At 39.9% G+C, this 72,089-nt stretch overlaps 3 protein-coding genes across 11 annotated transcripts in view; 1 reads left to right on the top strand and 2 right to left on the bottom strand.

Moving 5' to 3' along the window:
• Positions 1-1,039, bottom strand: part of mast4 (microtubule associated serine/threonine kinase family member 4) — a 171,813-nt gene extending 170,774 nt beyond the window's left edge. For all 5 annotated transcript variants that reach the window (XM_081364905.1, XM_081364907.1, XM_081364904.1 and 2 more), the window contains exon 1: positions 518-1,039. In XM_081364905.1, the coding sequence (XP_081221031.1) occupies positions 518-787 (270 nt within the window). In that variant the 5' untranslated portion in view covers positions 788-1,039. The remainder of the gene's footprint in view (positions 1-517) is intronic.
• A 10,717-nt stretch (positions 1,040-11,756) lies between these two features.
• LOC308691610 (interleukin-31 receptor subunit alpha) lies at positions 11,757-42,443 on the top strand. The gene is made up of 16 exons (XM_081367008.1): positions 11,757-11,995; positions 12,114-12,149; positions 12,464-12,520; positions 13,585-13,702; positions 13,905-14,068; positions 14,294-14,442; positions 16,041-16,176; positions 16,507-16,604; positions 22,688-22,901; positions 22,993-23,172; positions 37,933-38,061; positions 38,465-38,611; positions 39,711-39,854; positions 39,995-40,088; positions 40,173-40,254; positions 41,251-42,443. The coding sequence occupies exons 1-16, from the start codon at positions 11,959-11,961 to the stop codon at positions 41,863-41,865; spliced, it is 2,400 nt and encodes a 799-aa protein (XP_081223134.1). The 5' UTR covers positions 11,757-11,958; the 3' UTR covers positions 41,866-42,443.
• A 7,497-nt stretch (positions 42,444-49,940) lies between these two features.
• Positions 49,941-72,089, bottom strand: part of srek1 (splicing regulatory glutamine/lysine-rich protein 1) — a 25,205-nt gene continuing 3,056 nt past the window's right edge. Inside the window, exons 1-12 of one of the 5 annotated variants that reach the window (XM_081366187.1) lie at positions 68,757-68,898; positions 66,478-66,608; positions 66,030-66,145; positions 65,314-65,478; positions 64,445-64,623; positions 64,190-64,320; positions 63,989-64,094; positions 62,168-62,278; positions 61,937-62,068; positions 54,100-54,168; positions 53,899-54,013; positions 49,941-51,945 (exon numbers count right to left, since the gene is read on the bottom strand). In XM_081366187.1, the coding sequence (XP_081222313.1) occupies positions 51,790-51,945; positions 53,899-54,013; positions 54,100-54,168; positions 61,937-62,068; positions 62,168-62,278; positions 63,989-64,094; positions 64,190-64,320; positions 64,445-64,623; positions 65,314-65,478; positions 66,030-66,145; positions 66,478-66,508 (1,311 nt within the window). In that variant the 5' untranslated portion in view covers positions 66,509-66,608; positions 68,757-68,898 and the 3' untranslated portion in view covers positions 49,941-51,789. Of the gene's footprint in view, positions 51,946-53,898; positions 54,014-54,099; positions 54,169-61,936; positions 62,069-62,167; positions 62,279-63,988; positions 64,095-64,189; positions 64,321-64,444; positions 64,624-65,313; positions 65,479-66,029; positions 66,146-66,477; positions 66,653-68,756; positions 68,899-71,908; positions 72,043-72,089 lie in introns of those variants that run through there. The other 4 variants (XM_081366185.1, XM_081366189.1, XM_081366188.1 and 1 more) reach the window with 4 other exon arrangements.

Raw genomic sequence — 72,089 nt, forward strand, 5'->3', positions numbered from 1 at the left:
AATTCGTTGGGGGCCTATTAATGAAGGAACTCTGAATTGTTGATCACAAAAAAAAAGAAAAAGTTGTCACATTGTTGTGAGGTCTGTTATAGTAATGCAACTTTGCAAATTTGTGCATATTAAAAACGTTTTTGTCAGCCAATCATGAAAAGCAACTTTATCTTTGTAAATGGTTAAACGTGCAGAAGAAGAAAAAAATATGGCAATGTAATATGCAAATAATACGAGACATGTATGTGACTTAACAGTCTCACAAGCGCAATTCAGTATGCATGTTCTCACAAAAGAGGAGAAATATATACACCTGTAGTCTCTCCCAAACAGACTCCAAAACTAACTTAAACCCAGTACAGTATAACAATACGGGAAATATTTTTCACAGTGTCAACAGCAGCACTGCGGAGCGTTTTCACTCAAACAAACAAACACACCTGCAGTCGCGCGCTTACATCGGTGATTAAACAGACTGAATGTCTCATGAGTGTTTAGTAGTGCTATTATAATCAATGTACTTTACCATTTCGTCCTCGTCACTGTCCCCTTCATTTTCTTCTTCATCTTGTTCATCCCCATTCCTTGCTTTTATCTCGTCGCAGCATTCAGCGAAATCCTTTCCCTTCACTTTTTCGTCAAGACCTACAAAATCTGAGGAGTGACATTGAAATTCCTCAAATTGTAATTCGGGTTCATACGTCTCGGCTCGCGCCTCGCCTTCTGACAGCGTGTCGGAGCCTGATGAATTGTCTCCACCGTCGCCTCCAAATGTTTCTGACTGCTCACTCTCCATTGCCCTAAAACATCTCGGTAATTGTCTTAAACTAATGACATGCTGAAGGACAACTTATCTGAGCTCCAGCTAAGCGCCCGAGAGAACTTCCCTCACTGTGCTGCTGTAATTTGAACAAACACGAGTGTTAACCAGCCATTGAAAGTGAAGTTTGTATTGCAGCACTGGAGCGCGTCCTCTGCTCTACTCATCGCTGCAGTGTCTTTAACTGAAGTCTGCGCTTATTGGCTGAGCAAACCCCGCCCATCAGCCAATGAGAAAAGCTGGCCAAGTCCTTTTAAATCAATGGCGCACTACTAGTACTGACCCCTGAGCTCTCAGAAAAGGGTTTGTTCAAAGAACACGGAAAGGTGTAGGCAGTGTTCGAATTGAGGGGGGGCTGGGGCGGTCCGGGACTCCCCATAAGCATAAGGGACCAAAGGCTCAAAAAAAATTACCTCGGGGGGTCCCCTGGTTTTTCATTAAAACTAAAATAATAGAAACATAATTTATTAGGTACACTGTAAAAAATGACTGATGCAAAAAGTTGTACAAATGAGGAAATACATGTTGGCTCAACATGGTTGTGACAAAAAAAGAAAAATATGTTTGGTCAATGATTGCATGATTTCCATGACTGTACTACAAAATGTTCATCAAGAGAAAATAAATAATTGTGTTCACAGAACTTTTAACGTTGCACAAAAAAATATTATGTTGGCCGAGCAAGAGGGAACAGCGTCAATCGTCTGAGCATGCGCAAAGAAGAGTAAGTGTTTTAACTCATTTACAATACGTATTTTATAATGTTATTTTGTTTTATGATAATATTTGTGATGTGCAAATATCATAATGTATTTATCCTCAAACTATCTTTTACTCTCGTTTGCCAGCACACCTATCTTAACTGAAACCTAACGTTAACTGAAAAACTAATTTTCTTAGAATGTGTAATTCTTTAAGATTAAATGTTTATGAAAATGTATTTATCAGATTCAGTTTTGGTTGATGTTTGGATTCTTTCATGTTTAAATGTATTGATTTTGCTATTTGTGTTTGCTAGTGAGGGTCAGATTTTACAGATAACATATGAGATAATGTGCATAAACATAAAAAAATATGTTGCTATTTGGTATAACTAGATTTTTTTGTGTTTCATAACACTCATTTTGAATTTGTCCAGTCAAATTACTTTACAAAAGCACCCCCCCCCCCCCCCCGCTTCCTTTTCCTTAAATAAAATTAGTTTTCAAACCAATTGTTTTCATGATTTGACAAGTAGATGTTTTCTTGCTTTTTAATTTTAGACTCAACTGACTGGGAAATCTCTGCCGAACACCTGCCTCCAACATCACAAAGCCACAAGAAGGGAACAAAGATTCTTCCGTCAGCTGACTATTCAGTGAGATTTCTTAAGGTGCGTGTCTAAATTTATTCCTAAAGGGTTAGTTCACCTACAAATGGAAATTATGTCATTACTTACCCTCATCTCGTTCCAAACATGTAAGACTTTCTTTCATCTTCACAACACAAATGAGGATATTTTTAATGAAATCTGAGAGATTCCTGTCCCTCCATTGACAGTCCACGCAAATACCACGTTCAAGCCCCAGAAAGGTGTAAAGGTACATCATTAAAGTACTCCATGCGACTCCAGTGGTTTAACATACATTTTATTAAACTACGCAAGTGCTGTGTTTGCAGCAACAAAACATTTACCACTTAATTTATAAAATATTAATTTCCAACATGCGTTGTTAAGTGAGCGTGCATCGAAGATTAATCATTTGTAAATAAAGTTGAGTTTTTTTGTTGTTGTTTTTTCGTGCAAACAAAGCACTCTTGTTGCTTCATAAAAAAAATTAAGGTTAAACCACTTGAGTCACATGGATTACTTATGATTTTCTTTATACCTTTCTGTGGCTTTGGAAGTGATAGTTGAATAGGCTGTCGATGAAGGGACAGAAATCTCTTAGATTTTATTAAAAATAAATCTTAAGTGTTCCGAAGATGAGCAAAACTCTTACTGGTTTGGAACAACATAAGGGTGAATAATTAATGACAGAATATACATTTTTGGATGAATTAAGTCTTTAATTTACTTGGAAATCAGTTAATTCAAGTCTTAATCTAACCAAAATAGTTTATTGTTTGAGTCACGAAAGTCTAAGATGATTGAACTTTTTCCACCATAAACTTGCTGTATTTATAAAACACAAATAGTATTTATTGTAAATGGTCTGGTTTTGTGTTGTCTAGGGAACCAACACTCCAGGATTTTGAGAAAGTTGGATCTGCACAGCCTTTCCTGCTCTGTGAAACAACTAGGCACAACTTTACTGTTAGCAACTGGACACAACTGATCCACTCATATCCTGCAACTGTTTTTCATCTGTTGAATGTTGTTGCTGTACTGTTGCAAAGTCGAAGGTATTGACTCAACTTCACTGACACAGGACTTACATTCACTGACATGTACAGGACTTTAAGTATTAGATCATTTGATGAGCAGCTTTCACATAATTCTGATGACAGAAATGGCTTTGCCTTCATTTATTTTAAAAGTTAACTTATGATGTAAAGGGACTTGTTCGTTAATAAAAACTAGTTTGTTAAAACAACTGTTTGCATTTTGCCTTTAATTCAACTATGATCCCAGACTAAGGTTACATTTTAACTTTCTGGATTGTTTTGATGTGCATTCAATGTTATCAATAGGTTAAAATGCTTAGCTTTTATTTCTGAAAAGATTCCCTTTGTCAAAAAGCACATCTCATAAATACAAACTCAATTTGAGTCAAATTTAACAGTCCTGAAATATATAAATTGATTCCCAATAGTATTACAAATCAATACAGATCAATTCTACAAGAGTTGCATTTTATGTTAAACTTTACATCTTATGTAGTGTTAATATGGCAACAACTCGGTAGTGCTGAAAGAAAAGCACACATTTGGTGTTAAATCTTTTTAAACCTATAAGAGCTTTGACACAATCCGAACACTGGGTGTTGGGCTGCCAATTACAGCAGGAATATAAACGGGACAGTATCGTTTTATTAAAATAAGGGGCACTGGCCATTTTTATACCACACATGCCATTTGAGATTTAAGTTAGAGTTCCGAGCACATGAATGAACAAGCGACGTCGTATTTACAAGTAAATAAGTAAATAAATAAAATAAAACGATAACACAATAGTTGCCGAGTAATCACGTTGGAAGAGGCGTGTTTGACTTGAAACATTGCGGAAAGTTGAGAACTGTAATGTTCTAAATGTCATAATCATTTGTTAACAAACAAGTGTGTATTACTTCAATGAGCTCATTGTTTATGCATTAAATGATTAGGCCTACATTGTTTAAATTAATACATTATTTTGCTAACTGTGATTTTGTACAGTATATGTACGTTTCTGAAATACATAACTTAGACAGTTACCTCTGATAACAGATCACTCTAAATTGCAATGTGGACTCATCTGTAAAGCTGCTTTGAAACAATGTGTATTGTGAAAAGCGCTATACAAATAAATGTGAATTGAATTGAATTATTAAACCAAGTAGCATTTATTTTAAAGAAAGATCTCAGTCTAATGTGGCATATTTCCATATGAAACAGGATAAACAGAAAGAAAGAAAGAAAGAAAGAAAGAAAGAAAGAAAGAAAGAAAGAAAGAAAGAAAGAAAGAAAGAAAGAAAGAAAGAAAGAAAGAAAGAAAGAAAGAAAGAAAGAAAGAAAGAAAGAAAGAAAGAATAATTTATTAAACACTCTTTTTATGTGTTTTATTTCATCTTTGCATTGGTTTGGCTCTTTCAAAATTCATTTAAAATGTCTTTTTGCATTGTAACATCTCAATTTGCATAATGTTATTAAATATTTTGATAAAACAAACAAAGTAAATATTCATATTTGCAAATTATTATTTGATTAAATAAACTTTTTTTTTGGGGGGGGGGGGCTATTAATGAACATTGTTGATCAAAGTTGGGGGTCTGTATTTTATTGTAATGTAACTTTGCAAATTTGTGCATATTAAAAACGTTTTTGTCAGCCATGCATGAATAAAGCAACTTCATTTATGCAAATGATTAAACGTGTAAGAAGAAAAAATATATGACAATGTAATATGCAAATAATACGAGACCAATCTCAGTATGTTTACATGTATGATAGCCTATATGATAATATGACATCATATGTCATTTTTATTTCTTGGTCAACCTGTTTGTTTTAACAAATATACATATTTGTTTCCTTTTTTAACACTGAGTATTTACTATATTATAGAATAATGTCAGTTTTGTATAGCTTCTACACATAAACTACTTGGAAATGATGGCAGTCGACAACGCGCTGAGGCGCTTTTGTCCCCAGATAAAAGGACACCACGTCTTGGTCCATTCAGGCAACATGTCAGTGGTGGCCTATATAAATCGCAAAGGAGGTATCAGGTCCCGAAACCTTTACAGGCTGACGGAGCGCCTCTTGGTCTGGGCTCAGCACAATCTGCGCTCGTTGAGAGCAGCGCACGTGCCTGGCCACCTGAATGTGAGACCAGACAGACTGTCCAGGAACAATGTTCCAGCAGGAGAATGGTCTCTACACCCGCAGACAGTCCAGCTGCTGTGGGAAACATTCGGCAGAGCGGAAGTAGACCTGTTTGCGTCTCAGGAAAACGCTCACTGTCCGGAGTTTTTCTCCAAGAGCAGGGATGCGCTGACCCACCTTTTCCCCCCATCACACTCCTACCTCAGGTATTAGAGCGGATCAGGGAAAACGGATGCTCAGTGCTACTAGTGGCTCCGTTCTGGAAGAACCAGGCTTGGTTCCCGTTTCTGATGCAGCTGACAAGCACTGCCCCATGGCCGATACCAGTGAGGAGGGACCTCCTCTCTCAGGCCAAGGGCTCGATCTGGGCTTTGGTCCCTACATGCGTGGGCCATCAACGGGTACCCGCTAACCTCCCGGTGGGAGTGTTAAACACGATCATGCAGGCTAGGGCCCCCTCTACGAGATGGCTCTATTCCTCAAAATGGTCTGTGTTCTCTAGCTGATGCACAGCCCGTGGCATATCACCCCCAAATTGTGGGTGACGGAGGTTCTCTCCTTCCTGCAAGAGCTACTGGATAAGGGCAGAACCCCATCCACGCTCAAGGTTTACGTGGCGGCCATAGCAGCGTTTACTAAACCGACGCTTGGCCAGTCACTTGGAAGGAACGTTCTGGTCATTCGCTTCCTTAGAGGAGCTAAGAGGTTAAATCCTCCCAGACCTCCCTCAGTTCCCATGTGGGACCTTTCTACGGTCTTGGAAGCCATGAAAGGTGCCCCATTCGAGCCAGTCCAATCAATAGATATCAAACACTTATCTTTCAAGACAGTGTTTCTTCTGGCTCTCACTTCAGTAAAGCGTATAGGGGACTTACAAGCTCGAAACTCGAAAGTCATACTCAAACCGAGGCATGGGTACGTTCCTAAATCCCTCAACACACCGTTTAGGGCACAGGTGATCTCCCTGTCGGCCCTGTCTCTAATGAGGAGAAGGACGCGAGCTTCCTTTGCCCGGTCAGGGCATTAAGGGCTTATGTGTCTCGCTCGACTGTCTTCAGACAGACAGAGCAGCTCTTTGTCTCGTTCAACGGACGTTCTAAGGGACTAGCCGTGTCGAAACAGAGTCTATCTGATGCTATAGCGCTGGCTTAGGCTTCTAAGGGCCAGCAGTGCCCGTTAGGTGTCAGAGCGCACTCCACAAGAGGCATGGCCTCGTCGTGGGCTTGGTCTAGTGGGATTGCCTTGCAAGATATCTGTATGGCGGCAGGCTGGGCCTCCCCGTCTACATTTATAAGGTTTTATAACCTAGAGGTTCCCGCCTTGCAGGCTAAGCTGCTTTTGGTCTAATAGATCAGTATTGTCTGCCCTGATGCTATCGGCCCAGAATACTGAAACTGCTTGAGCGACGCTCGCTGATCGATCATGCAACTCTATGGGCAGTGTGTAAGACACATAATATTCATCAGACCAGGCTGAGTTTTTCGCCCTGGCTGTGTGGAACACTAGCAATATAATTGCTCCTTATAGGATGCTATTTATTACAGGAATGATGCTATTCTAGCCTCTCTTCCTGGACTCTCTGCGAGTCCCTGATGATCATGTACTATATGAGCCCCGGGCATTTGCCCTTGGGACTTTGGTATTGGATCTCAGCATGCACGGCGTTTTACACTGTGTTCCCTATAGCGTAAGATATTACGCAGTACGAGATTACTAACGTAACCTCGGTTCTCTCTAGAAGAGGGAACGAGTACTGCGTATCTTTGCCGTGCCTGCAACACGCTCTGGTTCGCTTCGCCGATGAAAAACCAGATTACCAGCCTGCAGTTGCCGCAGGGCAGCCAATAGGCGCGCGAGCCGTCTTGCCTATGTCTGCATGCTGCCGCAACGCGTTTTACATTATTCCAAAATTAAGGATAATTTTTGGCTTCAGTATCTCGTGGAAAAGAGATTTCCCCCATAGCGTAAGATATTACGCAGTACTCGTTCCCTCTTCTAGAGAGAACCGAGGTTACGTTAGTAACCGAGTACGTTTTGAGAAAAGTGTTTGAGAAAAACTGTAATAAGTACAAATATATCAGTACAACATACATATTTAGAACAGATATTCCCCATACACACAACCCTATAGCAAATCCCAATCCTCCATACAGTGCTTCAAGTATTAATAAACTAGATGAGTAAAGTTTGATGACAAACTTTGATGTTGGCTTGACAAAGCCTTTTTGTCTGAAAGTTTTAAATAACTTTGAGCTTGTACTTTGAAGATTTTACTCAAAGAAGTCAATTAACATGTTCTAGCATATTGCTAACATGTTTTGATAGCATGTTTCTGGCATGATTAGCACATTGCTAGCCTGTTTTAACATGTTGCTAGCATGATTTAACACATCAAACATAATTAAACAAGAGGGCATAGATATAATTGGATGTGGTTTATGTATTCTGCCCTTTTTCAATCGAAATATTATGTTTATGATATGATAAGATAATACTTCCTTAGTCCACATAGAGGTGAAAGGAGGCTCAGAATCCTCCTACCTCGATGTACATTTTATGGCTGCTAGAAGAGCTAATCTTACAAACCTCAGATAAACCTTTGGCTTATCACTGAAATATCCCCCCAACATAAGCCTGGGCTCCATGGGCATATTAGTACCTGTTTATCTTCAGTACATGCTCAGATCATACACAATCTTGTGGTCACTGCGCTTTATAAATGGAGTCTTGTGCTCTCAGATTATCATTCGTGTGATTATAACTCAAACCTACATTGAAGTAAAATGTAGGCAAACCTCAGTTTTCCTACCATTTCTTATAATCTTCTTTGATTTAAGATCCCCACAGTATTAAGAGAACCAAGTCTCTTTATAAGCTTTAAAAATCAATGAGAGGTGCTCTGTGATCTCTTAATCAGCAAGTGTTTGGTCTAATATTCATCACTGTGCCACACCTGACATAACTAACCAAAACTTATAAATCACAGAAAGACTTATAGATTCACTCTGTAGTTGTCAAACACATGTCAAGAAATATAAACACTCATATTTAAATACTTGATTTGAATTCACAATTAAAGTCAGGTAGTTATACTAATTTAGGCATATTAGATATAGATCTGATCAGATATAGATCATATATATATTATGCACATTACATTTTAAAGATGCAACTGCACAGTGACAGTTTTTGACAAAAGTACAATAGCTAGTTAGTTACACTTACTTCACAACAGATGGCGCTCATCTACAATAGTTTGATTGTATGACTAGAATGGCTTGTGCTATTCCAAATATGATCTAAAGGCCTTTTTTTATAAAGATTAAGGGAAAAACATTACATGTACACAGTGCAATTAAAATGGTTTTGTTTGTTTGTTTGTATTGGGGTTAGGGTTGGTGGTTTAGGGTTTTTTAATTGATTTAATTTATGAGACAGATTTTTCTTCTTACAGTGTCTTACAGTGGATACAGAACGCATTCAGACCCTTTCATTTTCACATTTTGTTGTTGCAGCCTTATGCTAAAATGCTTTTAAAAGATTACGTCAATATACCCTTTATACCCCATAATGACAATGTAAAAACAAATTTGTGATAACTGCAAATTTCTGAAAAGAAAAACTGAAATATCACATTGGCATAAGTATTGCTATTAGCTCATACACATTCTAATTTTCTTTGACTGGAGTCCACCTGTAGGAATATAAGGTTAAAAAAAGCTGAAAATGCATATTACAGTAAAACTGGGGGGAAATAATTTAATGCATTTTAGCATTAAGCAGTAACTACAAAATGTGAGAGAAAAACCAAGAGTGTCTGAATACTTTCTGATTTTTTCTAACATTCATTATCATCTCACTATCAATGTAACATTCTGAAAAGATGTTGATTCAGCCTCAACCTTTACCATAAAAAAAAAAAGATCTTATGAAATCAGCCAAACACACATCACAAAGAGAAAAACAGCCCACACACTCTTATCTAAGACAGGGATCAAGACCATCGTCTTCCATTCGTCAGGTGATCAAAGCGATGAGTAGTAAAACTATAGATAAACATACAGGTGGGGGATTTTAAAACTGTGCTGTACACCACTCTCAATATATGACCAATTTCCTGTAAATGTCCCTTTGACTGCATTATATGTTTTTGTCAAGCAGACTAACGCAAATGGCTGACTGACATTTTGATGTTGTACAGTACCAAGATGTAGGAACAAATTTGGAAAATGCAGAGGAAATTTAATATTTCAGTCTTGCTCACATCCATTTCTCAGAATGAGGTGTGCTATAAGTAAACAAAATGAGAGGATGTTCTTGGTGTCTACAAATTTTATCAAACGCCTTGATCATCGTGTGGTTGCCGTTGTTTGCGCTGTCACATGTTCCATGTGCTGTTAGCAACAAACTGGGTAAAAACTCTCTTGAAAGCTGTGAGACTACTACATAAACAACATTGCAGGTTGTTAGATGGCTCCAACTATACACAGTGAATCTTACATAAAATTGTGAAACTTTTGCCTGGATGTCTTTTCTGTGTTGATGAACACAGAAATGTGTAGATGCTGTTAAGGAGTCACAAGCTTTAAGTGTTACACTGCAGTGTGTTTCCTACATTGGGCCTCCCAACGTTGAAGTCTCTGAAGTGTGAACATGTCTCTTCCTGTATTCATGTATTTGTGTGTGTGTGTGTGTGTGTGTGTGTGTGTGTGTGTGTGTGTGTGTGTGTGTGTGTGTGTGTGTGTGTGCACTTAGGAGAAAGAGAGATATTTAACATCTCACAGCTCCCATACCACATGTTCTCAGTACAGTTTGTAGTAACTGTAACTGCCAAATACATTATGTTGATGCCACTTTTGTTCATCTTGATTTTGTGCTGTTTTATGGACTGGACTTGTTTGTGTAAAATAAAAAAATAGTCTTCTGATATTTATAAACTTGAATTAGATTAACTTCCCTTATGCATTTTATTAGTAACATAGACTCCTTTTCAGATATAGCAAAGTAAGTGGCATATCATTTAGTCAACGTTCGGATTTTTTTAGTATATACTGTACATCAAAAATATGTTTCCTTGAAAGCTCTGCAGAAGCAAAGAAGTGAACTCACTTCACAGTTTGTCTTTGGTATTCTGAGATCTGTCATGTGAAACTGTTCACTCATTTCTCAAAAGCTGAAAGGGTCTTAGAGTAATCTAAGAAAAGTGCTTGTTCCCTTAAAAAAAGCAAGTTCCCTCTACACATTTTGAACTTGTTATGCTGCATGTTCACAACTGTGACCATATTAAACAACTACTGGATTTTTCCATGAGATAAAAAATATAATATTTCATTAAGATAGTTTAGGCTAAATGCCTTACATAATATAAAAAAAGAATATGTCCTAATTAACTGTTACATATAGTTGCTACTTATTGGTTAGGCTATTTAATGGTGGGAACTATACTTGGGAACTATAAAAAATTGACATGGGGGAAAAAAGTTTATGTTTGGCCTAGATCCGGATCATCTGAATAGTAGGTTATCTCTTTTTCACTACATATCAAGCATATTGGGTTTTGATTTTATGGGGACAATGGTTTTTATACTGAACAAACTGAATATGCAATCAGCTAACCCTAAACCTAACAATCACAGAAAACCTTCCACAGTTCTAGTTCTAGCTCTAATTTTTTTTTATTTATTTTTTTAATGTTTTTGTATTAGCTGTTTAGTATGATGTATTAGCTGTTTTCCTCATGGGTGACCAAAAAATGTCCACAAGGAAGAGGATTTCTTTGGTCACCAGGTCTTCCCATACTGAAAAACTAAAGAGTAGTCAGTTTATTCTTTCAAGTTATACCAGGCAATATTTGTATCATAAATATGCTGTAAAACATATTTTAGGGTTGACAAACCCACAGTTTAGTGAGAAAATTAGTTCTCAAGCCATAGGCTTAAATGATTTCAAGTGTCAAGAGCCTCTGCAAAGTTCAACCATAACCTATGTTCTATTCATAGTTTGCAGAAGTGAAACTTCGTTTCTGCACAAACTGTGTATGAGTCAGTTTCATTGCAATTTGATAATGAAGAGGATTAATTAACATGTCTTTCTTCAGTGGAACTCTATCTGCTATATAGGTCTATATAAACAGACATTTTTCAAAATATTTTCTTTTGTGTTCTGACATGATGGTGTGTCATGTTAATCTCTGAAATGTGACAAAATGTGATGAAAATGATTCTGGTTCTGAGATATAAATAAAAGAACACTTTTCCACGAGCACATAAGCGGCTTAACCCAACACGATCTCATGAAAGTGCGTATCTATAGCACGAATTGTATTTCTCGTGCCATTTACCGCAACATCAAAAAAAGTTTTTGCGTGCATATGATAGGCTACACACTGTCGGTGAATCAGCAGAGTTCCTGCTATATGAGGCCAGCATTGTTTGCCGCCCAGGCTCATGGCCAGAATGCTGCGCGCGTCTAAACGTTGCTCAGTCAGATATGCTGTCTAGGTAGGCAGTTCACTTTGTTCTATCTTCAGATGAGATTTCAAGAGGATCTGTTGCGCTGTAGTTTCGTGAGTGATGGGAATACCCCTCACTCTTCCGTGAGCTGGTAAGCTGCGTGTGAGTACCAGTCAAGAGGATCCGACAATGCGCAAGTGGTCGGCTGCATTTTACTTCACTCTAGGTATGTGCTTTAGCTGTGTTTTCAAACAAGTATTTACACGGAAATATGTCACATTATAGCATTTCATTGATATCATTGCTGAAGTGATGTTATTTCAGTTGGTTTATTAATATTTCAGGTTTCTTATCTCTCTGTACAACCGAAGCGTCAACAGGTCAGTTGCGTCTGTGTGTGTGTGTGTGTGTGTATTGGGTCAGAGTCTGAGACCACATTGAACCCTGTAATAATAATAATAATAAAAAAAAAACTTCTGTTTTTAAAAATGGAACAGAGACACTTTTTGACGTAGGGACTATATATAGATTGGATTACAGGCCAGCAATCAACAATATGTGAACTTAATTCATAAGATCTTTGTACACATTTTGTGTTTCCTTTTCAGCACAATATGCTTTTTGAAACATATTCAAATCATGCTGTAAACATTGTGGCAATCGCTTAACACAGCTTTTCATTTAAACTTTAAAGGTTCCTGTAAATGCGACAACTTGAACTCACTAAAAGACAAATGTAACAACACAGAAGGTAAGAAATGACCAGCGCAAATTATGTAAGCTATGTATTTTTATTTATTAGATTGGAGTAAGCTAGAATAGTTCTTAGTGTAACATAAATGTTACTTTATTTGTATTAGGAATAAGTATTGCCTACAATGACACATCTTTTGGTTTTATATCCCCACTAAATTGTTGAAGACATGGCAAGGCAAACATCTTTATGTTTCAATAAAACATATTTAGCTATTCTTTGGATGAAGCCTAGTTTAAAAAATCCCCCCCATACCATTTAAGGATTACTGTTTTCTTCTTTAGAGTGTCTATTTACACGCTTGCCTTTTTCCAATTTCCATTCTTCTTCCCTTTTCCATTGCATATCAGCTTGGAGAGGTGTTTATTTTAGATACAATAAAATAATGAACAAAATATTCGGGCATTTAATAGGCTTAAAGTATGCAACAACAACAACAACAACAAACAATTAAAATTATGTCATAATTTTGTCATAATTTCTAAATTTACACAAAAAGTGTAACTATCTTTACTAGCTTAACATTCAGCCCTGTTACCAAAGGTATTAGAAAAAAAAAAGTCTAAACAAATATTTTCCTTTAATCAATGAAGTTAGTTACATTTTAGGATGAAATGGTAATATCCCTTGCTTTTATTGCACTTTCCTGAGATGAGTGGGAAACAGTAACTACAGTAACTACAAAACCAACATTTGTTGTCAATGTAATTATCCTCTGCTGAGTTACAGTGTTTGTTTTGTTTCATTTTTTAAATTATTTGTTTGTGTGTCTGTGTGTGTGTGTGTGTGTGTGTGTGTGTGTGTGTGTGTGCGTGCGTGTGTGTGTGTGTGTGTGTGTGTGTGTGTGTGTGTGTGTGTGTGTGTGTGTGTGTGTGTGTGTGTTTTCAAGATCTTTGCAAATCTTGAAAATGAATAGAAACTAAAAGTTGGATGAACAATATTTTCCAAAAGTCAACCGCTTCGTCATTTAATTTGGAAGAGTTTCAAGTTTTTGTTTCAGTATCTGTAGAAAGTAACATTCATTTTGTTTATATTATCATTGGATATTTCTCATTTATTAGGAGTCTATGATTTTACATGCTTCATAAAACTTACGATTAATAAAAATAATCGTAAGCTCATCTGTGAATGGAAATATGGAGGAGACTTTTCAACCCCATCCACACTCTACGCACAACAGTAAGTACACGTAAGAAGTGAGAAATATGACGATTTCAACTTTATTCTGTTTGGACTGCAGTCTGAGGCTGAGCTTCATACTTTCTTGCTGTTGTTTGATTGTTTATACTTCCTAATATCAAATGTAAAAGTTAATGTACAATTCTCCACGTGATAACTGAGAATTACATTAAACAATCCACACTGTTTGTTTCCTGCGTAGGAGACATTGCTTTTGTGAACCCATAAATAAGAAGAATGCAACTGAAATGACTTTAAATGCCTTTAAAGTAATACATCGGGATATAACAGCTCACGTAATTGCAACCAGTGAAGATCAAAGCAGGTGCACCTACAAAAATTTCAGTGGACATTCATCGCAGATAAGTATGTTAATCAACAATATTACTATGAATCAGTTTCAATGTATTATGATTTTAAGTGTTTCTAACCTCTGACCTTAATCTAATATACTGATTTATTGCCTGCAGTTACTTGGAAATTACTAGAAATTTTAATATTAGTAAAAGTTGCTTGACAATTCTGTTACCAGACAGAAATTTCCCCAGGTTAGTATGTGATTCTGCTTTAAAATGTTTTCTTTCATTTCAGCACGGTGTGGTCCTCCCTCTAAACAGAATCTAATTTTTAAAAGAAGCTCTGGTCATTTGTCTGTTAAAGTGGACTGGGGAGATGAAAGAAATTATATTAAACAGTTCTCTGTAAAGTATAGAGAGTTCAACACTGCAATGTGGAAAGAGGTCAGTAACAACTAACCCAATCTTATGGCAATTTAACTACTTTACATTTTGGTGAATTGGTGGCTAATTCTGCTTACGCCCCAACGACGGGCATGATTAGGGGTTGGATTAGCGGTGGGCCTTCATGCTTACTTTTTTGCAAAAAATTGTTTTTGTATGATTCACATTCACAATACCTCGCAAAATAGTTCTCGTGAGATCAGGTTGATATTTGCACCCTGCAGTTTCAGAGTTTATCAGTGTCAGTTTCAGTGTCTAATTGCAACAATCATTGTCACCTTTTTATCTTGCATATCTGAATATGGAAAATAATATGACACGTCATAATGTGCACTATTGTTAACTTAATAGTGCAAAGCCCTGTGACAATATTCACCCTGTGGAATTGATTTTCAAACACATTTATTAACTTTATGAGGGCATGTTATTTCCTAATCAAATAACACACATTGTGACATTCATTTGTGTAAATTACTTGAAATAAATTTTCATTATGAATACTTATATATCTATCAAATCAAATCAATTACAAATTTATTTTCGCTAGCACACATTAAATAATTTACCCGCGCTAATGTCAGATGAGTGCAAAATGGGAACATTTTTTGCCGTCGCAATTATGAATATCTTGGGTGTGTTTGTTCACAGCACTGGAGTTTACAGTAATAGAGTGTGGATCAGTGTAGATTTGAGAAAGCACTGTACACTAGGGTGTGGTGTGGCTTTGTGGTTAAAGATGTGGGGCCTCGTTTACAAACCTTTGTGTGGGTTTAAACCCCAAAAGTATGCGTAAGCACAAACTACACAAACTATCGTTAGTATAGGACAATATTTGGCTGAGATACAACTATTTGAAAATCTGGAATCTGAAGGTGCAAAAAAATCGAAACATTGAGAAAATCGCCTTTAAAGTTGTCCATTTATGTGTGCGATTTGTGCTGCATTCACTCACAAAAATAAATGTTTTATATATTTACGGTAGGAAATGTACAAACTATCTTCATGGAACATGATCTTTACGTAATATCCTAATGGTTTTTGGCATAAAAGAAAAAATCGATAATTCTGACCCATACAATGCACTGTATTGTTGGCTATTGCCACAGATATAACCGTGCAACTTGTGACTGGTTTTGTGATCCATTCCAGGGTCATGTGCAATCCCTATTCAGTTAGTTATAATGATTATGACACCTGGATGAAAGTGAAGTCTGATCTGAATTTATATCTATTTCCATCTGAGCTACATTTTATATTTATGAAATAATCTATCTATCTATCTATCTATCTATCTATCTATCTATCTATCTATCTATCTATCTATCTATCTATCTATCTATCTATCTATCTATCTATCTATCTATCTATCTATCTATCTATCTATCTATCTATCTATCTATCTATCTATCTATCTATCTATCTATCTATCTATCTATCTATCTATAAATCCATCCTTTAAACCCTCAATTTTTTACACTTTTTCAACTTCAATCATAAAAATATAGGTTCAGGCCTACTACAGGACCTTTTCCAACTGACACTAGAGATGTTAATGTGCTAGCTTGTTTCTCCTCATTTTGTACTCTTGTACTCTGCAGCAAAAGTCTAAAAACAGCAGAGAATGTAATATGTGGAATGTGACGTCTTCTCTGCCTTACGAGTTGCAAATACATTGTGATCACAATGAAGAGTGCGCGCAGTGTCCGCTCAGTGAGGTCATCGTGGTCCCGCGGGGTGAGTTGAAGACAGGTTTTCAAAGTGGCTAAATACAAATGTGTGTATTTACTGATTTCTGTATTTTCTTGAAACTGTATACTTTTCTTTTAATAGTGAAGTGTGTGATTTCTGTCATGAAACAGACAGTTACAAGTTACAAACACTTCTTCAATTCAAACACAAATCTTAGAGCTACACTAAACTCACAGCATTAGTTGAGACAATGTTATTCCCATCTGCTCCGCTCAAACAAACAATTCTATTTTGTGCTGTTGGTGGCAGGGAAATTACACACTTTATATTTAATATTTAATTGACTACTGTATTTTCAAAATTTTACCCCTTCAGAACTCACAGATGCACCATCAATCCAATGGGAGTCTCAAGACCATATACAAAACCGTTTTATATCAGCAGGACAGAGAAAAGTGGTCGTGATGTGGGAGGTACTAAGTTATGTCATTTCTCAACACCATCTGTGGTGTCAATGTATATTTTAGGTGTTGGTCAGACAGGGTGTTTTTTTGTTTTTGTTTTTCAACTATTTTATTTGGAACATATTTGTATCCTAATGGGATACAATAATAATCCTCTAAGAATCAAATAAGATCCTTCTGGATAATAACTTTTTTATATATATAGTATAATCTTATTTGATTCTTAGATTTTTCTTATTTTATCCCTTTAGGATACTGGTAACACTTTAGAATAAATGTTTCTGTCATAAATGAATAACTACACAAGACTATAACTGTTACGAGTTATGCCGAGTTCAGTCTGCACGATTTTCAAAGTAGTCGGGTCACTGTTCTTTTCACACTGCATGACTATCCAGGGTAACATTCAGTTGCTGGTGTGTTCACACTGCACGATGCATCGGCGACAGGAGGTTTCACACTGCATGACTTTCAGGAGGAAGAATCGCCGACAACTCCTGTCTGGCCCGCAAACTACGTTTCGCAACCAAACACACGCGAGAAGTGATAAGGAAATAACGCAAAATCCGCGTGCGTAAGACCGCAGTTCTCGTGCGAGTTTGAAATTGTTATTAAAAATAATAGCCTGCAAGAAGCTTGCGACCCAAATTGTCTGTGCACTGATTTGCAGCGAAAAGGAGAAAAAGAAAAACATTATGCGTGAGGAAATGGCTGGGAAGACAAGGGGAGCAAGGACTGTGTGTTCTGCAAAGAGAGTTGGGGGTAAATAAATAATGTTGCAATGTGCTGCTGTTGCTGCTGGTCAAGCAAATGTTTGTGCTTTGTTTCTGTTTGATATAATTGTAAATATATCTATTAAAATACTAATATTGTGGTCTATAACTCCTCCCCGAACTCCCCGCTGCTCTGTATCTGGCTCTCTCATTGGCTGTCGGTCATCGCCGATGTAGTTTTCAGTCAGAACACTTTCACACAGCAGGATTTTGAATCGCCGACAGGTCCAGATATTTAGCATGCCAAATATCTCACGGGCGTCGGCGACTCGTCTGTGATTCTCTCAGATCGCGTCTTTGCTCATTCACACTGCGTGATTGTCACTCGCGTGAACGAGCACCGATTTGCCTGTGATTTCGGGCATTTGTCGGCGATTTCTCAAAACCTGTCGGCGAGCCAAAATCGGGGCTAAAATCATGCAGTCTGAACTCGGCATTAGCTGTAGTAATCCAAGGGAGAATGCAAGAAGATAATTAAACTGACTTTTTTAATGAACAACAGGGAAAACAAAGCACTGCAGACTATAACATAATGTTAACACTAGACAAGGGAGGTAAGGAAAACTCAGGGCTTAAATACACAAGGATGCTAATCAAGAGAACTAGAGACAGGTGCTTAACATAATCAGTAACCATAGAAACAAACAAGGCAAACACAGGCAAACAGGAACAGAACAGAACCAAACCAAACCAAACCAAACCAAACCACAAAGAAACATGTAAAAACGTGTGTTTTTAATTGCGATTAATCACGATTAATCACAGAAAAAATGTGTGATTAATCTTTTCTTTTTTTTTATCGATTGAGAGCACCAGTTTTAAATAGATTAAATAGATAGCACTAGTGCTGTCAATTGATTAAAAAAAAAAGATACTCGACAAAACAGACATTTTGGCATAAATGTGTGTGTTACTGTTCGTTCAAGCGTGAAAGAGAACTCGATTCTGGTGCGCACGATACTGGCACGCGTCTTTCTGTGTGTTGTGTATCACATAGACAGGACATTCACAGACAGCGCGTTCTCTTTTGTCTTGTCGCGTTTTAAAAGCGTTTGCGTGAATAAGAGCGTGGTCATATAATGTAACGTTCACCAAAAGATGACCAAAAAATGGATGCTGCTTTAATTGTGTTAAATATTTTAACACGTTAGACTGGACAAAAATGAATCGCATACGTTAACACGTTAACGTTGACAGCACTAAAACTAACATACTCGTAACATTACACCACCCTCCCGGTAGACGCAACCTTGTGCCGTAACTAAATAACAAAGTCCAAAAGAGGAGGGAGGGTGGGGGTGTGGGGGTTGTGGTGCAGAGCTGCGGTTTAGGACTGAGGTGGGGCCAGGGGTACTGAGGACCAAAGCGGAACTGGAGGGAAGGCGGAGCCCGACAATGCCGAAAGCGTGAAGGGACAAAGAGCAGCTGAAGGCTGAAATTCCCTGGCGCAGACAGAGCAACAAAGGACCAAGGCAAAGCCAGAGGGATAAGAGATCCCCGTGGAGCTCTGAGGATGACGGTCCCAGGTGGAGCCGAGGAAGGAAGGAGCCAAGGTGGAGCCGACTGGTCGACGGGATGTCGAGTGACAGGCTCGGCAGCTGGTGGCAGAGCCAGGGGATCCCCTTGCCAAGGCGGAGCTGGAGACCGGAAGACCCAAGGCAGACCCACAGAGCAGAGTGGAGTAAACAGAGGGGGAGCTGAGGGACTGAAGGGAGCCAGCGAAGGTGGGGATGAAGGTCTGGCTGTCTTTAGTAGAGGAGGTGGGAAAGGGAGGCTGGGTGGGAGCATCAGAGATGCAGGAGATTTGGAGCTGGGCAGGACCAGCAGAGATGCAGGAGTCGGGCACGACCTGTGGCAACAAGAGACTTTGGGGAATCATATCTTCCAATCCCTCAATTAATAATGTAGAAACCTGGCACAGCTCACCCTCAGCAGCAGGAGTATGGGAGGGGCTCCACTCCATGTCCTTGTACTCCACTAAAGACAAAAATGGCCTCAGTTGTCTCTGGCTCTGTTCTTGTGGCGGGGCTCGATCTCCCTGTCTGCGGTGTGCTTAGGCTCTTGGTCCGTGGTCCGTGGTGGGAATGGCTGAAGTTAGACTCTGGGTTTGGAGATGGCCTGGTGTTGTCCTCATCTGCAAAGCAGGTAGTTAACAGAGAGTAATTTTTTACCAGCACCCACTCCACAAACCGGCAAAATCCCCCTAGGGACCAGATAGTGTATTAGGCACGCCAGATCTAAAAAGTCCCTTGTCTGGTCCTTGAGGGATCACTCTCCTTGCTCCAGCAAAAGGAGGTGCACGGCAGGTAAATCCATAATTTATGACCTAATCTAATCTTGGTCTAGTGTTTTGTTATGAGTTACCTTTAGTAATCCAAGAGAGAACGCAAGAAGATGATCAAACTGACTTTAAATGGACACCAGGGAAAACAAATCATTACACACTAAAACACAACGTTAACGCTTGACAAGGGACTAAGGAAAGTTCAGAGGAATAATGGAAAATTGGCCATGCAAGTAAAGTCATGAAAACTATACAGTTGGGGGAGCTATTGCACATCTTCTGAAAGAGTAGAGAATTTTTTTTATTAAAACACAGGCAAAAAAGAAGCAGAAACAAGCTATAAAAACATTGCTTATGCATGGTGTAGTCTTTGAAAAAAAAAGCTTTTTTTTTATGAAACTTACCCACATTCAAGTGTTGATAAAATAAAGAATTCATGAAGCTATAATAAAACATTTTTTTTTTTTTGGTTTCAGATACAACAAAATGGGGGCCATGACATTTTCATGAAAATTATCAAAAATGCTGGCGGTTGCTGACAACTTGCTGAAAAAAAAAAAAAAAAAAAAAACTGGTGGGGAAAGACTTAACAACTTACCAAAATCATAAGTCTGCTATTACATATTCATCATGTACGTGATTAATTATTAATTGAAGTACTGGTTAAAATGTTAATCTGTCCTGTATGTTATTGATTAGTTTCACATTCATTATAAGAAGTGTATTTCTTAGTAGTACTTGGGAGATAAAAATAGTTACTGGTTAGCTAGTAGTGAACTACTGTATAAAACAGTGCGATTTTTTTTTTCAATCGCTAGGACCCCAAGGTTTTCTACCCAACAAAAACACTTTGTTATTAGTGGTTGACCGATATCTACATCGGCCGATGAGTTTTATATTTTGGCCGATGTGTTGGATGCGGGACTTTTATTTTGACAGCGCTGAGAACTTTACTAGATAGAACTGTTAAACAAATAAAGTAAACTGTATACAAAAACGTATTATAGCATTTGCTTTCTCATTTACTGTCAGGATGTAGCAAATACGCATTAATATAATTTAAACAAAATTTTGAAAATCTAATAAACTTTTAATTTCACAAACCTTGCAGATATAGTCGAATTCAGCTGTCAGATCATCTGATGTGCACATTTCTAGCCTGCATGAACGTGTAAAGTAACTCTGTGTGTGATGGTCAGTCCGTGTGAATTTAATGTGCACAGGAGATCAGCTTCAGCTTCACAGCTCGTTCAATAAACTTTAAAACCTTGATTTCAAACTGTGCTGCACTGTATTCCGTTGCCCATTATATTCATGTCATTTTTACTATGTGCTGTATGTATGTTATCTTGTCTTTATTTGAAAAAATATGATTCAGTGAGCAAACTTACCAGATTACGAGTCCCCTGTCGGTTACAGTGTTTACTTCCTTTTTATTTATATATTTTTTTAAACAATTTCTTTATTTGTGAAAAAAACTGTAATTCGATTACAGAATCAAGAAGTTTTTCATCTGAAGTAAGTCTGTTTAATTTTTATATATAAAGAATTGTTAAATATATAGAAGACTTCTTGAAGTAAGTGTGCTGTGCTGAAGAAGTGGTCCTTGCAAAACTCGGCACTAGTCAGTTACTAGGGTCTTTTTTTTCCGTGACTGCTAGAAATCTAACTCCCAAGTCTGTGCAATGTTCTAATGATATGATATGACTTGTTCATGTTGCTATACAGTTGCTAGGGTATGGCTACACAATTACCATGGTGATACTTGTTTACAACCATGCTGCCATATGCTAGAGTGCGGCTAGACAGTTACATGGTTGAAAGGTATAGACTGGATGTCTGCCCGAATCAAAAGAGCCAACCCTGTGTCTCTATGATGTTCTGGTGCTGATATATGGCTTATTCATCCTGCCATAGAGTTGGCATGGTGCTCTAAATGCTTGCTAGGGCGTGGCTAGAAGGTTTCCATGGTGGTATTTAAAGACTGCTTGCCAGTCTGAGTCAAAAAGAGACCACCCAGATGTCTCTACGATGTTCTAATCCACAGGTAACCCTCTCACCTTATTTCAATGGAAATCTATGATGTGGTTGCTAGGGTACTGTAACTGGTTGCTAGGGCATTGCTATGTCATTGTTATGTCACTACTTATTGGCTGCTTGCTGGGCAGAGTCAAATGAGCCCATCCACAAGTCTCTATGACATTCTGATGTGGAGATATGATGTCACAAACTTCTGTCCAATGTTAAGTCTGGGATTTTTCGCCCGCTGGATGAACATTGTATGCCCAATTGTTTATAAAAGTCAGAGCAGTGTTGTCCGTTGTCCGTTGTCCTCAATAAGCCGCACAATTTGACACTTCATTCATGACAAATGTCGTGGGGTGAGTTAGGTGTCAAAATTTGTACAGAAGAAGAAGAAGAAGAAGAAGAAGAAGAAGAAGAAGAAGAAGAAGAAGAAGAAGAAGAAGAAGAAGAAGAAGAAGAAGAAGAAGAAGAAGAAGAAGAAGAAGAAGAAGAAGAAGAAGAAGAAGAAGAAGAAGAAGAAGAAGAAGAAGAAGAAGAAGAAGAAGAAGAAGAAAGTCAATGTGAGATAATAATAGTGATGCTAAAGAGAACTGTGTGAAGAATTTTGGTGGTGGTTTGTGTCTGAGTGAGAAATAAATTCACGTAATTTGAATGATGGCGTAGTTGAATGCATTTTGTGCCAAAGCAGTGATAAATGATCCACAGTTTAACTCAGATATACTGCTGTTGTGCTCACTGTGGGAAGAGTTTTGAAAAAGTGACCTAACTGAGAAAGTGTCCTAGTAATTGAAGAAAACAAACTGTAATCAGAGTTTCTTGTTAATATTAGTTGTTAGAATATTGATAATGCACTACACATTTGTTCCTGTGTAGTTACTCATTAATGATGGAGCAAAATTCTAAAGTATTACCAAGATCCATTAAGATTAGTTCCAAAAAATGATAGAAGTTCCCATAGGAACCCTATATACATTATATTACATGTCAATCGTGAACATCCTTTCTTTCAGTATGCAAACAGTGAGGTTGTGGCTGACTACAATGTGACCGTGGGGAAAGTATCCGGGGAAAACATCACTCTGTGTAACAGTTTCAGCACTAAAGATCCATCTCTCACCCTAATCCTGTCTTACTCTGCATACAACATCAGCGTCAGGGCTTTGAACAGTGTTGGATCGTCTCCTGTTTCCAGTATAGCCATTAAGCAAATGGATGAGTTGAAAGGTACATTGCTTTCGTATTTTGTTACATGCTACATGCAGAGTACTCTGGTTAGCTTTACTTTATGTCTATACTTTGTTTTTTTTTTGTTTAGATTCGTTTGGGCTGTTAAGTGTTAACATAACCAGGAACAACAGTTTCAGTCTGTCCTGGAACAGCTCGGTCTCTAGCGTGTGTTACTGTGTGGAGTGGTGGGCCAAAGGACAGATTCCAGCTTTCCAATCATTCTACGTGAAGCAGACGCACAGAGAAATAACCGAGAAAACTAAGAGAAGTACTGTTCCCTTTTATTCTCGTATAATAAATAGGATGAAATAAATGTATAACAGTATATTCGTATAATGGATTAATGGACACTAAAGATGTCCAAAATGATGAAAAAGAAAAAGTTCTTAGGAGTGTAATCATTTGTAATTATTGATTTAATAACTCTAAAAACATGGTATAAATAAAAGTGGTATACGTATCTGTCAGGGTTTTACAGATGATGCAGACAAGATGGTAAGGTTAATAGTTTATTTTCAGGGAGTGTGGAGATGCAGACAGATGGTGAGTAACAGAAACACAGAATAACAGTGGATGCTTAGCTGGTTGGTAATGTCCTTGTCATTCTTTCTCTTTGCAGATGATGTCAGGCTGAAGGCAGAACAGGATGGCAGGCAGGACGGATTGGAGAGGATGAAATGACAGGTAGGAATCCAGGTAAGTGTTCGGAAGTCTGTGGGTCATGTTAAGGTGAACATCGACGAGACCAGACAAGGAGTGAAGGGAGAGTGTTGAATATAAAGGGTGGTTAATGAGGGAGTGCAGGTGATGATGATTGGTGATTGGGTGAGTGAGTGCAGGTGTGCGCCATGGAGGATTCTGGGGAATGAAGTGCACACACAGATGAAGGCTGAAGAACGTGACCGTGACATTACTCCCCCCTCCCGTAAGGCGCGTCCCGCGCCGAAGAAGGCAGCATACGGGAGGGAGGGTGGGCATCCTGGAGTCCGTGACGGGAAGGTGGAGCAGGTTCAGGAGTACGGACTCCAGGATGGTGGCAGGACAGACAGAGGAGGTGATCAGGACGGTGCAGACTGAGCAGGGAACCAAGGTGAAGCAGACTGATCAGGGGACCATGGTGATACAGGCTGAGCAGGGGACCATGGCGGTAAGGACCTTTCGGGTGGCCATGGCGGTGCGGACCCTTCGGGTGGCCATGGCGGAGAGGACCCTTCGGGTGGCCACGGCGGAGAGGACCCTTCGGGTGGCCACGGCGGAGAGGACCCTTCGGGTGGCCACGGCGGAGAGGACCCTTCGGGTGGCCACGGCGGAGAGGACCCTTCGGGTGGCCACGGCGGAGAGGACCCTTCGGGTGGCCATGGCGGAGAAGACTGATAGCCCCCCCCCCAAAATTCCTTTGGGGAAATATCAGGCTTTAACACGGGACTGGAAGAGGCAGGGGGCGAAAGCGGCTCTGGGCTGGACAGGACCAGTGATGAAGGCGGCTGTGAGCTGGGCGGAACCAGCGGCGAAGAGGGCTGTGAGCTGGGCAGCGATGAGGGCTGTGAGCTGGGCAGCGATGAGGGCTGTGAGCTGGGCAGCGATGAGGGCTGTGAGCTGGGCAGCGATGAGGGCTGTGAGCTGGGCAGCGATGAGGGCTGTGAGCTGGGCAGCGATGAGGGCTGTGAGCTGGGCAGCGATGAGGGCTGTGAGCTGGGCAGCGATGAGGGCTGTGAGCTGGGCAGCGATGAGGGCTGTGAGCTGGGCAGCGATGAGGGCTGTGAGCTGGGCAGCGATGAGGGCTGTGAGCTGGGCAGCGATGAGGGCTGTGAGCTGGGCAGCGATGAGGGCTCTGTGCTGGGCAGCGATGAGGGCTCTGTGCTGGGCAGCGATGAGGGCTCTGTGCTGGGCAGCGATGAGGGCTCTGTGCTGGGCAGCGATGAGGGCTCTGTGCTGGGCAGCGATGAGGGCTCTGTGCTGGGCAGCGATGAGGGCTCTGTGCTGGGCAGCGATGAGGGCTCTGTGCTGGGCAGCGATGAGGGCTCTGTGCTGGGCAGCGATGAGGGCTCTGTGCTGGGCAGCGATGAGGGCTCTGTGCTGGGCAGCGATGAGGGCTCTGTGCTGGGCAGCGATGAGGGCTCTGTGCTGGGCAGCGATGAGGGCTCTGTGCTGGGCAGCGATGAGGGCTCTGTGCTGGGCAGCGATGAGGGCTCTGTGCTGGGCAGCGATGAGGGCTCTGTGCTGGGCAGCGATGAGGGCTCTGTGCTGGGCAGCGATGAGGGCTCTGTGCTGGGCAGCGATGAGGGCTCTGTGCTGGGCAGCGATGAGGGCTCTGTGCTGGGCAGGACCAGCTGTGAGGAGGGCATTGAGCTGGACTGGACCAGCTGTGAGGAGGGCGTTGAGCTGGACAGGACCAGCTGTGAAGAGGGCGTTGAGCTGAATGGGACCAACAGTGAAGGCTCTGTGCAGGGCAGGACCAGCAGTGAAGGCTTGGTGCTGGGCAGGACCAGCGGCGAAGAGGGCTCAGTGCTGGGCAGGACCAGCTGTGAGGAGGGCATTGAGCTGGACTGGACCAGCTGTGAGGAGGGCGTTGAGCTGGACAGGACCAGCTGTGAAGAGGGCGTTGAGCTGAATGGGACCAACAGTGAAGGCTCTGTGCAGGGCAGGACCAGCAGTGAAGGCTTGGTGCTGGGCAGGACCAGCGGCGAAGAGGGCTCAGTGCTGGACTGGACCAGCGGCGAAGAAGGCTCTGTGCTGGACGGGACCAGCGGCGAAGAGGGCTCTGTGCTGGACGGGACCAGCGGCGAAGAGGGCTCTGTGCTGGACGGGACCAGCGGCGAAGAGGGCTCTGTGCTGGACGGGACCAGCGGCGAAGAGGGCTCTGTGCTGGACGGGACCAGCGGCGAAGAGGGCTCTGTGCTGGACGGGACCAGCGGCGAAGAGGGCTCTGTGCTGGACGGGACCAGCGGCGAAGAGGGCTCTGTGCTGGACGGGACCAGCGGCGAAGAGGGCTCTGTGCTGGACGGGACCAGCGGCGAAGAGGGCTCTGTGCTGGACGGGACCAGCGGCGAAGAGGGCTCTGTGCTGGACGGGACCAGCGGCGAAGAGGGCTCTGTGCTGGACGGGACCAGCGGCGAAGAGGGCTCTGTGCTGGACGGGACCAGCGATGAGGGCTTTGAGCTGGACGGGACCAGCGATGAGGGCTTTGAGCTGGACGGGACCAGCGATGATGAGGGCTTTGAGCTGGACGGGACCAGCGATGATGAGGGCTTTGAGCTGGACGGGACCAGCGATGATGAGGGCTTTGAGCTGGACGGGACCAGCGATGATGAGGGCTTTGAGCTGGACGGAACCAGCGATGATGAGGGCTTTGAGCTGGACGGAACCAGCGATGATGAGGGCTTTGAGCTGGACGGAACCAGCGATGATGAGGGCTTTGAGCTGGACGGAACCAGCGATGAGGGCTTTGAGCTGGACGGAACCAGCGATGAGGGCTTTGAGCTGGACGGAACCAGCGATGAGGGCTTTGAGCTGGACGGAACCAGCGATGAGGGCTTTGAGCTGGACGGAACCAGCGATGAGGGCTTTGAGCTGGACGGGACCAGCGATGAGGGCTTTGAGCTGGACGGGACCAGCGATGAAGAGGGATTTGAGCTGGACGGAACCAGCGATGAAGAGGGATTTGAGCTGGACGGAACCAGCGATGAGGGCTTTGTGCTGGACAGGACCAGCGATGAGGGCTTTGTGCTGGACAGGACCAGCGATGAGGGCTTTGTGCTGGACAGGACCAGCGATGAGGGCTTTGTGCTGGACAGGACCAGCGATGAGGGCTTTGAGCTGGACGGGACCAGCGATGAGGGCTTTGAAAACTCTGGCTCTGGCTCGGGGAGAACGACGCTCACAGGCTCTGGCGGGCAGGCGACCGGCTCTGGCTCTGGCGGGCTGGCGACGCTGTCAGTCACAGGCGCGGCGGGCATGACGCTCATAGACTCAGGGGCGGCGGGCACGACGCCTACTGCCTTGGTCTCGGCAGCTCTGGCGTGAAGTGCGGGCTCGGCTGGACTGGCGTGAAGTGCAGGCTCGGCTGGACTGGCGTCAAATGCAGGCTCGCTAGTGCTGGTGACTGAATTCCGGATGATGATGGGTGGCGTGGTGAAGATGGCTGGAGATGGTGGTTGAGTGGCGATGTCCTCAACATCACCTACGGTGAACCTTGAGCCACTCAACCTCAACACATGATCTAGATACTGGGCAAATGAGCCTGGGATTGCCTCCGCTGGAGCTTGCTGGTACAGATGGTTATCCAGTCCGCCCCAAAATACTGTTTTTAGGACATCATCTGTCCAGCTTACCCCAACAGAAAGCTCCAGAAAGCCGGCGACATATTCCTCGATTGAGCAGCCATCTTGAAAACAATGAATCAGACGATCAGCTGGGGTTAGGGTGAAGTGAGCAACTTCCATGCTTCGTGTGGGTCTGGTCTTCTGTCAGGGTTTTACAGATGATGCAGACAAGATGGTAAGGTTAATAGTTTATTTTCAGGGAGTGTGGAGATGCAGACAGATGGTGAGTAACAGAAACACAGAATAACAGTGGATGCTTAGCTGGTTGGTAATGTCCTTGTCATTCTTTCTCTTTGCAGATGATGTCAGGCTGAAGGCAGAACAGGATGGCAGGCAGGACGGATTGGAGAGGATGAAATGACAGGTAGGAATCCAGGTAAGTGTTCGGAAGTCTGTGGGTCATGTTAAGGTGAACATCGACGAGACCAGACAAGGAGTGAAGGGAGAGTGTTGAATATAAAGGGTGGTTAATGAGGGAGTGCAGGTGATGATGATTGGTGATTGGGTGAGTGAGTGCAGGTGTGCGCCATGGAGGATTCTGGGGAATGAAGTGCACACACAGATGAAGGCTGAAGAACGTGACCGTGACAGTATCTTGTAAAAAGTAATAGATATTTGAATACATTTCAGAAGTTTTCAAACTTATTTCTCAAGGTAAAAAGTGTTTTTAATTACTTTTAATTACTAATATGAGATCCATTGACAATCTGACCTAAACTTGTAAATCTGACTTAAACCTATTTTACAGTAACATTTTTACCTTTGTAAGAGACTTCTCTTTGTGACTCTCTGTTGGTTATTCCCATTTCTATGGTTATACCTGTCATGGCTGGTTAAGGGGAGGATCTAAGCACAAATGGTACTTTAATAATCCAATCAAAAGACTAAAGGCACTCAGGAATACAGACAGGGATGAATAACACAAACAACAAGAACAGATAAAGAACTGAACCAAATAGCGAAATATAAATACACAAGATAGTGAGGGGTAAAACAAAGCCCAGGTTAGACCGATCAGTCAACTCATAAGAAACCATAGCAACCAAGGCCACAGGGGCTAAACACAGGTAAAGAAACTACACTCAAAGAACCAAAACACAGACAATACCAAACTCACTTTTGATTTACATCCATCAAATACATACAAAGATACATACAAATATACATACATGTTACGTAATGCTCAGATACACAGGTTGAAGATCCAAATTCAGCTTTATTGGGGCAATCCAGAATCGTAATCCATATAACAGGCAAATGGTCAAAACACATAGCGAGTAATCCACACGTACGATTTTACATACTGTATGAAACTGAAGCTTCAATGCATGTATCGAGTACGCAGCTCAATTTCTCATGAAGTTCCGTGCCGGAGCGTGGATTGTTTTCAGAGAAGCACGTGTTAAATGAATAACTTCGTTAATGAATAACGAAGAATAACGAAGGTTCCCTTACGAGAACGTTCTCTCGTACTGCGTTGAAAACGCTGTGGGAAAACTCCTTTTCTCGAGAATATTGAAGCCTTTATTTTAAAACGCATTGCTGCAGCACATGCGAGAGCTAGAAGCTCGCGTGAGCGTGCTGATTGGCTTGTGCAAAGCAACTGCACGAACCAATGGCGGAACAGCAGAGGAGCGCGAGCCAATCGGGGCGCACTCCTCGACGGGATGCCTGTTTCTTCTCTCCGCTCGAGACTCGCTCTCGCTTCGTCAGTGAGTTATCCCGCCCTTCTTCCGTCTTCGGCGCCCCGCGAGCCCCGTAGGAAGAAGCGGCGCGATCATGAGGCGTCCTGAACGCGGTGAGTTTAGCGGATGCACGCTGGGCTTTTCTCCACGTGCTTCCCCCACGCTCTTCTCAGTTCTGTTCTCTCAGAGCGACCAACGCCCCTTGTCTGAAGCGGCGGGATTCGTCTCTTTTGACGGATCTGCTGATGTTATTGCATGACGCAGTTCCGTGGCGGCATCTGAGAACGAGGATTGGTCGGGCTCCGCGGACCCCTCCCCCCGTCTCAGTTAGACCCTTCTGACTCTCGAGCGAACATCGACGCCGAACTCTTCCGCGTCATGTCTCGCGCTGTCAATGAGCTGGGACTCTACTGGTTTTTCTCCAGCTGAGCCTGCCAGAAGCCGCCTCGACGAGTGGTACCTGCCGGGGCGCCAACAGGCCCCTCGTCAGCGCGCCGCTCCATTTCTGCCTGAGGTCCACTAAGAGCTCACTAAAAGCTGGCGCGCGCCCTTTTCAGCTCGAACGCGCTCATCTGCCTCTTCAACGCCCTCCAATGTTGACGGCGCTGAAGAAAAAGGTTATGTGTGTCCCCTCCCACTGGAGGAAGCGGTCGCTGCACACTTATGCCCTCCCACTGCAGGAAGTTGGAGGTCTAAGACTGTGCACCCATCTAAGCCGTGCATAACTACTTCGGCCATTGCCAGCCGCGCTTATGCTGCCGCCGGTCAAGCCGCCTCTGCTCTCCACGCCATGGCGACCATCCAAGTGTTTCAGGCGAAGCTCCTCCGCTACATGGATGAGTCAGGCCCTGACCCAGACACTTTTAAGGACCTCAGAGTGCGATAGATCTAGCGCTACGGGCCACTAAGACCACCGCTCAAGCACTGGGCCGCAACATGGCAGCCTAGCAGTTTTAGAGCGCCACCTATGGCTGACATTGACCGAAATCAGGGACGCAGACACAACCGCCTTCCTCGATTCTCCGGTCACAGCATCTGGTCTCTTCGGCCCATCTGTCAGTGGCTTCGCAGACCGCTTCACTGAGGCTCAGAAAGTCTCCAGCGCCATGAAGCATTTCCTCCCTAAACGCTCCAGTTCGGTCCAACGGCGCCCCAAGAGCACGCCGCGACCTGAGAGGGTAGCTTCACAAGTCCTCCAGCCCCGCCCAGTGGCTGAGACTAGCCAGCGCATGAAGCATGCAAAACGGTTCCTGTTCCCTAAGCGCCAGGGCCCGCAGCCGAAGCTCACGCTCGATCACGAGCCCAAGAAGCCGTCCTAACCGGCTTAAAGAGGGGTCATTGTCCCGCCGCGGCCGGACCAGCCCCGAAGATCGCTCGAGTGCTACTCTCAGCCCCCTCTTCAGTTCAGGCGGTTGGAGCAGTATTAAATGCAGAACATGGGCCCGTCACCTTTCACGCACCCCTGCACTCAAACGCTGTTTTAACAGCGACCCACAAAAAGCACAAATCGAGCAAAAATTTCTCCCTCACATACATGTCAGTTCGAACCCCCAACACTGGGCGTTCCAGATATGATAATGTCTCTGTCTCTGCGGGCTCTAGCTTGGCAAGCTATTCCCGGAGTTTCAGAATGGGTAATGAACATCATAAAGCGCGGTTACTCGCTTCAGTTCGCCCACAGACCACCGCGTTTCCGTGCGGTTATACAAACCACGGTAAGGAGCACACTGAGTCATGTCCTCCGCACCGAAGTGTTAAGTCTGCTGGCCAAAGGGGCCATCGAAAAGATCCCCCTTTCTCAGAGCGAGTCAGGTTTTTACAGCCGTTACTTTCTTGTTCCAAAGAAAGACGGCGGCCTGAGACCCATTTTAGATCTGAGACATCTTAACAAGGCTCTCATGTCACGGCCGTTCAGAATGCTCACGACCAGACACATCCTGGCGCAAATTCGCCCAGGCGACTGGTTTTTCTCAATAGATCTAAAAGACGCTTACTTTCACATTCAAGTGAACCCCCACCACAGGCCATTCTTGAGATTCGCCTTCAAGGGGCAGACATACCAGTACACAGTCCTACCATTTGGACTGGCACTGGCACCTCGTACATTCACGAAGTACATGGATGCAGCTCTCTCCCCCCTGAGACAGCGGGGAATGCGCATCCTGAACTACCTCGGCGATTGGCTCATATTGACCCAGTCAGAGGCGGAGTCACATACTCACAGAGCCTGGCTCCTCAGACATCTAGAATGTCTAGGGCTCAAGGTCAAATTTGCCAAGAGTATTCTGTTGCCCAGCCAACGTATCACGTTCCTGGGAACAGTTCTCGACTCTGTACTTATGAGAGCATGGCCCACACCGGCCCGTGCTCTAACGATTCAGCAGCTCGCAGCATCGCTCACAGAGGGCTCTTATGTACCCCTCAGAACGTTCCAGAGGATCCTTGGCCTCATGGCCTCCGCATCATCAGTACTCCAACTCGGCCTACTGCGTATGCGTCCTCTTCACCTGTGGCTAGCACCTCTGGTGCCACCCCATGCCTGGCATTCAGGCCACTTGGTTATCAAGGTAAACCAGCGCTGTGTTCAAGCCCTGGCACCTTGGAAAGACGCCAGCTGGTACCAGCAGGGCGTAAGCATGGGGGTGGTCTCAGAGAGGAGGGTGATTTCAACAGACGCTTCCAACTCAGGTTGGGGAGCGCTGTACGAGGGCAGGCCTGCCTCCGGCCTCTGGTCGAGCTCGGAGAAACGCCTACACATCAACTGCCTCAAATGAGAGCAGTTTTTCTGGCCCTGAAAACCTTCCTCCCATACCTGGCTGGACACCACGTATTGGTCCGGACGGACAACATGTCAGTGGTATCTTACATAAATCGCCAGGGCGGCCTCAGGTCCCGCATCCTGCTTGCCATAGCCACCCAGCTACTGTTATGGGCTCACACCAATCTGCGCTCGCTCAGGGCAGCTCACGTGCCGGGCACGTTGAACACAGGAGCAGACATGCTCTCTCGGGGCAGGGTTCCCCCAGAGGAATGGTCTCTCCACCCTCAGACGGTTCTCCTACTTTGGGAGGTCTTCGGGAAGGCAGAAGTAGATCTCTTCGCCTCAGAAGACAAACGTCACTGCCCAATCTTCTTTTCAAAGAACAGGGATGCGTTGGCCCACGACTGGCCCAGCCTTCCCCTCTATGCGTTTCCTCCGGTCTCGATGCTCCCTCAGGTCATCGAACGGATCAGAGACACGAAATGCGCAGTGCTCCTGATAGCTCCTCTCTGGCGAACCCAATCTTGGTTCCCGGAGCTGATACGGCTGTCTGTGACAGACCCTTGGCCAATCCCAGTGAGGCGCGACCTCCTGGCTCAGGCCAACAGGACTATATGGCATCCTCGTCCCGATTTGTGGGCCCTACACGCTTGGCCACTCAACGGGTACCCCAGGACCTCCCAGAGGGCGTCCTGAACACGATCAGGGAGGCTAGAGCTCCGTCTACCAGACGCCTCTACCACCATAAATGGTCAGTGTTTTCCAGCTGGTGTTTAGCTCGAAACCTCGACCCACACACTTGTGAAGTACCAAGAGTGCTATCCTTTCTCCAGGAGATGCTGGATGCGGGTCGTTCCCCCTCCACTTTCAAGGTATACGTAGCAGCCATTGCTGCACAGCATGTATCGGAAGCCGGAGCCTCCTTAGGAAAATGCGACCTTATAGTTCGCTTCCTTAAGGGCGCCAGAAGGCTTAACCCGCCTCGGCCGCCATCTGTCCCAGCATGGGACCTTTCTTTGGTTCTGCGGGCTCTTAAGGGACCTCCCTTTGAACCACTTCAGTCAGCCGACCTAAAACCTCTCTCCCTGAAAACCGCCCTGCTGTTGGCACTGGCGTCAGTCAAGAGAGTAAGTGACTTACAGGCGCTCTCTACTAGCGCTTCCTGTCTGGAATTCGGCCCCAATGACTCTAAGGTCATCCTTAGGCCAAGACATGGCTATATTCCTAAGGTGCTCTCAACTCCGTTCAGAGCCCAGGTTATTTCTCTGTCAGCTCTTCCCACTTCAGAAGAGTTCAGTGATGTTCTCACACTCTGCCCTGTCAGAGTTTTGAGAATTTATTTAGAGCGTTCAGCCTCTTTCAGACAGTCTGAACAGCTTTTTGTTTGTTTCGGGGGCCGAACCAAAGGTCTTCCCGTCACGAAGCTCACGCTGTCCAGATGGATAGTGGATGCCATTGCTCTGGCCTACACCTCACTGGGCCTTACGTGTCCCAGAGGTGTTAGAGCTCACTCCACGAGAGGCGTCGCCTCCTCGTGGGCCTGGTCGAGTGGTGTTCCTATCGAAGACATTTGTGCGGCGGCCGGATGGTCCGTCCCGTCCACATTTGTGAGATTTTACAACCTGGAAGTTCCTGCTCTGCAGGCCTGAGTTCTCTCTATCTAAGCTCTGGCTCTGCGGACCCAGGCTGGTTTTGACATTCTTTCTGTCACACTTGTGCGACGACCGGCTAGTCTGTTTCGTCCACATTTGGAAACGTTACAACCCAAAAGTCCCTGCTCCGCAGGTACGAATTCTCTCTAGCTAGGCCCTGGCTCTATGGATCCAGTCTAGTTATGAAAATGTCTATGCAGACGTTATGCGCTATATAACGTATGCGGCGGCCGGCTGGTCCGTTCCGTCCACATCTTAGACCTCTATGGTACCTGCCTTATAGGCATGAGTAGTCTCTATCTAACGCTGGCTCTGTGGACCCAGACTAGTTTTTGACTCAGACACTGGTTGTCATCTCGTGTTGTGGGATTCTTAAGACTGGCCCTTGGCCCAGCTTTATCTGTTTGGATATCTAAGGGCCCGAAGATTCGGTCTCTTTATCCTAGGCTATTCTGTACTTCCTGGAGCTCTCGGTGAGTCAGATTGGCCAAAGACGACAAGCACGGCGTTTTAAATAGTGTTCCCACAGCGTTTTCAACGCAGTACGAGAGAACGTTCTCGTAAGGGAACGTACTTGGTTACTTACGTAACCTCGGTTCCCTTAGAGATAAGGGAACGAGTACTGCGTTGCCTTGCCGTGCTATTGTCTCTTATGGCAGGTGTCTTTTCGCTTCAGTCGATTTAAACCTGTCAAATGGCGGATTCTCTGTGTATTTATACTCTTCTGTCACGTGCAGTTTCGCGCGCTTGACTCTGGCAGAGTGCCAAGCGCCCCGATTGGCTCGCGCTCCTCTGCTGTTCCGCCATTGGTTCGTGCAGTTGCTTTGCACAAGCCAATCAGCACGCACACGCGAGCTTCTAGCTCTCGCATGTGCTGCAGCAATGCGTTTTAAAATAAAGGCTTCAATATTCTCGAGAAAAGGAGTTTTCCCACAGCGTTTTCAACGCAGTACTCGTTCCCTTATCTCTAAGGGAACCGAGGTTACGTAAGTAACCAAGTACGTTTTTTTATCACAAAAAACGGCTTTTATTGTGCTTAATGGATAAAACAACGGAGCTGTGCTCTTGGGTTTATGGCTGCTAAAAAATTGACCTGCCACAATTTGACACTCTTGATGGTTTGAATCTTTTCCCAAAAGAATCAGAGAAAAGCTTCTAAGATTTAAAAGACTTCATTTCTCCATCCCTTCAATGGAGTCCAAAACACAGGCAAACAAGGATTTTCAGGACAGCAAGACATGGAAACCAAAATATGGGAAACCAGGATACAAGCACTCAGAATTGCACTGCAACACAAAACAAGACTTTCCAAAGTTAGAGTGAAAACACAGGGCTTATATAGGCAAGTTTTAACAAGGGTAATCACACACAGCTAAACATCATCACAATCATGAGAATAGGCAATGGATACTGAGAAATGAAGTTCATAATGGAAAAGCACAGGTGTTGGTAGAAGTGCCCTCTGAAAGAGATCAAGGGAACTCCAGCTGGTGGATGTAACAATACATCAAATATTAATATCTTAGAACAAAATTGATTTGTTACTATTTAAAACAACAACAATAATATATTATAATAAAGGATTGATCAGGCTAAACTAAGTGTCATGAGCCCCACAAATAACATAAAAAAATATTTTGATTTAAAAACATATTCCTTATAGAAGAGATTCAATATTAATGCATACTTTTTATTATTTTTTGGAATAAATACATTGATCTGGAGTGTTACAACATATACAGTAGTGGTCAGAAGTGATGTCCGGAGGAGATATTTGGGGATGTCCGGAGTGATGTCCGGAGGGGATATTCTATATTCTTTTTATATTTTAAATGTGAAGGAAACACAAAACTTGGTTAAAACATTTATCTGACAAAAATATTTTGCAAAAAAAAAAAAAAAAAAAAAAAGAAATGCATAGAAAAACAAAAAGTTCACAGGAAAAGTCATACAGTGACTACAACATAATTAGTTATAAATATGCATTTGCTTCTCTCTAGTTTTTGCATGTGTTCATAACGTCTTGCTGTTACGTTCAGGTGTGTGTTGGTTGAGGCACAGATAAAGCAAGATCCAGTTGCAGCACACTTTATTAATTAGATTCTAAACTTGAACAAACTAGGACAAGAACACAGGACTCAGGAACAGAACAACTGAACGACAGCGTAACTGTAGACACGAAAACAGTCAAACAGGAACTCACAAAGACAGGGCTGAATCACAGGGCTTAAATACAGGGGTAAACGAGCTAGACAGGATAACAAGGGGGCGTGGTTAATGGGAAACACCTGGGATGACTAATAGACAGACAGGGAACCACTAAACATGACAGGACACAAAACCACATTGTGACACTTGCTTTAAAAGACTTCATTTCTCTTCTTCTCTTCTCTTTCTCTTTCATTTTCTTCATTTCAGACTTCAACCCTTTTTCCCTGAAGGAGGGAATGGAGACATAACATTGTTTTCACAAATAAAACAATTGACTCCAAGCACAACTACGTAATACGATTGCAAAATCTTTAACACATTTGTTATAATATTTAAATAAAGGGTGAAAATGTCCATTATTCTAGGCCAGACATCACTTTTGGCCACTACTGTATAATTATTTAATGCTTTGCTGTCAGCATAGTAGATACTTCCATATTTATTTTACCTTGATTATAGGGTGATTAAAGGAGAACTCCGGTCAATTTTAACATTGAGCTCATTTTTTTGTACATTTGGAGTGCTGTCAATACAGAGAACAACGGCAAAAATCGGTGTTGCCTACACCGAGTTATTCTATTTTTAAAATTTGCTCCCTGTTGACTTCAATGGGGCAAGTACTAAACCTGCTTTTAGCCTCTTAACATCCTTGATGTGTCATTACAAGTGCACAGAAAATGTGAGTGATTCCTTCTGAGTGAACACGAGTGAATCTGACTGCAGTAGATGTGAAAGATATGTATAAAAATGATGTTATTTAAGCCAGCGCAAATACCTGTGTTTACATCTGCTGAGTCCCAATTCGCATACTATCCGTCCTAAATAGTATGCGAAACTAGAATTAGTACGTCCCAAATCATAGCATGTTGAAATGAGTATTCCAAAGATACCCGGATGGTCTACTATTTCCGGTTAGAATTCGAAGTGCAGATCAATGCACACTCTAACGGCTAATATTGCCCACAACCCATTGCGTGCGGGAGGGAGGAGCTCTGCGGTGATGTAAACCTGGCAGTCGGATGCAGCAACGGAGATGCGCCCTCAGTTTTTAAGTGTAAGAATTCCAATGTTTAACCCTAATTAAAGTTATATTTTATTGTCTCGTAATATTAATGGGTTTATGTTGTGCCAAAAAAGTACCGTGTTTATCTTGTAGGGTCCGATGAAGATACCGAGCGCCTCATTGCAGGCTACAAAACAATAAATAAAAAGGCTCTAGTACAGTGTCATGCAAGTGTCTTTTTTTATGTATTTCTTTTGATGTTTCTGTCTGACTTATTTGTAGTAATACTGTGGCTGTACATATGTTAACTTTATCAGTCCAACCAAAGAAACATGGTTACTACACTTTTACTATAGTAAAAGCATGGTTAATTTTCATCGGGGTATTTTTAAGTATTATACATAAATATAAGATTAAGTATAAAATACGTTAAACAATAGTTACACTATAAACTTTAAATATTTTAACTCTAACTTTAACTTAAGTTGCGCTAGCTTTCGTTACACACATTTGCACATGAACGTCAGAACCAGCCGCCTCACAAACGACCTGCGTCTGGTTGATCTACGACGACGCCCTGCTTCACTCCTCAATTTGGTAAACACATTGTAAATGTATTGTGGAAAAAAAGATGGGAATAGTAAATAAAATTATATTGGATATATAAGAATGAATGAAATGTTAAATGTTTTGTTAACAGTCGCGGTGTGCGTAACTAGGCAACCACGTTCAAGTTCACGTTGCATGACGTCATCGAAGTATGTCCCAGAACGTGCATACTTTTTTGTTACACACTCAAAAGTATGTACTTTTTCATCACAAAAAAAAGTACATACTTTTAGGTCGTAGTATAAGTAGGCGAATTGGGACTCAGCCATCCTGTTTTTCGGTTGAAGTCCAAAGTAGTCGATTGCCGAGTTCACGTGCATAGGTTTAGTTACCTATGATCACGCGCGTGAACTCGGCAATCGATTACTTTGGATTTCAACCGAAAACAGGATGTAAACACAGGTATTTGCGCTGGCTTAAATAACATCATTTTTATACATATCTTTCACATTTACTGCAGTCAGATTCACTCGTGTTCACTCTGAAGGAATCACTCACATTTTCTGTGCACTTGTAATGACACATCAAGGATGTTAAGAGGCTAAAAGCAGGTTTAGTACTTGCCCCATTGAAGTCAACAGGGTGCAAATTTTAAAAATAGAATAACTCGGTGTAGGCAACACCGATTTTTGTCGTTGTTCTCTGTATTGACAGCACTCCAAATGTACAAAAAAATGAGCTCAATGTTAAAATTGACCGGAGTTCTCCTTTAAGAACTGTATTTATTAACAGCATTAAGAATTGCAACAGTGTTCTACACTTTTTTTGTCTTTCTTTGAATTTAGTTTTTCAGCCCTATACGAGATATTATTTCTCTCTGCACACCAGACCATACCTGGACACCTGCGACCTGAAGAATGTGAACAACAGTGAGATGACATATGGCACAGCCCAAGCTTATTTCACAGAAGGAAGTGAGTCCAAATATTCATAAAACTGCTAATATATATAATTGTTAATACATTTCCAGCCTGATAAATATACTGGTTTGTGCTGGTAGTGTAGTTGATTGACCAGTATATGTGCTTTTCACTAGCAAAACCTCGCTATTAAGCTGACCGACAAAGGACGTTGTGCTGGTTAATGCTAGTTAAGAAGTTAACATCTATAATACAATTATATTGTTTATTTGAAAATCATTTATTTGTAGTCTAAAAAAGTGTCAAACTGAATTCTCTGGCTGAGAAATATGTGCTACTGATAGGTAAAATGCTGAAGATTCACACCATATACTGTCAGAATATCTACATTTTTAACTGGTCTGCTATAGACAACAGATGTGTCTTTCTATATGACTGAACTGAAGCACTTTTTCAGGTCCGATTAGTGCTCCTGGGAATGTGAGCATTTTGAATATTACCCAGTATTCCTCAGTGATCACGTGGAGTCCCGTGTCTGAGGAAGACTTGCGTGGATTCTTATTAGGCTACTACATCTACTACAAAAAGGACAATATTGAAACATGTGAGGAGAAGCTTTATATAATTCACCATCATGAAATGCTTATCAGAGATTCTTGAGAACTGGGACAAAACATGTTTAGGCTTGTTTCTTTCACCTTCATTGACTTGATTAAGAGAATTAATTTTCTCAACTGTATACCAGGAAACCTGTGCTGTGACAGGTGGCATGTAGCGTTTAATTAGTTATTTAAAATGTTTTAAAATAAAGTTATTATTTAAAATGAAACATTAGACACATTACTGGTAGATTTCAAATTATAAGTGAAAAGCTTATTATTTATTATTATTTGTCACTTGGCTTGAATTTGTGTTTGATTGTCAACTGTCAGATATTTCTAAAATTCGGAGCATTCCTTTACCACTTGTTTCTGATCTTAGGTCTTAAGTTTCATACATTTCATTTTAACTGTGCTCTAACAGCCACATCAACCCCATATTTCTTGAAAGATCTGGACTTATTTCAAGAAAATTATAATAGTTAACAGATTTAATTTTTCAGTAGACAGTAGGTTTTTTTTTTTTTTTTTTTTTTTTTGGCTTGATAATGGTCTTATAAAATTTAGCATTATATTAATAAACAGCTCACTGATTATCATTTGAAAAATGTTTTGATGAAATGTAATGACAATTGGAATTGTACCAAAGCGTGGTTTATTAATGTAATGATATCCACTGAAGGCAAGTTTGAAGAAAGAACCCAAGTGCAGCTTTAATTCTCAAAACAAGATCAAACATAAAAAGACATGGCGTGGCATGGAAAAACAGAAACACGTACATGACAATTACCAACCGTGGTAATAAGAAACATGACAGACATGAACCAAGAACATGAAACAAAACCAAACATGACAGATCTTGGGGGAGGGATGGCGGGCCAGGCCCGTGCAGGCCTCTTCGATTTCCCTTGAAGTATATCAGGGCTTTATGGGCAAATAAAGAAATAAATGGATTGAATGAAAATAAAGTCAAATTGATGAAACCTTTTTTTGTCCCAGTTCTCAAGAATCAGTGAAATGCACTATATAATACGGTTATACATGTGATATTTTTTGAACTGCTGTCTGATTTTGCCTGTTTTCTATTGCATTTGACATTTACAGCCTTTAAAGTGGATCCCATCATAAACAGGTTTGAGCTGCCTAATCTTGAAAGCAACAGTGAGTACCGTGTGCAGCTGTCTGCATTTACAGCGGCTGGAGAAGGAGAGCGCAGTGATTTCAAACACTTTGTTACAAACCCGCCAGGTAAACTCCTATTTTTCAAGTTTATCTGCCTTGCTGCTGTTCATGATACACAGTAAATGTGTCTGTCAGGAGGTTTGTTTTCTAATTACATGAATTAAAAAAAGTCACAAATGCATTGACAACATGGCTTATTCCGACAGAATTCACTGCTTTGAGCAGCATTATAGCTGCGGTGATTGTGGGAATAATAATTCTTTTACTAGCGGTTCACATCAGCTGTCGGCTTCTGCACAGGTAAAGACACACGCATTTCATTTTCCGAAAGACTGACACTATATAACCAATAACTAACGTAAAGCTCAATGTGGATTTTTACAGAGCCAAGAAACTGATGTGGCCAAGTATACCAAATCCTGAAAATAGCAATGCTGTTCAGAAAATTGAAATTGCCTATGAACTGGTAAGAAGTATAATAACAATATACATGATGCAATATAATGACAATATAATAATATAATACAATATAAGACAATATGAGATAATATAATGATAAAACAATACTTTGTGATAAGAATATACAAAAAATATATAAAAAAAGAGTATACGAAAAACTACTGAGGCAGTGATGACCTCAGATGGTAATACTATCGTTTATAAAATAAAATTTTAAATGTAATGCCACTAAAAATGTCATGCGGTGTAACCACAAACAAAACAGTAATAACATATTTCCTTTAATCATTGGATGTGTTTAATCTTTCACAAGTATTCAATGTGTACTTTCAAAAACAGTTTTGCCATTCTTTTTCAAAAACTCAAAAAGTATTCTTATGCTCACCAAGGCTGCATTTGTTTGATCAAAAATACAGTAAAACCAGCTATATTTTGAAAGATTGAAATAACCATTTTCTATTTGAAAATGTAATAAATAAATAATGTGATGGCAAAGCTGAATTTTCAGCACTCTTTACTCCAGTCTTCAGTATCAGATCCTTCAGAAATTATTAAAATACTGATTTGATGCTCAAGAAACATTTCTTATTACTAATGTTGAAAAGAGTTGTGCTGCTTAATAGTTTTTTGGAACCTTTGATCAATAGAAAGTTTAAAAGAATAGCATTTATTTGAAAAAAAATTTTTTTTTAACTGTGTAAAGTTTTTACTGTCACTTTTAAAACAAATTAATGTATCGTTTCTGAATAAAAGTATAAATTTTGTAGTGGGTGAATTGCGTTTGTATTAGTAGATTAAAGTAGATTAACATCAATTATACTGAATGATTACCTTGTTCCTATGGTATTTATAACTCCATAGTATTCAATAATTTGATGGTGTCCCAAACAACACTGTATTACCATGGTACCATTTAAGTTTTAATTCATCATGAGATGTTTGAACAGTGTAAGTTATATGGACTTTGAATCATTTGGTCACTTTCTTTCTCTTTTCTCTGTAGGGTATCCTGGAGCCGCTGAACAGGCAGCGGTTAGAAGAGAGTGAGGGATGTGATTCCAGTACAGTGTGTGTTGTTGAGAGCAAAAGGGAGGCGACTCCTCTCAGCAGTCCTCCCATTTCTCACGCTGGTGTAAAGCCCACCATCCTTCTTCTCAGTGAAGATAAGGACAGCCCATCCATCCTGGATGAGATCACACCTCCAGACACCCCAACACAAATCCCCACCAGAGAGTCTGTTTCCACAGAGACCTTCCCTATGGACTTCGGTAAGACAGACTCCACTTTGAGCAGTTTTGTTGACAATGACATCACAAGTTTAGGAAGCAAAGACCCTGGAGAGACCATCTCCAACACGACACGGTCGGACTTCATCCCAGCATCCCAACCTGCTGTTGTTTTCATGAGTGATTACACCACCATGGAGATCTTCCAGCAGGTCACTATGATTGGGATTCAGGGTCCATCCATCCAAACAGTGAAACCAGAATTTGTTCCTGTACATCCAGGGCAGGATTACATTCGGCAGTCCTGTTTTTCAAGAAATGTACAGTCTAATAACCCATCAGGGGCATGTAATGGTGCGGAAGTTTTGAACCCAGAAATCACAGTGCTCTGAAGTGCTTTAATCCAGTGATTTACAGAACTGTTACAAAGAAAATCACTCTGGAGCATCCCGAGGTTATAGGAGCCGCGTTTAAGGGTGCAAGGTTCATTGTCCTGTTTCTGACTGAGCTTTAGCCACTACTCAACGCCTCCCATAAAAGATGGAACACGTCACTTTTAATGGCAGTGGATTGGACCCAAGGCTCAGAATTCTGAAACGCCCAGTGCTCATGACAAAGACTCCTACATCAATGACACAGCCCTAGCTTTACCTAAAATGGAGCATTCCATCTAAGGCTAGGTTCACACTGTCAGTCCAAATCCATTTATTTGTGTATTGGATTGTAATTTGATCTATATGTTTGACTGTGTATGTGCTCAGATCCTGTTTGCAGTGCTGGGTAGTAAATGATAATTTGGAATCATAATCAGATTCCAAAAATTACTTGTAATTAGATTATATTACTTATCTAAAATACTTATTATCAGACTACAGTTACTTTTTACTGTATTGATTACATGATTACATTAAAAAATGTCTTTTTTATCTTTTAAATTTTCCTTTCTAAAAAAAGCCTATTTCTTATGTTCAGATAGCCTTTCAGTTTTGTGGAATTGCATGCACAGACCAGCCACTAGTCATCTGGCTGTAATTACATACAAAATTTAGAGGTTATTATTATAAATTACTATACTAATACTAATACTAACTAACTGACTAAAATACTAACTGACTAAGAGGGGGAGAAGTTAAACCATAGATAATCATACATTTGGCATACATTTGGATATTTAATCATATTTTCCCAACTCAGCAGATTATATATTTTTTTAATATTGAACAATGATAAAAGTGTATTGGTTTCTTATCAAGAACTTTAAGTGTACGTTTGTATAGACTCTAATGGTTTTAGAGTCACTGAACTCGCCTGAGACCAGGTTGTTAAACAATAGATAATGGGAGACATAACCATAGAATGCATAAACATCTTAGCTGCCTCTATAACAACACTTAACCTCTAGTAAACCAAAAAGTATAAAGATTAAACTTAACCTGCTTACAAACCTTTTTTTTTTTTTACCTGAGCTTTAAATGTCAGTTTAGAATCAGTCAATATTCCAAGGTATTTCTATTGAGAAACCTGCAGCCTCACCCCTTACACAAAAACATCTGGCTCTTTACTGATACTGTTTGAAAAAACATACATACTGTTTTAGACACATTTAGTTGCAAGCAGCTTACCTTTAACCATGCCTATACATTAACCATAGAATTAGACAGAACCAAGATCATTAGAAACTTGTGTCAAACTATTAGAATGTAAATAAATTACAGTATCATCCGCATACATTTGTATATTAATGCCAGGACATGCAAAATAAAGATCATTTATTTAAATCAAAAATCAATGGACCCAGAATAGATCCCTGAGGAACACAAGTAGATGTACATAGATCAGTTGATTGATGAATTTGTATCTCGAACACACTGAGACCGATCTGACAGGTATGATTCTATCCAATTGAGTGTATGTAAGGAGAAATTAGAACTAGATAACTTGGATATGAGAGTTCTATGATTAACAGTGTCAAAGGCTTTCAGATCAAGAAACTTCAAACTAGTTTTAATGAAATTGATGACATATAGTACAAATTTGTATACTTTATGAAGAGTAACTGAACAGTCCTGAAACAAATAGTGAGACAGAAGAGAGCAAACACTGTAAGCAGCTGTGCTCTGAAGCTCTCACTTCAAAGAGATTTGCAGAAATTAAGAAATGTTTAGTAAGAGTTTTGATTCTGATTGGAAAGATAAACAACAAATTGACTGGCTCCAAACAAAGAAAGAGCCGAAATGATACAAATTTCAACTAGAGGTGAAGGAAAATTCTGGTGTTAATGTGGTTTAGAAAGTAAATCAGTGTTAATATGATGAAATGAAAGGTTTCGTCTAAGAAAGAACAGGAGATAAAAATAAGCTCATAAGATTGAAGACTTGAGGAATTCCTTTTAAAGGAAAAGATCTATAATAAGTACCGGCTGTTTTAAAGTGAATGGATAAGTATTGTTGATGTAGAATTACAGATAATGACTGAAAATATGAGTTGCAAAAGTAACTAAAGGGATGATTGTGTTTTAATGAAACTTTAAAAAGGGTTTAGATGATATAGAGAGATTAATCTCATGGATGATTTACAATGATAACTGCAAAAGATGCATCACAAGCGGAGAGTGCTAGCCTCCTCAAAGATAGTGTGAATCCTAATTGCAGATTGATAAACTCCTAGAAAAACATTGAAGTCAGATATTAAACTATGGTAATTGAGAACTTGACAACTGAAATTCAGATGAAATGTGAAATGCAGTCACTATAAAAAAATATATATTTTTAAGATCAAATAAGCAGAAGCAGTATTACTGGATTAACATTTGCTAAATGTAAAATGTGTAGAAAGGCATCTGATTAAACAAACAGCTTGTTAGTGTTTTGAACGTGAAGGAAAAGTGTGTTGGTTAAAGGGTTGTATGACAATTAGTGTTGACAATGAAAGAACTAGAAGCTGATGGTTTGCTTTCAAAAGATAAGCTTGTGATAGGCTGTAATGAAACATTTTGCTTATCTGAATCTGGCCCCACCATGATTTGGTGTGCTGTGGCTGAAACTGCCAGTGCGACAGAGACTCAATCTGAGTGGAAATTTGTAATGTCTAAATTCCCTGATGTGTGGGCAAAAGTCAAATATATATATATATATTATATATATATATATATATACAAATATATATATTTGTTTGTTTGAAAATGCATGTAAATTCTGGAAAAAGGCTAGTCAAAAGAAAGTCAAATGAAACTATGTTAAAAGTTGATGAGTGCAGTGTACCAGTCCTGAATGCCTCAGAGTCTCCCTCATTCAATATCAGTTAAAAGCTGTTATCCGAGCCTGTGTTCTAAGTGTTAATAAGCTATTTATAGTCAAGTCAAGTCAAGTCATCTTCATTTATATAGCGCTTTTAACAAAGTAGATTGTTTCAAAGCAGCTTTACAGAGATAAACATATAATTTATGGTAACAGAGATTGTTTTGGCTTTATAGCGGTTCTTTAGTAAAGTTATTTTCCAGCTAAGGTTAGTTATGATTGATTCGCTTCCGTCGCAACAATCATTTGTTATTAAATTAGGGGCCGCTAAGACGACACCATTCTCTCTACATAGACTTTAAACGCGAACCTGTGAGAAACGCTGATGGCGTTCACATGCGCATTAAGAATTGGTTCTATAGTTATGTGCGTTTGAATATATGTACGCAGGTTTGTAATTCCCTACAAACCAAGCCTAAACAAAGGGTGTTTCCTTATAATTTTTGATACAGAATTTTATTTTATTTTATCAATTCGGGGTAGATACGCGAATTGAGTTTCCCGACAACGCTTTATCTGTAGAGTGGTAAAGGGATCCTCCATAGGGCGAGACTAGTTGGCACTTCAGCACTGCGTTGGATCGGGTCCAGGCGAAGGTCCTTCATCAGATCTGGATACGGCCTGGATCTGGCAGGCTGCGGGAAAACCTCGGGGTAAACAAAGACACTAAAATTAGCGTAGATGCCATTCTTCTTATGATGTAATGAGTACATCAGGATTTATGGGAAGTGTTCCCGGTTCCAGCTGACCTAATCTATGCAGCCTAACATTGAATTATAGAAGTCTATAATGTGTTATGTTTATGCTAGGTCAAAGAGATGTGTCTTTAATCTAGCTTTGAACTGACTGCGTGTGTCTGCTTCCCGGACAATGGTAGGAAGGCTGTTCCAAAGTTTTGGTGCTAAATAGAAGGATCTACCGCCAGCAGTCGATTTTGATATTCTAGGTATTATCAACTGGCCGGAATTTTGAGATCGCAATAGACGTGAAGGACTATAATGCGTTAAGAGCTCGCTCAAGTACTGCGGAGCTAAACCATTTAGTGCTTTGTACGTGATCAGCAATATTTTAAAATTGATGCGATGTTTAATAGGGAGCCAGTGCAGTTTTGACAGAACCGGACTAATATGGTCATACTTCCTGGTTCTGGTAAGAACTCGAGCTGCTGCGTTTTGAACTAGCTGTAGTTTGTTTATTAAGAGTGCAGGGCAACCACCCAGTAGAGCATTACAATAATCTAGCCTTGAGGTCATGAACGCATGAACTAATTGTTCCGCATTTGTCAATGCGAGCATATGATGTAATTTAGATATATTTTTAAGATGGAAAAATGCAGTTTTACAGATACTGGACACGTGACTTTCAAATGAAAGATTGGTATCAAAGAGCACACCCAGGTTCCTAACCGACGACGAAGACTTAACAGAGCAGCCATCAAGTGTTAGACAGTATTCTAGATTATTACGTGAGGAAGTTTTTTGTCCAATAATTAGAAACTGTTTTTTCAGAATTTAGAGGAAATTACGAGTCATCCAATTTTTTATATCCGCTATGCATTCTGTTAATTTTGTGAATTGGTAAGTTTTGTTAGGTTTTGAAGAAATATAGAGCTGAGTATCATCGGCATAACAGTGAAAGCTAATGCCATGTTTCCTAATGATATCTCCTAATGGTAGCATGTACAGAGTGAACAGCAACGGTCCTAGTACTGAGCCTTGTGGTACGCCATACTGAACTTGTGATCGATGAGACATCTCTTCATTTACTGCTACAAACTGATAACGGTCAGATAAGTATGATTTAAACCATGCTAGTGCAATTCCACTAATGCCAACATAATTTTCGAGTCTATTTAAAAGAATGTTGTGGTCGATAGTATCAAATGCAGCACTAAGATCGAGAAACACTAATAGAGAGATACAACCACGATCGGATGATAAGAGCAAATCATTTGTGACTCTAACGAGAGCAGTCTCAGTACTATGGTACGGTCTAAATCCTGACTGAAAATCCTCGCAGATATCATTTCTTTCAAGAAAGGAACACAGTTGTGAGGATACTGCTTTTTCTAATATCTTTGACAGAAAAGGTAGATTCGAGATCGGCCTGTAATTGACTAATTCTGTAGGATCAAGTTGCGTTTTTTTAACAAGCGGTTTAATCATAGCCAGCTTAAAGGTTTTTGGTACGTATCCTAGAGACAAAGATGAATTAATGATATTAAGAAGAGGATCTATGACCTCTGGAAGTATTTCTTTCAGTAGCTTAGTCGGTATAGGGTCTAACATAAATGTTGTAGATTTAGATGATTTAATGAGTTTAGTAAATTCTTCCTCTCCTATAACAACGAATGAATCAAATTTTTCCTCCGGGAGACTGCAATGCACTGCCTGATGCGATACTGTAGTAGACGGTTGCATAGTTATAATTTTCTCCCTGATATTATCAATCTTATAAGTGAAGAAGTTCATTAAGTCATTACTGCTGTGTTGCTTGGAAATTTCGGAGCTTGAAGCTTTCTTTTTCGTTAGTTTAGCCACCGTTTCAAACAAATACCTAGGATTATGTTTATTTTCTTCTAATAGGTTTGAAAAATAAGCAGATCTAGCAGCTTTTAAGGCCTCTCTGTAAGCAATCGAGCTCTCTTTCCATGAAATGCGAAATACCTCTAGTTTTGTTTTCTTCCAGTTGCGCTCCATTTATAGTAAAGCACAGTGTTTCAGATGAAAATCATAGACATGGAAATGTTAAAAGAAATCATGCTACAGCCAGTTCGGGTTTTATACATTTAGTGGGCAATTTGTATGTAAATGTTTTAAAAGTAAAATTCAATGACTTTAAAATAATAATACAGACCTTAAATGATAGAAGTGACGTTTTTGACTAGTTTATTTTAGGACCAGTAACTTCTCTGTATAATCTTAGTCTCCACCAGAATACAGGGCCGATGGCTCGGGCTACAGATGTAGATGTACACTGAATGGACGGTTGTGATCTAATTTCACTGAGTATAATCTCAGCAGTGCTAGGTTGCTGCTTTTAAGATGTTTAATGAATTTAAGTGATTAAATATGAATGGCTCTGGTGACTAGGGTGGTTCTTATCAAGTCCATTTGTTTTTTTTGTTTTTTTTTTGCAAAATGTTAGTGTCTTAACCTCTTAAACTGTTCCTCTTAACTTCAAAATTAGAAATATGCAAAAATGTTGACAAAAAAATTATATTTAGAGGTAGCTCAATCATGTGGAAGATTGCCTATGTTAAGCTGTGCGGCGTTATTGTGATATCCAAGTATTAAAAGATGCTGCAAATGAACTACATTTTATTGAAATCAGAGCAACACTGACATGACAACAATCTCAAAAAAAGCACAACGTTTTCAACAATCCCTCATTTCTGATGCTCAGCAGCCAGTGTTGACTTTTTGTAGTCTGGATAGATCCGTCGGTGATCTTCCACCACATGAAGGAGAAACTGCAATTGTTCTTCAGAGTGTGTGAGATAGCAATTGTATTCTTGAATCAGAGCCACTCCTCTCTTGGCGTGATCATTGACTACTTTCATTGCATGTATGGTTGCCTGTGCCTCCTGATAATCTGCTTGATTTGGCCAAAGTTCCGGGTCAATTTCAAGGAACGTAATGTCATTTTTTAAACCAAAAAATGTGCTCTAAACCCAAACAATAACCAAGGTGGTCAGTAGAAATATGTATTAATTCCACCAGGAAAGGTAAATCTGCTAAACCGGGTCATGGATGGATTAATTTGGATTTAGTTTCTACAATAAGTAAACTGAGATATGTATCTAAAATATGTATCTAAAATACATATTTAGGAATTTATGGTGCAATAGATGCTTGGAGATATTTTTGGAATTTTACTAGCCAGGTACGATACCAATTCAAATGATCTGTTTTTACGAAAATCATCAAAATCTCAGAAAGTTTAAAGCTATTGAGCTACCAGTAATTATTATGTTACTGCCATAAAACTTGGCGTGCTGTATTTTCTTATATAAAGGAACAGTTTGAAGGGTTAAGAGCATGACAATTGGAGACTTTAAAAATAAGGACCACCCTACTGGTGACTCTTGAATGTACCTTCGCTAAGCTCCAGAAAACAACTGATTATTTTGAAGAAAACGGTCAAAGATTCTGTTATGGGGAAGAGCGGTTACCAGTGTGCATGAAGTGATTACTCAACGATGGGCATCTCCTAATGGGAGGTGTGTTATGTGAGATGGGTATGAGAGTGGAGCGATGACTGTGAGGCCAGCAGCATCATTATATCATTAACGGGGGGATGAGCTGTGAGGAGTTATGGCAGTCTGACCCAGAAATGTGAGTTCCTCCATACCACTCACCAGAAACCGCATTCATTGTATGGCTTGTTTTTCATTGTGACAAGTGTCTGCAATTATGCCAGGGGACAGCACCCTGAAGAGAAGAAAATTATAGATTAAGAGCTAATGGGAATGGGCTTTCAAGAGCCAGGTAAGACTGAAGAGCCAGGTCTAGTTGAATAATAATAAAAACGGCCTCCCTTGCCAATGAGGGAAAGACCATTGCAACGACTCGCAAAGAGTCAGCCTGGTGAAGACGGAATGTCCATGGGGCAAACGAGATGATCAACACACCTGGAGGAAGATGTGGACCAACTAATGGTTTAAGTTTAGCAGAAGAATCTGTTTTGTGATGATGTTGATGATTTTATTTGATTGAATCAAACTAGGACTTAATATTGATATAGATCTAATAATTTGATTGGTACAAATGTTTTCAGGAAAAGTAGAAAATCTATTAATTTATGTTAAGTATGGTAATAAGCTAGAAAGGCGGTCCGTAATGGAAAAATCTGAGTTAATTTTGAACAACTACATTGGAGAATGGATAAAATTATAAAACTTTTTCTGGTTACATTTTATTAAATAGAGCTTACTGAGTAAATCCATTGCCTGATTAAATTAAAAACTAACAAAATATGGTTAGGAAAATGGAGGTGATGTATGGAGATGGGCGTGGATTCATGGAAAAGGCTGAATGTGTAGGAGTTATGATTGTATGTGTTATTCTGATAAATTTGTTATTCATGGGTGAGTACGTAGAGACTGGTATAAACTGGAATGTCTGTTCAATTGGTGAAAATGACAGTCTGCAAGCTAAACAAAAAGGAAATTTAGCATACAAGGCGTATGGACCACTTTTATTCTCATTTACTTTCACTGTATGTATATGTTTATTTCCTGTTCATGTACAGTATAATAATCATATTTTTACAATATATCATTCTCTGCATTAGAGTTTTTATTTTAAAATCATTTTACACATTTAAAACTAGGAACTTGGCATGTCACTCATCCTGTGCCCCCAAAATGCACTTAACTCCAATAAGAGGAGTTTTACATGCACAAGCACCACTCACATTTTGTTCACACAATGTAAAGAGCTGCGCATTCAGAAAAACATTTGTCAGTAATATAGATAAACTGGAAGTATAACCTCTTTAATGTCAATTTCATGTTAGGGAAAATCATTTATACATGTATATCTAAACAGATGCAGAGAATCACACCGCTCACAAATCAATATAATTGAGAAGTCACTTCATTCTTATTCATATTAGTTCTGCCGCTAACGAGTACTGTATATAATTCTATATACCCACTTGCAAAATTAGACTGAACAAAAAATACTTAATATAAAAAATAAATAATATTCAGAAGCTTTAAATTGTAGTAAATGAGACTGTTAATAATTTTACGGTACTCATCAATCGGTAAAGGCTTCTTAGAAAACACATTAAAACATCTGAATATATGCCACACAATACTTGTATGAAGAGATTAATGAAGGTCTCTGTATACACTGGTTCAAACTAAATACTGTTAAAAAAGATAAAACTATGCATTTTACACAAGCTCTGTTATAATGCTAAATAAATAACCCCTTTTGACTTGATTTACAGTTGTTAAATATTCTGTTGCCACGCAGTCTCTGTCTAGGCACTTTCAACACACACTGTGCTGAAACAGTTCACTGGGAGTGTTATTCTACACATGTACTAATTGCAATGTTTGTTTTTTACTTTAGTAAATAGAACTGATGGAAAAGACCAAGTAGAAAGGGTGAATCTTCAGGTTCCCCAAAATCAACTGCTGCCATTATTTTCATGCCAATTAATGACAAATGCCTTTCCACTTACATACATACAGTACTGGCCGAAAGTTTGGAAACATTACTATTTTTAATGTATTTGAAAAATGACACTTATGCGTTACTGTTTCCAACATTGATAATAATTCAGCATATTACAATGATTTCTGAAGGATCATGTGACACTGAATGCTGAAATAAATTATATTTTAATATTTAACAATATAACTGTTTTTTCTGTATTTTTGATCAAATAAATGCAGCCTTGATTAGTGTATGAGACTTCTTTTAAAAATATGTTTTCAAACTTTTGATCGGTACTGTATATATAATATATATATATACACACATTTATCACAATGAGAATTGTGGGGAAATTGTGCTTAAATGTCATGAAAATAATCACAAACAAACATCCTAAAGATAGGCTTCATTGTCTTTATGCAAAATATATTATTTTGATATTATTATGACTTTTTTGAGATGCACACTAACAATAACGACTTTGTTTTAGTAAGATGGACCAAAAGAAAAAAAAGATAGAAATAAGCATAAAATGTTATCTTTCCACAAGAGTGTAAACACAAAGAGACATGCAAAAGAAAACAAATCCAAAACGGATTAAAAAAAGTGACCTGAATACAAGCACCTTCGTTCAATATACCGCATCTCTCTGCACACAACTTTACATTTTCATCCATATGAATATCATATGACAGGTAGCATATTCACAGCAGTAGAAAATGTTTTCAAAAGCCTACAATCACACAGCAATGGACGCAAGAGAAAGCACTTTAAAAACTGAGATGGTTGTTACAGTATGATACATAATGCTGTGCTCTCCAGACTTGGCATTATGGGTATATGTGGATCACTCAGCTGCAGAGAGATCATCCTCCTCAGCGTAAGTGCTCATGTAGCTGCCGTTGAGATGAGCTCGAGGAGATCTGTCATCGCTTCCCAAAGAACCCGACCCGTCCATGTCACTGTCATACTCCTGGTCCACCTGCTCGTAGCTCCTTTCCATCTGCAAAATCAAACCATGACTCAGAAGAGGGCAAACAACACTTTCCATTCAGTAAATCTGACTGAAACCAGAATAAAGTCAGCATGCTTCATCTAAATAACCGTTCAAGAATTACCAAAGTCATCTTTAATTCCCACATGTAACATTCACAAGTAGTAAAAGGGCAGTAAAAATATTTATAATGTTATAAAAGATTTTCGTTTCAATAAATGCTGTTCTTTTGAACTTTCTATTTATCTAAACAATGGATCATGGTTTCTACAAAAATATGAAGCAGCACAAGAAATGAGAACTGTTTCTGAACACCAAATCAGCACATCAGAATGATTTCTTAAAGATCACATGACCTTGAAGACTAGATTAATGGCTTACATTACATTACATTACATTACATTAATTACATTTTCAAAAATATTAGAATAGAAAACTGTTATTTCACGTTATGATAATATTTCACAATATTACTGTATTTATATAAAATATAAAATAATATATATTTTATACTATTCATATTTTACTGTATTTTCTGTATTTTTAAATAAACTATTAGCCAACACAAATGATTCATGTTTTAAGTCATATTTATAAAAGTCACATAATTCATATAAATCAATGCATCAATAAATGATTCTTTAAACACCACACCCGTAGGTATTACAAAACTATTTTTTTTGACGAATTGCTCTTTTTGTTTATTACTTTAATAAATAGAAATGATGGAAAAGACCAGGTAGAGAGGGTGAATCTTCAGGTACCCCAAAATCAACTGCTGCCATTATTTTATTATATTATAGCAATGAGAATTGTGAGGAAATTGTGCTTAAATGTCATGAAACTAATCTCAAATAAACATCCTAAATACAGGCTTCATTGTATTTATACAAAATATATTATTTTGATTTTGGAGGTAAAAACATGACTTTTTTAAGATGCACACTAATAATAATGACTGTTTTAGTAAGGTGGACCAGAAAAGATAAGTCACATAATGCATAAAGAAATGATTATTGAAACACTACAACCCTAGGCATAAAACAATCTTTTTTGATGAAAAATGTATGATTTTTATATTCTGTAATTGATGCATTGAACATTCATTGTCAGACGCTCAGATGCTTTGATGTACCAAGTAATTGCGTCAGAAGTGTTTTCATCACGTCAAAAATGTCAAAAAGATAAATCCTGTGAGAACGGTTCACGCTTTATCAAAAAGACGTCACATTTAGAGGAAATATCAAAGCTTTACGATAAAAACAGTCATATTGATAGTTCTCAGATGCAGACAGGCGTTAAAAAAAAGGTGTTAAAAAGTCAATCTTTGAAAGGATCAGCTGTGATCCTATGTTTCTTATCTATTAAAACTAGAGCAGCACGCTGCGTTACAGCTGAGCTACATGCAAATAATTGAATCTGAATGTGCACAGCGAGCTCTTTGAGGTGTGCGGGGAGCAATGAGTCCTTCATTATGAGCTTTAGGTTTAGAGTTTTCAAACATCACTAATATAATTGCAAAAGCATCAATGCAAACCGGTTATTGAGCCAGTGAGTTGAATACAGAAGAAATTGACAAACTGGTGTAAAGAAGACATATTAACATTAGGTATTCTCCCACGACCAAACCCACAACTATCTGAATACCACCACACTGTTTCACCGTTAGTTCACATGCCTCCAGAGATTAGTTGTACCTGGTAATGATGTAGTTTCACAGTATGAATAAAGAGACTGTCCTTCCATGGTGTTATTAACAATATAAGTCACAAAGACTTTCTAGGAACAGCTGTGTAAAATGTGTTGGTGTTAATTTAACGTTAATACTAAGGGTGTTATTTAACCTCAGACCAAAATTTCGTCATCAATCCACCAATACAAATGAATTCTGTTTGTGTAACATGAATGAAGGTCAATGTGCGTGTAAATGAGCTAAGTGTTTAAAATAAAAATCAGACACACCAGTGAGGGTTTAGATTTATGGTCAGAATCCCTGCTTTTCCTCCTGGACGATGAGCTCTCCATCCTTTCTCTGCTATTGTCCCATCCTTTATCTCTCTTTTTATCTTTCTTGCCTCTGAAAATGGACAGGAGAAATTAAGATTTTAATAATGAACATGCCAATACAATAGTGTCAGACCAAAATTGTCACACGCAGTAAACCTTTTGGATTGTGATGGTGACCTGGCTCTCCGCTTGGGTGACCTGGATCTACTTCTTTTCTTATGTCCTCTGTGAGATAAAGAAGGAAAAAACAATCTAAACACAAGTCGATCTAAACACACACAAAACAAATATTGTTAAAAACTTTGTCTTATTTTCCAGTGAAAATATCTAAACATCTTTCCTAAAAATGTATACATTGACAAAATTGTATTAAAGTTGCACACAAGGATTTAAAACAGAGTTAATAGCGGGAAAGACAACAATTGTTTGTGATAAGTTCAGAAAAATATTTGCATTTTGCGGCCATTGCAGCTTTCTGAAACAAGTGAATGCAGATGGCACAGCGGTTACACTGGTAACTCATAAACAAAGCAGCTGCACTACTTTCTGTTTCTGAACAGTATTTAAATGTTTTAAACAGCCATTCAGGTTTTTGTATTCGCAAAGATGTTCATCACAGAAGCAAATTGTTACGTACGCTATGCTACTTAAGTTTGTTTTTGCAAATGTTGTCGCACGTGTGTGTGTTTGTGTGTACCCTGTCAGTCTAAAGTGTGAAATTAGATTGGAGGATCCGCCTGTCAGTCCGCTGACGTCTGTGAACGCGCCACCAATCGCCTGTCACCATGCAGTTTATGAATGGCGCTAACCTTAATGGCGTCCGCCTCCGGGTTGAGAGAGGGCACGCTCTGTGCGGATGGTTCTCTCTAGTCTGAGAGACTGATCGATGTATGGGGGCTTTATTGCTTTACTATCTGGCAGTCGTATTAGTTCTCATTGTTTGTTTGTGCTGGTGTTTATTCTGTGCGCTTAATACATGCTTGATGTGAAAATGTTAAATGTTTGTGGTTGCTGCTCCTGTGTAACGAATGGACTTAATCCAAAATGCTCTCAGCATCATAAAACCTTCCCCCTCTCCCCTGTTGTCATCGTCCCTCAAGCCAGTTCTCTTCAAAGACTGTTATCACCTCTGCTCTCCTGAACAATCTCAGCAAGAGACTGTGTCTGCCACCCTCAAAGACAGCACGAGAGTCCAGACCGCACTAGCCATTTGGTTAAAGACAATAGAGATGAACTTCCAATACACGAGGACACTTACTCCATTCTTACCCACAAACTTTTTCCAAATGTTTATAGTATTTCTCCTGTGTTTTATGCATGTCCCTATGTTTTATTAGTTATGACTAGTTCTGATTCTTTAGTTATGTTAGAGTAACTTCAAATGTTCTTTGGATGTTTATCCAAAGATGATGTATCACTGCTTTAATGTCTTCAAATCCCCTTTCTTGGTATCAAAAGAATCCTCTTTTGATTTTATAATCAATGGTGTGCAACATGTTATGATAAATTGCATCATAAATATTTGTACCATACTTTTGTGTAAAGACTGCACAAATTCTCCATGCCAGCATGAACATGTAAATGGAGATAAGATGAATAAAGACTTTCTCCCGGTCATCTTTGATTGGGAGTGAACTGAGAGGATCTTTAACAGTGTCTGATTTAGAGTTCTCAACGGGTCGGGTTGGCCCGACAAACCCGACGGGACCCGCGGGTTCGGGTCGAAAATATAAGCAAATGACTCGGGTCGGGTCGGACCTCGGGCTTAATCTTTTCCGCTCAGTGAAAAAATAAATAAATAAATAACATTTATGAATCATCGCTGCTGTTCACCGTAAAGAAAGTCTGGCTGTTCCGTGCAACGTGCATCATGGAGAGGGGCGGGGGCAGACCTGACGCCGCTGCGTGCACGCCTTTAGCCTGGAGAAGAAGATGGAGTTGGTGTAAAGTAAACTTGCCGCAGGTGAATTCACCGTCGCTACTACAGGACTGGGAAAATCAGAGGTCTGGAAAGTTGTTTGTATTGTTTTTATTGTTAAAAGGCATGAACATTAAAGGTTGATTTGAATTCCCGTCTGCTGGTCATGATAATACGTGTATGAGAGGGAAAAAAAAATTATCGTCGGGCCGCAGGCCGGGTTCGGGCAGATAATTCATGATGGTGTGTCGGGTTACATCAGGTCCGGGCTTTAAAAGCCACGGGCCGGGGCGGGTTGTAATTTTCAGGCCCGTTGAGAACTCTAGTCTGATTAGTTCAGATCTTTGCTCAATCTCTTTGAGACAACATTTTTCATGTCTCCTTCCGGCAACTTCATCTTCAAGTTACCTTCTTTGGATTCAACGTGGATCACACCAAGAACCCAAACGAACGCCTCAGCGCACTCCAGGCGAAATCATCAAGAATCTCAAGAATCTCCTGCATCTGGACTTGTTCAGCAACCGAAGTCAGTGCAAGTACCTGTTCACAGCCTTTAGATGCGTTTCTAAGTTATTCTGGCCCTTTAAGGTGACCCTGATTCTCTGATGTTTCTTGTAGGTTGTGGTTAACTGATTGTAATCTTGCCATTCTCTTTTCTTCTCTCTCTCTTTCTTCACTTTTCTTTACTTTCTTGATTCTGTATACAATCTTTGCTTAGTTTAGTTGTGTGTGTAGCCTACCCTAGTTTTATTTATTAAACCATTATATGGACACTTTATTGTCTCTGTGTTTGCCACATATCGAAGTCACTTAATAATAATAATAATAATTCGTTACATTTATATAGCGCTTTATCTGAGACCTCAAAGCGCTTTACATAGAAGGGGGGAATCTCCTCAACCACCACCGATGTGCAGCATCCACCTGGATGATGCGACGGCAGCCATATTGCGCCAGAACGCCCACCACACACCAGCTTACTGGTGGAGAGGAGACAGTGATGAAGCCAATCAGTATATGGGGATGATTGGGAGGCCATGATGGATAGAGGCCAAGGGGCAAATTTGGCCAGGATGCCGGGGTTACACCCCTACTCTTTTTCGAAGGATATTCTGGGATTTTTAATGACCACAGAGAGTCAGGACCTCGGTTTAACGTCTCATCCGAAGGACGGTGCTCTTTTGGCAGTATAGTGTCCCCGTCACTATACTGGGGCGTTAGGACCCACACAGACCACAGGGTGAGCACCCCCTGCTGGCCTCACTAACACCTCTTCCAGCAGCAACCTGTTTTTTCCCAGGAGGTCTCCCATCCAGGTACTGACCAGGCTCAGCCCTGCTTAGCTTCAGTGGGCAACCAGTCTTGGGCTACAGGGTGATATGGCTGCTGGCCACTTAAACATCTTGATCTAGCGATACCTATGCTATTACCCTGCTAGTACTTGATTTACTTTAGTTGGAAAAGGTTGTTCTTTCTTGGCCAGGAAGATAATATATTTCCTAGAATTGATAACTGATTATGCTTTCTGTTCATTGAACTGATTAAATAATTGTACTATTAATCTGCTCCTCAATTACAAGTGAACACCGTGTAAACTGGCTGGAGAGGTTGTGAGTCAGGTAAGCAGGTCGCGACCTACATTTACAGCACGCAGGTTTCATTATTGTATCAGATGCACTAGGCTTAGGAGGTGGTGCTAATTATGTACGGTTTTTTTAGTTCATTTTTTTTTTAGTTACTTCTGTTGTTAGTTAGTTTATGTTAGGTTAAACCTAGAAGGGTTTTTGTTTTATTCAGTTTTTGATTTAACCTCCTCTTGCTCCTTCCTCTCCTCCAGATTGTTTGTTGATTTTGCTCCTTTTTGATAAGTTGTACATATTGTAAATATTCACTATTTCATTACTTTATTACTTTATAACTTCACTTTATTGTTTTTAAAGAGAATTAAACCTTGCGACTAAATTGTAGGTTTGTTGTCTGCTCCTTTTCGGTCATTAATTACTCAACCATTCCATTCTAAAACCGTAAGACGTTTGTTCATCTTCGGAACACAAATTAAGATCTTTTTGATAAAGTCCGAGAGCTTTTGGCCCTCTCCATTGACAGCTACGTCACTACCATTTTGATGCTTCAAAAAGTCCATAAAGAGATCGTAAAACTAATCCAAATAAATTGAGAGGTTTAGTTCAAATTTTCTGAAGAGACTTGGTAGTTTTATATGAACAGATTTAATTTAGGCTTTTATTCATATTTAAACATTGATTAGCGGAAATAAACAGAAGCTCAACCAAACCTGCTTGAAGCACGAGAACAAATATCTTGTGGAAGTTAATGTTAAAACTGCAATTTCCCAAAGACAGTCTCAAAAACGCGATTTGTAAATCGCTGATGTTCCTTACGTCACAAACTACCCTGTAACCAATCACGTCAACGTGCCGGGTGGGCTTTAGCATATCAGCATATCATTAACTATGCTCTGAAGCCAGGTTATCCCGGTATATTGTTCTGTTGATATGAAAAATCAGGTACATTTAGAAATATAACGGGTGAATTATGTATATGACAATGCTATGATGAACTATCTGCCTTTCTACACTGACGTTCAATGACATTCAAAGCGTTTCTTAGGGTACTGATGTTTAAAAGGCAGACTGAGATGGTGAACGGGAACATGGTTTGTGTAACATTAGCAACACATTATTAGCCGTTTGATAACGTAGTCAAGCAAAAGGATATTCATAACAATACCGTTATGTGTCCGATGTTGTAAAGAGTGATACCATTGTGCAGCATTTACTACAGCAAAGTTGGCCGAGTGGATCTCTGAGCTGGTGTAAATGAGTGGAGGCGGGGCTAATTTGCATATTCACGGATCCACATATACTAAATACAGCAAGGGTGTAGAGTTACAATAAAGCTATTGAAGTTTTTTTTTCACAGGAAAAAACATTTAAAAAGTTGTCCAGCAAGGTCGCCTTTGCAGGCCTAAACACTATCATAATCACTGATATTAATATATTATTTCCATGAATGTGTATTAAATGATTCCCAATAGTGCATTCTCTTAATTCCATATCTTTTCACTTGGTTGCGCTGCTTCCAGTAGTGTATATTTATTTTAGAGCTTTTATCCAATCATATTTCAGCCACCGTGTGTTGCCAGGGTCAAAGAAATCTGCCTTGAGGCCTTCAGAATCGATAGTGTGGGTGTCTGTAGCTTAAAATAAATGGCAATGCAACTGTTGCTTTAACCAATCAGATAATCATTCAGATTTAATCAGCCAATCGGATTTCGATTTAGCAGGCCATCTAGCAGGCGTATAATAACGTTGGCATTTTCACGTCCTTTGATTGAATGGTCAGAGCGTGTACTAGTAGTCAGAGTTAGCAAACCGCATCTATAGCGAACTGCATAAACTCAAATATATTCCTGTAGATTTCGTAGTTTTTCAACCCACAAATTAATGTTCCTCTCCCTCCTCGACCCCCAGCAGTTTCAAACCTACCGGAAAAAAGAATCCCTTATTCAGCCTCATCCAGCTTAACGCAGAGTCACGGAAATCTATTTGAACTGTCCCGGGTAAAAACAGAACTGACTATAATGTATGCCATGTCTGATTTTGAAGGCAAAAGTCCCGCTGATCTCATTGATTTCCTTCAAAAATCTGTGTGAGAGCATGGGGCAGCTGTACACGTCCTGTGTCCACTGCTTCTGTCGAGCGGACATTCCCGACCCTTAAGCGAATTAAAACTTGACAGAAATACGACGGGACTAACCTCGATAGAAAAGACTTATTGTTGGAAGGTTTGGTGAGTATAATGCTTATTTTTGTCCCCATTTTTTTTTCCGTGCTGAATATGATTTTCTTCTTAATTTTTTGTGTAAATTTATGATCAAAACTTTTTCCCCCCAAACATTCATACTATTGTAACGTCTGAAGAACGACAGACAAGGAAGGCTCCGTTTCTGAACTTCTTAATTGGAATGTAAAATAACTGTATACAAACGCAGCAGCCTAACTCACTCGCTCATTTCTCTCTACCCGGCCTTTTCCGAAGTCACTGCATTAACCCTATAACTGCCGGTGCAAAATAAAACTACCCTGGAAATCCAGAGTTCTTGCGAGAGCACAATTTGAATTTGCTCAGCGAGTTACTCTGGCATTGAGTAATGATGCTCATTAACTATGCCCTTGTAGCCGAGCTGCACCAATGGCTGCTGGGTGATTTTCATCACTCGATGCCAGACCCTTAATCTTTCAGATTTGGGTCTGGATTTCCAAGCTAAAATAAAACAGCAATTTCACAACAATTATAAAAGTCTATGCGCTACATTATTAAAAGTGGATTAAGAGGTGGACTAATTCAGGTAGGACACCACTCAAGGCCTAGGTGTGAAATGCACTGCCCGCTATATATATATACGGGTATATACAGTGAGGAAAATAAATATTTGAACACCCTGCTATTTTGCAAGTTCTCCCACTTAGAAATCATGGAGGGGTCTGAAATTGTCATCGTAGGTGCATGTCCACTGTGAGAGACATAATCTAAAAAAAAAATCCAGAAATCACAATGTATGATTTTTTAACTATTTATTTGTATGATACAGCTGCAAATAAGTATTTGAACACCTGAGAAAATCAATGTTAATATTTGGTACAGTAGCCTTTGTTTGCAATTACAGAGGTCAAACATTTCCTGTAGTTTTTCACCAGGTTTGCACACACTGCAGGAGGGATTTTGGCCCACTCCTCCACACAGATCTTCTCTAGATCAGTCAGGTTTCTGGGCTGTCGCTGAGAAACACAGAGTTTGAGCTCCCTCCAAAGATTCTCTATTGGGTTTAGGTCTGGAGACTGGCTAGGCCACGCCAGAACCTTGATATGCTTCTTACAGAGCCACTCCTTGGTTATCCTGGCTGTGTGCTTCGGGTCATTGTCATGTTGGAAGACCCAGCCTCGAGCCCTCGACCCATCTTCAATGCTCTAACTGAGGGAAGGAGGTTGTTCCCCAAAATCTCGCAATACATGGCCCCGGTCATCCTCTCCTTAATACAGTGCAGTCGCCCTGTCCCATGTGCAGAAAAACACCCCCAAAGCATGATGCTACCACCCCCATGCTTCACAGTAGGGATGATGTTCTTGGGATGGTACTCATCATTCTTCTTCCTCCAAACACGTTTAGTGGAATTATGACCAAAAAGTTCTATCACCACATGACTTTCTCCAATGACTCCTCTGGATCATCCAAATGGTCATTGGCAAACTTAAGATGGGCCTTGACATGTGCTGGTTTAAGCAGGGGAACCTTCCGTGCCATGCATGATTTCAAACCATGACGTCTTAGTGTATTACCAACAGTAACCTTGGAAACGGTGGTCCCAGCTCTTTTCAGGTCATTGACCAGCTCCTCCCGTGTAGTTCTGGGCTGATTTCTCACCTTTCTTAGGATCATTGAGACCCCACGAGGTGAGATCTTGCATGGAGCCCCAGTCCGAGGGAGATTGACAGTCATGTTTAGCTTCTTCCATTTTCTAATGATTGCTCCAACAGTGGACCTTTTTCACCAAGCTGCTTGGCAATTTCCCCGTAGCCCTTTCCAGCCTTGTGGAGGTGTACAATTTTGTCTCTAGTGTCTTTGGACAGCTCTTTGGTTAGTAGTTGGATTCTTACTGATTGTATGGGGTGGACAGGTGTCTTTATGCAGCTAACGACCTCAAACAGGTGCATCTAATTTAGGATAATAAATGGAGTGGAGGTGGACATTTTAAAGGCAGACTAACAGGTCTTTGAGAGTCAGAATTCTAGCTGATAGACAGGTGTTCAAATACTTATTTGCAGCTGTATCATACAAATAAATAGTTAAAAAATCATATATTGTGATTTCTGGATTTTTTTTTTAGATTATGTCTCTCACAGTGGACATGCACCTACGATGACAATTTCAGACTCCTCCATGATTTCCAAGTGGGAGAACTTGCAAAATAGCAGGGTGTTCAAATACTTATTTTCCTCACTGTATATATTTCATAACAGATTTTTTTTTGCAGGTTTAACAACACTTTCTTCTGACCTGCTTATACTGCGGGAACGCCTGGAGCCAACGTAACCTTTGGAAGGCATCCTTCCCTTTTTGTCCCGCAGCCTCTTTTCATCCCAGCCATCGCCCTTCCTAACTTTACCGTCCTTGTCCTTCTTTCGGTCCCTGTGTTTAGGAGACAACATCGGTTTGAAATGTTCTCTTTTTTTGGGGGACAAAACAAAATCTGAGAATAAAGTGGCCAGTGTGGTGGTGCAGGTTAACCTGGAATGAGATCTACTCCGGCTGTGTTTCCTTTCTCTGGAACGTGAGCGTCTCTTATGGGACCCACGTGAGGCGTTCAACTTCTGCCGTGATCTCTGGGACGGGCGTCCCCTTTAAATCCCATTGATAAAACAAGTTATTTTCCCATTGCTACAACAATACATAAATTATTAACAATAAACAAGTGAAAATGATGACAATTATACAAATATAACAAGTAGCCTAAAGCTCAGGTTATTTAATGCAGATTTAAAACCTCATTTGGAAGTGACAAATTCCGATCTGTGTCAGATGTGAGGGAAAAAAAATCAGATTTTTTCTGTGCCAGTGTAGACTCAGCCTAATAATTTTAAAATAACCCATCGAAAAGACTCATTTAATGATTTACTAATTCTCTCAACAATGTTTGAACAGAATGTTATTTCATTTTATATATATATATATATATATATATATATATATATATATATATATATATATATATACGGTATATATATATATATATATATATATATATATATATATATACACATACATATATATATATATATATATATATATATATATATATATATTAGAGGTGGGCATAGATTATTTTTTTTTATCTAGATTAATCTAGATTAATTTTGAAATTAATCTAGATTAATCTAGATTAAAATGGCTCATTTGAATTCTGCCGAAGGCATTCAGAATATGTGTGCTACCCAAATAATGACTATAAAAGTAAGTCTTTGAGAACGGGTTTCTCAAGCCAGGTGGCGCATTAGACCAGGGGCTCATCTCCTGTTTCCAAAATGCATCACAAACTGCTTGAGAAAGCTGTTCTACTCATAGACTGTAAAAGGTTACTACTGTACTGTTACCGTCCGTAGGCAACATTAGGTAGGCCTATGTTATTATCAACTACTATAGGCTATCAATTAGGGATGGGCGATATGGCCTAAAATCCATATTGTGATATACATTGCAGCCTCTTGCGATAACGATATATATTATAATAAAACCATTTCAGAACAGGTTACACAGACCCTGCTAAACAACTGCTAAAGGTTTTTTTTTTTTTTTTTTTAAGGGTGTATGCAGTTTTGAGAACATAGGCTATATTGTGCAAAACTGTAAGTATACAACATAATTTTGCAGATAAATAAAATTTAAGTACACTAGCTGCAGAGACTTAAGTAGGTCTAATGTTTATTATGGCTTGGAGCTTATGAAACCCCAAATTTAAAATTAGAATATTGTCTAACTGATGTCTTTTCAGTTAAAAAGAAACACAACAACGATTCTTAAAATCGGGTGAAGACACTAAGATATATTGGGAATAATGCCTGGTATTCAGTGATGTTTCGTTTTGAATTTGAAGTGGTAGAACGGATTAGTCGTTTGTTAACTTACCGAACTGTTACCCCACACACTCTGTCTATCCAAATAATGGATGTTGCACCGATCTTTTTCACCAGCTTTCACTTTCAGCCGTGTTTACGTAAGACGACGACGAATATGATGCGTTGCAGCCGGGTTTACCTCGCGGCCGCGGGTAGATTGCGTCATCATAGCTTGTGTAGTATAGAGCCATCTCCCAACCCAATTTGGAGAATAGATTAACGGCGATATTTTTTTTATCGCGCGATAAGAGTCTCGCGTTAACGCAGCACGTTAACGCCGATAACGGCCCACCACTAATATATATATAACATGTTAGTGTGGCTTATTAGTTTTTCAACAGGACTGATTGATCGTACTTTATAGCTTGTAGCTTAGCATGCTACTAAGCTTTCATTAGTTAACAAGGCAAGTACGTTAAAAATGTGTGTAATCTACCTGTGCCTCGACCTGGATCGCTTTTTCCGTGAGTGTGACGGAGAGCGAGAGCGAGTTCTTGACCTTCTGGAATGTCTGGATCTACTGCATGAGCGATTTTTGTCGTCTGAAAGTAACAAATCAAAACTCTTATCAATTAAAAAGAAAAACATTTTGAGAAAGTATTACTGTGTGTGAGAGTCTAGGTTTAAGAGGGCAGACCTGGCTCAATGGCAGCAGCAATGGTTGACTGAGCCTCTCGAACTCTCTTCATGACGTCCTCCAGCTCTTTGGCCGCAGCTTGTGGCGTGAGCTCTGGAGGCTTCACTATGGCATTATTGGAGTGGTTAATTCTGAAAAAGATGACGTTATGTTGATTACTATTTAAATGCATATCACATGGATGAAATGGGATGCAATAAATTTACTGCATTAAACAACGCTGGCGAGTTGTCTTTCTCAATGGAGAACACTCACTTGAGTGGCCTATCCCCAAACATGACTCCATTGAATGTAAGTGCTCGTGACACTGAATCCTGATCAGAAAACTCCACAAAAGCAAAACGTGTAGGTTGTGTTTCATCTCCAGCCATTCTAACAAACTTCACATCCCCCACCTGCTTGAAGAACTCGAGGAGCTGCTCTGCTGTGGTGCTCTACAGGAGAAGGACAAAACAAGTACAGCATGAGCTTGAAAGACAAAAGAGAATATTGTGTTAGTTTCGATATCCAGTTTAAATACATTGGCATATTAGTGAATAGAATATAAGCAAATATTCAACAAGTGGAAATAAAGAGCCTAACGAGAGTATCTTATAATGTGAATAAAGTGTTTAACAAGTATTTAACAGGCCAATAATTGCAATTGGATGTGGTGTTCTCGCGTTGATCGGATTGGCTGGCACACCAATTTAGACGCGTGCAGCTCATATTGTTACCATGTAACCATGGCTCCTTTCCTGGATCTTGAAACACACCTTTACTGATCAGCAGGTTGAATATGATTAGGGTTAAGAAACAAGGACCCAATAATGCAGCATCCATTATAAAAATTGATTTTGTCAACACTGGATGCAGCGCGACACAAATCCCAAACAGTAAACTAATGTTCTATTCTACTTCTGACGTACTCCAAGCACTTTTGCCATTTCTGACACAGGGAACAAATAGATATGCAACAATTGCTTTATCGCATCCAGTGTAGACAGCCTCTATCTGTTGCGGCTTAGACATTATTCAAGTGTAAATAGCATCTAACACTATTTAAAATCTTTCTTTTTTGCTATTTGCACTTGGGGTAAAGAGATATTTGCCTCTGCCATAAATTCTAATTCATTATCACATACCTGTGAATTCAAATTGCCGACATACACCGTCCTCCTGATCTCGTCAATTTTAGAGGGATCAACATTACCCATGAGCGGAGGTTGCGAAGCGATTGCACTCAGAGCCGCCACAGACGTGTCCAAACTAGACTTCAGGACCCCCAGATTAGCTAAAGGAAGACCTCGCTGCCCCCAAATACGACACACGTTAGTGTCTTGACAATTGAATATTTGGGATTTAAATAGTAAATCTGTGGCATGCAGTTGATGAGAATGTAGGTGACATTTTTTCATCATTCAGTAAAGGCCGGAATACACTTCACGGTTTTTAAAATCTGAACGGATTTTAAAATACTAGGCATCATACACTTGTTGACTTTGTAAATGGTTACAGAGAAAAACTGGGCTTCATACACTAAACGACTTTCAAAGTCGTTCCAAAAACAACAAACTCATGCAGAAACACGCATCTCGTTGGTAGGAGACGCATGACAAATTAAAACTATATGTCTTCTAAAATCAGCTCAAAATATCAAACATGTTTGAAATCCTCCGACTGGATGGAATCACAGTCGGAAGGAAAAAAAAGAAGTCAAATCTATCAACTCCAACTGCCCAAAATATGGAGGCTAAGCAAACTAGTGTCAACTCCTCCAAAAATGCAAATCAGACATAACAAATCTGTGGAAAAGTTGTGTAGTGTATTCCAGCCTTAGTTTGTGAGAGTGTGTTTTTACGTTCTGTAGCGTAGTGGGGCTGGGAATGGGCAGAAGTCCTCCTCCACTCATCAGGCTGGCTACGGGTGCTGCGGGGGCCAAAAGCGAGAGAGCCTTTGCCTCTTCAGGGATTTTTCCTGAAGAACAAGAACACTGGCATTAGGGTGGCCAATGGAGACGTCTCCAGCTGCTTCTTCTACGACCCAAGATTCAGAGGAGAGTCCTCCAACAAGCCTAGTGCTCTAACACCCACCCTGAGCATCTCCAACCCCGACCATGAACAATCAAACAAACTGAACTAGCATAGCTACTCTCCTTTTACTATCAACACAAGACATACTGTAAACAGGATGACTGTTGCACAAAAAAACAGAGAAAAGAACATTGTGATTTGTCCTTTTCTCTCTTTTAAAAAAAGATCAGAACAGAACATGTAGAGAATGAGTTAACACTTTATGGTATGGGTCACCTGTACTGGAAACATATTGGTCATGAACCATACGATATCAAGCATGGGCGCTTTTCTCCCTGGGGCGATCGTGTCGCAGTGTTGGAAAGGGTGTGCAACACAAGACAACCGTTCATGTTGGCTGCATCACACTAATAGCACATAGAACATCAGATACAGAAAAGAAGAACATTTTAAGTGTCTTAGAGAAATCCCCCCTCAAACTGTCACCACTGAAAAGTGTTGCCTTCACAATAAAGTTAACAACAAATGTCATTTTTCCAAATACGTGCCAGTGTTGGTAAAATATACGCATGCTCTGTGCTCACAGTGATTATAGTACTCATGGGTAAACTGACTATTTGTATATCTGTGCTTTTAAATGAGTGAAGAGCTAAATTAAAACCTCAAATATGACGTTCAGCTACTTCAGAATTACTCTAAAGACAATGTTCCCCCAAAACCATGCTAAAGGTAAAGGGTTAGTTCACCCAAAAATGAAAATTCTGTCATTAATTACTCACCCTCATGTCGTTCCAAACCCGTAAGACCATCGTTCATCTTCGGAAAACAAATTAAGATATTTTTTGATGAAATCCAAGAGCTTTCTGATCCCCCATAGACAGAAACGCAATACCAACTTTGAAGGCACAGAAAGGTAGTAAAGACATCCTTAAAATAGTGCATGAGACTACAGTGATTCAACCTTAATTTAATGAAGCGACAAAAATAATTTGTGCGCAAAAAGACAAGCAAAACTAACAACTTAATTCAACAATTTCTTCTCTTCCGTGTGTCTTCTCTTCTCTCCGACACTGTTCACGTGAGCACCACGACGCATGCCCCAGAAGCCCTGCGCTGTGTTTACTACGTCAACAGCATAGGAGTCTGACACAGACGAGAAGAAATTGTTGTATAAAGTTGTTAGTTTTGCTTCTTTTCTTTCTTTTTTTTTTTTTTTTTGCACACAAAAAGTATTCTTGTCGCTTCATAAATTAAGGTTGAACCACTGTAGTCTCATGCACTATTTTAAGGATGTCTTCACTACCTTTCTGGGCCTTGAAAGTGGTAATTGCGTTTCTGTCTATAGGGGACCAGAAAGCTCTCGGATTTCATCAAAAATATCTTAATTTGTGTTCCCAAGATGAACGAAGTTCTTACGGCTTTGGAACGATATGAGGGTGAGTAATTAATGACAGAATTTTCATTTTTGGCTGAACTAACCCTTTAAACATGTACAATGGTATGAGCTTTTTACTAAAGAAAATTCTATTCCTTGTCATTACAGTGAGCTGAAAAACAGTGCCTTGCAAAAATAAGGAATTCTAAACACTCTCTAGCAGCAGTTCCATCACTTTACTGAATTACAGACTCTAAGAAAATACTAGGGCTCCACAATATTGGAAAAAAAACAGACATTGCGATATTTAGGTTTTTTTTATATATGTATTATGAAATTAAGTTTATTAAAAATACAGAAATTGACGACTTGAATAGCTCAATTTAAAAATAATTTATGAAATATAATAATTTACATAAGTTTAAAAAAAATATTTAGTTTTCACAGGCCATATTCCTGCTTTTATTGATCCATTTAATTTGACTATAATATAAAACATATTAATTACTGAATTTAGTGATGATTAAAAATATGAAGCAAAATAAGAAATATATTGCAATAATGCTATTATACTGTCAAATAAAAAATCGAGTAAGTTTCATAATAATGAAAGTACATCTGTAAAATTACAATACTAATTTTTAAGTCTTGATTTCATTTTCAAATGTTAAGACATCAGGCTTCGATGTAAAATCGACGAACCATTGTGTAAATAAACACAATCTGACAAGCTTTACTCTGAAACCTATAGGCCTAGCACATTATTTGATTTAATTTAATCGCAAACCTGTGTTATTTGATATTCGCACTAAGCCATATCGTGATGTCAATTTTATTTCAATATATCATGCAGCCCTAGAAAATATGCATTGAAAACTTGCTTTTCTTTTGGCAGGACAGCAATGCCAAAAACGAGGTCAAATTAGCATTTTAGTGGCTGAAGAACAGTTAAAGCCAAAATTTGACGGAATTTAATGGTGTCTTATATTGCTGTCTAATGCTGAAAAAAATGTATTTCAGTGCCTATAATTCAGTAAAAACAGAAAATTGATGTCTGAATACTTTTGTGAAAATTATTTTCCAAAGTAGAACCCTGAGCAGATCAGTGGAGAGGAGCGAGAGAAAGAGAGAGAGGAGGAGATCTGAATGCATTAGAAATCAGTAACAGCTGCCCTTGTACCGTTCAAACTTCCCTCCAATACTGGGCGTCAAGTCAACCTGGACATCTTTCAAAGACAGGCAAAGGGGTGCAACTGTGGGATTGGGGACGAGGGACAAGGGGACAGGGGGAAAAAAAAAGAAAAAAAAAAGAAAAACAACACAATGAATATGCAACTCTTCTAAGAGGCAAAAAGAGACAACATGAGAGAGAAATAAAAAAAGGAAATTAAAATAAAAAAAATAAAAAAATAAAAAAAAAGAGACAAGGTGTCCATCTCGGAAGGTTCAGCGGCTACGCTCCTGGTCACATTCCCCCCTTGAAGGCAGCGTGGGCCCCGGCGGGTATAGTGTCTTGGAAAACAAAGCCTTGAGTCAGGCTAGTGTAGTAGTGTAGCCTGGGTCACTCTAGTCATCTGATATGCACACATAATCAACACAGAAAAAACATACAGAAACCAAATTAATCAACGTTGTAAGCCATCCAGAACCAAGTCACGAGGACAAGCATTTCAGGCAAGAGGGAAGCTCTCTTAGATACCATGTTTTTCATGAATACGGATGTTTACAGTGAAAGTGGTTAGCCAGTGGTTGCACATTAGACTTGAGAAGACCTCACCCTTTCACCTCTGTAGCCTACTCTGCTTATGAACGCTTGTTTCATAGTCTACACTTTGCATGAAAAGGGAACAAAAATGGAACTTGAAACCACTTAAAATGAAGTGATTGAATGTTTCTTGGTCAGTGAAACCTTCAGAAAACGGTCTACTTCCGGAGGGGAAACTAAATGTTTATTTTCTATATTTATACACAGTTGTGGCACATGTCTGAATACAGTTTAAAACTTTGATTAGTGTTATTTTATGTTTGCCAATGAACATTAGCCAAACAAATGAAGCAAATAAAATGTATCCACCTTATTCCTGACGACCTTACTGCGTTCTGAATTATGGGGGGCACTTCCGGTTTAGGGAACTTCCATTCAAAAAGGCTGAAACTAATCATTTCAAATCATAAGGTTGCCCTACAAATAAAGCTGATCTGTCAGTTTGACTGGATGAGCTTTCAATTTTCCTTCATGATTTATTTTCAGACATCATGAGAATAATGTTATACTTGGTATTTTCATGTGACTTGTTATAACAAGAATATCAATGGCAAGAGCTCTTTCAGTCACTGCATTCTTTTCCTTGTGATTATTTTCTTTTTTCCCTTTGCAATCCACTGTAAAAGTATGAAAAAGGACAACATACACTGCACATTTGTGGTCTGTTTTGATTAAGGCAACATAAGTTACATAATACAGATATATATTACTACAGTGATATTTAACCAAAGACTCAAGCTTTTGGGGTTATTTGATCTGTTAAAAGTACCTTGTTGATGCTTTTACACTTTTAAATTTCCTTTTAATGTTCGATGGTTGAAGGGTGAGTAGAATAATGTCATCTCATTGTGACACTTTTTTAACGCATTGCGCTCATAGAGCGAGCGTTTCACTGATTGTTTACAGCTTAACGGAAGTTACACCCATAATTTGCGCAAAGCGTCATGGGGCGCAGGAATAAGGTTGATACAATCTTTTAAAAAAACTGAATAAGCCAGAATAAGTCACTCAGTTGTGGCCAGCTAGTTTTGATTTGTAGTTATAATATAAATTAAAATAAATATATAATATTATTAATATAAATACATATATAACATACTTCCCATAAATTAAATGTGTTTTATTGTTTTTATTACATTAACATTAGTAACAAGCTTAACTAATGAGGGCATCAATTTAAATAAAAACCTGTGTACAGACATTTGATGTGCTGGACACTTTCTACATTTTATACCAACTTTTATGTTAGATAACATCCAATATATCTCACTCAATAGAATAAAGGATTTGTGCCATTATAGTGATAAACAATTCAAGGGACACTAATCTGTACCCTATTAACTAAACGTGCCATAGTTCCTGTGAGGTAAATCACAACCCAGAATGCTTTAAATGTCTTCAACACACTAAGATGCTGAATCTAAATCAGGTTTTAATTAGAGAGACATCTTAAACATTCTGGTAGGTGGGTCACTAGTACTGGAGTTAAGAAACATTGAGCTAAAGCATCAGTTTTAGCAAACAAAACCTCTCACAATTCACATAATATAGCAAGCAACTCAAATTAAAAATGTAAAGCTATATTCACCAGGCAAGCTCGTCTGGACAATTACTAATATTAGAATCACAGAATTACACAGTTACCTACCATAATATTTCTGAACGCATACTGCTAAATCAAGGGCCACTAAAAGGATGTGGTGTAACAATTCACTCTTAACAGAACCTGAAATCTTTAAGTTGATCATTGTTTTGTTTTTTTATAAATATAACAAACAAAATCATGGCAATCAAAAAATCTTTGTCAAAAAGTTCTGCTAGAATGCAATGAATTATTGGTCACACGCAAAAAACTAAGAGTGTTACTTATATAAATAATTAAATATGTTAATTTAAAATGTAAATATACATATTTTTTAATCTGCCAAATAAATACACATTTTAAACAGTTTGTTCTTTTAATCATGGTGTCTTAATTTCAATTGATTGGATTTAGCATTTACATTCAAATGTTTGTGGTCTGTAAGGGTTTTTTTTTCATCCGAAAGAAAATATTTTATTCAGCAAAATGCATTAAATTTATCAAAAGTAACAGTCAAGATTTTACAGAGTGTGTATATATATGTTCTCTTGAACTTTCTAATCAAAAAAAAAAATGTATCTCTGCGTATTTAATTTTCTAGCGATGCATTTCCTTCGCAATGAAAAAAAAAAAAAAGTTTTAGCAAAACAAAAGAGTGTTCACAAAGTCTTGACGCTGTTACATAAAGTATGATCTTAATCACCTCCATCATTTCCACATCCTTCAGCTCAACTGATAAACAAGAGAGCTGGTGTCACACCACCCACCTCCACTCAACTCACAAAATAAAACAGAGCAGATAACAGTGATACCTCAGCACACAGGACTCATGGTTATCATACACATCTGGGACACAAAAACACACAAAATAATGCCAGGAAGCCAATTATAGTTTGTTCTTCTCAAAGGTTTGATTTACAGTCAGATACCCAGTGTCATTCTATAATCAGGCACACGAATGTAACACGCATGCAAACATACTAACCTTCAGCGCAGGGCACAACAATCAAAGCTCTGTCAATAAAAACTGTGTTGGTTAAATGTTGTGCCACACCAACACTGGAAGGGTCTCGATACTTTATGTAACAAACTTTGGATGAAAAGGAAAGAGGTGCATTGCTGAAAGAGAAGAAAAACAAGTGATTTAATTTCCTTTTGTGTTGTTG

The sequence above is a fragment of the Scardinius erythrophthalmus genome, assembly GCF_964197995.2.
Source record: "Scardinius erythrophthalmus genome assembly, chromosome: 5".
Taxonomy (NCBI): domain Eukaryota; kingdom Metazoa; phylum Chordata; class Actinopteri; order Cypriniformes; family Leuciscidae; genus Scardinius; species Scardinius erythrophthalmus.

What these genes read in the sequence shown, in the direction of transcription:
- LOC308691610 (XM_081367008.1), top strand. Translation starts at nt 11,959, where the DNA reads ATGCGCAAGTGGTCGGCTGCATTTTACTTCACTCTAG. An exon ending in TGGACATTCATCGCAGATAA is followed by an intron (nt 14,069 to 14,293) that starts GTATGTTAATCA and finishes CTTTCATTTCAG; the next exon opens with CACGGTGTGGTCCTCCCTCT. An exon ending in CTTTGTTACAAACCCGCCAG is followed by an intron (nt 39,855 to 39,994) that starts GTAAACTCCTAT and finishes TTATTCCGACAG; the next exon opens with AATTCACTGCTTTGAGCAGC.